Genomic DNA, 72,089 nt, shown 5'->3' with positions numbered 1-72,089 from the left:
TAATGTTTTCAATCAAAACTACCTAATATTAATGTGCAAACCTAATCATGTTTAGACCAGCTTTTGTGTGGTAAATACTCCTGTTCAGAAAGTGTCATATTAATATTAATGCAGGTATGCTGACCTAGGTCGTGGTTACTCAACTGTTGTTTTTTCTGTGATGGTGTACATTTATATTACCGAAGAAAAACAAGAATTTTTTCTTTGTTTGTTTCTTTGGTTGGTTGCCTGGTTAGTTTTAGGTTAGTGTTATATTTTATTTTTCTTTATTTTTGTCACACACCTCCATTGTAAATCTTGAGCAGTTCATTGGAGTTATTAGAGCTCAGGTAGAAGAAGGGAATCCAAACCCCAAGAATTTCATGTCCTGCTTTACCTCTACTATGCTTAGAGAAATTCCAGCACAGTAACATTTTCTTTGAATTTTTTACCCACACTTTGAATTTACCCACACCGCAGATCATAGTTCACTGGAGAGAGCAGTACCTGAAGAATCTCTTCTACTTGGGAGATGGGATTGTAATGAACATTTTTGTCCTTCCTCAGCAGCAGCACCGAGGGCTGATGATGGGAAAGGTAAAACACACATTTAATGAAGGGAGGTGATGGGGAACACTGGAATTGCTGCTGCTTAGCTGGACAATATTTTCCTCTTGTGCTGTTTCCATCCTGAAGGCCTGAGTTACCTGGTGAACAGGAACTCTTATAGACCCCCTAAAGTGCAATTAAAGCAAAGGATAAATATCAATTCTAGCTCTGAAAAGCCAGAGGCTTCAACTTCTGTGAAGGTTGGACATCCCTGCATGAACACTAAATTCAACATAAAGAAGAAACTAAGGTGATGAGTAGTTTAAGCAAACTGATAAATTTCAATCCTGGCTTTAATTAAGTGACTATTATGTTTCTAAGCACTTTAAAAACTTCACTTCCATGCATTAAATTATTATTAAAGATAATTTTTGAAAACTGCTAATAGAGCTTTTTAGGATAGATTGAGTATAATTTGAAGCTGTATATTAATATTTTTGGTATTTGATTAGAACGCATCAATAAAACTAGCTTTGAATTATCATTTTTGAGCATTCTTTCTTATGTGGATGCTCTCCTTTGCAATCCTGTATAATGAATACATTTAGAAGCATCTGTGAGTTTTTGCTTCATGTACTTGACATGATTCTGGCCTTTTAACTTCTAAAACATTTCTCCAATTAAGCTGTTCAAGCCCTTAAGGCTGTCCACAGCTGCTGCAAATTGATTGCTCCCATGATGGTATTTAGAATCCCTTGCTGAAACATGAGAGGGCAAACCCCAGCATTTTGTAATATTTTTTTAATAGTTTCAGATTTCCTGCACGTTTTTAAAGGTAATCTGAAAGTTCCAGCTTCCCTTCCTTTCTTCTTCATCATCTCCCTCCTATACTGTTCATCTTGGAAATGTTTATTTCTAAAGGCCAGCCTATCCTGGGTTAATTGTTAAAGATATTCTGTGGAGTACCTTTGGTTAGAGGAAATCTACAGCATACACAAGAAAGCCTTTAAAATTATTGAGAAATAGAATTTCAGCTGCAGGGATTCAGCCATGTAAAATTCTGAGGTAGTTTATGTTGAAATGTTTGCCCATTTTTGCAGTTGAGGCGTTCACCGTGTGGAGTCACTCATTACTGGGGTAGTTAGCCATGGCCTGAGAGCTGAGCATTAATTCCTGGAGTTCCCATTGGGATTTCACTGATGGAGGGGTCTGGTGCTGCTCTTCTACATGGGAGTCAGTTCTTTACTTCATCCACAAAATACTGCTCGTGCTGTGGCCTTACTTCTAATGCTTCCCTCCAGAGTTTCTCTGCATTTGGTCCAAACACTTGTGAAAACTTCTGGCGGTCACTATTTGGATAAACATCAAGGATCAACATCAAACTATTTGTTCACATCAAGGGCTGTCAAATCTCCAAAAATTATGGATTTCCTCAAGTTAACAAAAAGCCAAAAGTGTCAAGAATTTGTGTGAGACTTTGCAAATATTCCTTATATTTTCCATAGGAATCTGCTAGTAACTGTGGATTTAGGAATGTAGTTTTCCCCAGAAAGCCATTATGTAGCTGATCTGCTCTTAAATACCACACTGAGCTTCTTTTTGGAGTGCTGGGATTTCAGATCTGTGGCTGAGCATTGACAAATGAGGTTTTCCTATTTATCTGGAAGTTCAGCTATGGCCAATGAACCTGTTATAACAGGGTATAAGAAAGTGGTGACTGGATTGGCAAGCACCAGAAATGAAGAGTTTATGACATTATTTAGTTTGACATTTAGTCTTGATCCTCTCATTAACCACTGAAATCTCCTACTCCAGTAAATTCCAGGAAGCCCTCTCCCCTCTAAGCACTTTATTTGAGAAAGGCTAAAAGGTAATTCCTTAAGCACAGCTTCCAGTCTCATTAGTTTGACATTAAATCAGTTTGCTTTTATGATTTTTATTTGCACACTGTTATTGATGGACATTTAATACTAAATTTCAACCTGCAGTGAAAGAAATTCCAGCCAGGCACCAGATTAGGTAACACAAGGATGAAGTCTCTGTTATCAGGAGCACCATTGCTCTTTTAAAGAGTTGGAATTGTTTCATTTCATCTCATCTAATTGTTATCAGCAAGTTGCCATTGGTTCATTAAAACATTGCCCGTTGAAATAGCAGCACTCTAATGACTTTATATAAAGGTCTGCTTCCAAGGGACTTTGTTGTTCATGGCAGACACAGATTCAAATGAATTATTCTGAAAATTATTTTTTCAGTTACTTCATTTCATCATAATTCTAAAAGCTAGAAGTCAGAATCTAATTTTCTTCCTAAATTATTTTTAACATTTAAATGAGGAAGAAAGGAAACAAATCTATCTAGTAATAGCCTGAGACTTGTTTATGCTTTTTTTTTTTTAATTGCTTCTTTTCCAAATGAACATTATACCAGCTAAACTCATTGTCATATTTATCCATATATTCAGTGTTATAGGCTAATTTTCTGACAGTTTCTCAGAGCACTAACTTTGAGAGGGTTCAGCATTATTTTTAAATTTTCTGAGCTTTTTTGAATGAAAGGTGAAGAAAATCAATTTTCAAGTGGATCTTTAAATCATCATTATCACCATCATCATCATCATCTATACCTTGACTTAAATAACAAAATAATTGAGCAATTTTTTTCTCTGAAAAAAGTTAATATCATTATTAACTTCCAGACACTCAGTGTTAAAAGTTCCTTTAGCTAGAGCATCTTCGCAACTTCGCTGCCTACAGAGGAAATTTTATGCAACTAAAGGAGAAATTATTGCAATTTTTGTATCATTTAAAACATGGCCTGAAAATCATCAAACAGCAAAGCATAAGAGGGGTGTCTGTCCAAACTCCTGCTTTAAAATGCAACCTGTAGCAAGAGCAAAATAACAGAATGTATTAAAAATATTTACATAAATTCTCTTGGCGCAAACAGCAGCAATGTGTAATTATCTCCTTGTTATGCTTTGCTCTCTGATTAGCATTGAAGGGGAGGGACCAGGACAGAAGAGGCAGAGCAGGAAGGCAGCCAGCACATTTGCTGCCACTTGTGTATACATAATCTTAATAAATCAAATTGGCAAGGTATCAGCTGGCACTCAGTTACTGCGTGTGTGTTCTGCAGCCGTCTTCTGCAAAATGTAATTTTTTGGACATAATCAATGATTATTATTGCAGGCATCACAATTAAACAGTTAGAAGCAAGTTATTAAACTCTACTGATGGTGTTTTCTGAGAGAGGTAATGAACTGTGTGTGCTAGAATTAATGTTACTGGTTTTGTCTGAATTTGACTCCAAAGGCATTTGGAGCAAGACATCAGCTGACAGCAGCATTGGAGCCTTTGTCATTGGGACAGACTCTCACTGTCACCCTCTGTCCTCAAGGCACAATGCTTTTTCTCTCCAGCTTTTGTGGAAATTTCAATGAATTCTCAAACATGCCACAGTGCTTATTTATGTTAGTAAGCAATTAGTTTTCCACTCCCTAAAAAAACTTACTGCAGCAATCAGCAGAGAACATATCCATTATAACAAAGTTTTCACATCTTGGAACTTCTTCCTGGTCTAATGAGAAAGCCTATCTAGTCCCAGTTCAGATTTTCATCTTTCCAGCAGTGAAATCTCTCTTTTGAAGCTTGACATTGATAACCAGAAGTCATTGGTATTGCTCCTTTGTTAGAGCCTTGTTTACTCTGTCTGTCTCAATGCTGCACGAGTTACACTTGCAAATTCAACAAATCCTCACAGTAACAAAGGCCATTACTGGTTTTGATAATCCTGAATTAGAGCAGATTGCTTGGGAGTGGGCAACAGAGGCTGAGGTTAACAGCTCAAGGTCATTCTCTGGGCCAGCAGAAATTCATGCTGTGAACCTACATTTATTTTGCAGCATGAGGTGGAACACATGCTCTAGTCAAACAAGAATTCTGAATATGCTTAATTATGTATATATGTCTATCTTAGAGAATAATTGAGAAGATGTCTCTGGAGGTTAACTGATTTAATACCCTGCTTGAAGCAAGGCTGACTGCTGGGTTAGTTCAGGTCAATGACTTTGATTTTAAGTTTTTATTCCTGTAGAAGTTTGGTTTAGAAGGTGTGAATGAAGTGCATTGAACAAAAGGAACAATCAGCAGAGAGGTGTAAAATTATGGGGGGGGGGGGTGGGGGGGGAAGGGAGCTGGAGGGAGGTTGTCTATCCAAAAATTGGAAGGAAAAATGAAAAGAAAGAAAGTGGGAAATCAGCAAAGTGGGAATAGTGGCTGTTGTGGGCAGAGCAGAAACGGATGCAGTTAATTGTCCATTTAAGATGGAAGGTGAGAAAGAAAACAAACTCCACATCCCCTTTCCCTTGGACACAGCTGTGCCCTGAGCGGGGCTGGCTGGAAAGGGTCGTGTCCAGCACAAGGCAGGAGAAACAGGGATTGTGTTCCCTCTTCAGAGTGGGGGGATGAGTCTGGAGATTTGTTCCTGCTCTCTCTGGTGCCTCTTGAATGAAGAAAAAAATTGATCAGAGTGAAAGGTGTTGCAGCTTCACCAAAACTTGGGCCTTCAGAAGGACAGAGGGAGTGGTTCAGTTCTGCTAATGGGATTTTTGCTTTTCTTTTGCTCCCTTCCAGGAAAAGAAAAAACCCATATATATATATTAGAAAGTGTATCTTCCTCACATCCTTCCATCCCAAATAAATCCACTCCTTCTGAAGAGACACCATAGCCCAATGGCCATTTATTCATTTGGAAGCCACAAGAAACCTGTGAGTTGGATATCCTGCTTCTAAATGTGGTTAGATAATATTAATAGAGGGGAAAAAAACAAAACTTTCCAATATTAGGAAAGAATATTCATCATGAGCAGAACAAATATATGCACTAATCTGCTGCAAAGTGTTGCTGAAAATAGTGCTCCTGAATGGAAGGGGAAGTTGGTGCTTCTCCCTGGAATACTCAGTCTGAACACCCAATTAGGGCTTATGGAGGCAATTAAGGCACTCACAGAGAAACAGCAGAGTTGTTTGAGCATGGCATTCCACTTGAATTAATATATCCCAGTTCTTTGGAAGGTTAATTACAGCCAGTTGTGATGGGGAAAACGGAAAAGGACACGGCAGGTTGAAATTGCTGACTAATTCCATGGTTTAAGCTGTGCAGATGTATGATGGCAGCCATGGGTTTGTGGATACTCTGGAGTTTTGCAAAAGATAAGCCCTTAGCCCAAAGTTTGGTAGATTTTCATTTTTTTTTAAATTTATTCTCTTCATATTTTCCATTTAGCATTAATTTCAAATAAAAAGTCAGATTGTTTTTCTTTACACCTATAGGCATCACTGTAGTATCTTAAAAATTGAAGGTTTTATTTATACCCTACTCCACCTATAAAAACTTAACAGCTTGCTACATAAAATAATTAAAACCTGAGCTTTCCTCTTTGTGTTTTAAAGAGCTCCTGTCATTTCTAAACCTCTCCTAAGACGCCTGTCCTGCCGTTGCTCCCTGCCAGAGCATTTAGATAATTTGTGATGTATTTTCCTTACTATTGGGAAAGCAGGCAAAACCAAATGAACACCTATTGGGTTGTGTGCTGCTTCTGAGTGCCAATTATCTGAGACTAACTCGGTAATTATGTGACAAATGCCCTTGTACCAGTGAGGGAGAGATCTGTTATTCCCCAGTGAAACAGTTGAATGCACCTCAAGGTAATTCTGCTTCCTTCAGAAAAGATTTGCTTCTTAACAAAAATGAATGTGTTGCTACATGATAACTTATTATTAAATATGTAATTTATGGTAATTTTAGGTAGCACAGACTGACTGCCTTTTGGTCTTTGTTTCTTGAAAGAATGCCAAGCACACAGATTTCCCATTCCGGGGCTTTTGCAAACTTCACCTCATGGTTTGCAGCATCTCAGTAAAATAGGGAAAGTAGCCTAGGAGCTGTAAAGGACTGGCTGAGGCTCAGATCCTGGGGAAAGCCTTAGCTGTTCTGGGACTGTATTGTAGGTAAGGGGGAAAAGAATAAAACCAGGAAAAAAATTGTTTAGATGTACTCAGACCTCTAATAGGAAATTGCTTAATCAAAAATATTAAAACTGTATCTCCCACATACCATTCATTAGACTTGTTGTTTTTTTTTAATTAGTTGGGCAGTGTAAGTTGAAGGACAGCAGACCCATTAATTGGGACAGCAGACCATTAACTGACCTGCAGCTGTTTTTGTAGTATGCAGGATATTGTTACCCAGTTGCTTTTTCCTACAGTACAGAAAACAGTTTGATTGGATTAATTCTCAGACTCAACAGCCTTGAGAATATTTATTTAAACACCCAGAAATTCAACATTCTGAAGCAACTCTGAGAACTGACCCTAACAGACACATCTCCCCACCTACAGATTTTGGCATGCACACATACGTGTCAGAGTTTAAATGTGCCATTCCTCAGTTGGTGCACATTGGTGCTCCTACACAAGGCATGTGAGTCATGTCTGACAGAAATGCTGGCTTAAAAATAAAAGAGAAATTTGCATTTATTATTTCATTCATTAGACTTCATGTCAATGGACTGTTCTTCTATCTGAAAAGCAGGTAATGTGCATATTCAGCAGTGCAAAACTGGCATCGAGTTGGGGAGGGTGAGGGATGCTTACTCTGTTGTTTGAGGGTATTTTTCCTTTTATTTTTAATGCAAAGTACAGTCATCTGTCTCCTTGTGGACTTTATACTCTGATTCACCTCAGGAACAGTTGTTCTTCAATAGATTTTACCATGCCCAAACAGATATTGTGGTGAGGAATGCTTTAATTTCTAGTGGACTGTATTTGGCCAGCTGTTACACTACCAAAATCATGCAGGACAGATGTTTGTTAAAATGACTGGGATTAGAATAGATATACTGCAACCTTCTTATTCTGCCAATAGAATTAGGCTGCAGAAAAAGAACTTACACTGATTAAATGTTTTCCAAGCAGACACTTGCACATCAGAAGCAATAGCAATGCCCAGCAGCATTGTTTGATAATCTGCAGTGCCTTAGCAAGGATTAATGCTGCTCCAGTCAAAGTGAAAAGAAGTCACAATAACAGGGCCATGTGCTTACATGACCCAAGTGCAGATTTTCTGGAAGTTGTACTCTGTTTCTTTGGATTCTCTCTGCTCTGCGTGGAAACTGTGTTTATTCCCCAAATATGTCTGTATTTTAAAAACTGGTTGTCAGTACCATAACTGTAATGAGAGCCCACTCAATTGCTGCTTGGAAAATGTCCTCATCAATATTTTGTTCCCTTAAAAGTGTGGATTTCCCAAATGTGCCACAGTCATTTTTCTCCCATTCCAGCTCTTGCACCAGCACAAATCAGGCCAGGTATAAGCTTGGTTCCACCCATAGCAGTTTTATGTAGGAACAAATTGTTTTCCATAATAGCAGCAGCTCAGCTCCTTGTGTCACTGTGCAGGCAGCACTTGCCCCAGCTGACCCTGATCAGCATCACTGCAGCCACAAATAAATAAATAAACAAACAAAGTCATGCTGCCAAGTGCATTCCTTACATTTTGCTTATTTTTCTCTCATGGGATCAGAATTTGTGTTGGAAAGGAATAGCCTGCCTTCAAGTGATATGCAAGAGAAAATCTTTCAAGAATCAACACCACACTGAAACTCAATTTTTACAATCCTGCCTTTTATGTAAAAACCATTTAACTTGTCTCTAACAGTCTTCTCTAGAGTTTCAATAGGAGTCTATAAAACTTTAAAAACCCAGGCAATCTAATAGAAAATTCCATATCTGCCGTAAAAATTTTTAGCTGCTTTCAAAGTAGAAATTACAGGCTGAAAATTGAATTTAATAGATATCTTCCATAAGAATGGAATTCATATCAAAATGAAATTAAGGGCACTACTCTTGGATTTTACCAGTGTTGCGGGGCTATTGTTGTTCTTTTAAAAAAAATAAAATAATGCAACAGTAGAGAGAGTCTTGGTCTAGAATTTAACATGGCTAAAAGTGATTTTGCCAAGAAAATTCTGACATAAATTTAGGCAGGAATATTCAGACGTCTGAATTTCAAGGCTCAAATTGTGCCAAAAAATTTAACCTACAACAAGCTCTTTCAGGAGACCAGTGTGCAGTTCTCTCCAACAAGAGAGCTGCTGAGGAAGTTCCCTGAAGTATCATTTTGCTAAATGTTTTTAGCCTTTACAGTTCATCAGGAAAACACTGATCAGTTAATTCCTGCCTCAGAATTACAGCGGGAAGTTTTCAAATTAAATGTATGAAGTAAAACACGGAGTTGGAAAGCCATTCTAAATAATTTCCCTTCTTGAACTGTGATCCCGGACTGTCAGATGAAATGGAATGTGCTGGTTGGGTCATTTTCTTCCTCTTAATAAAATTGCAGCAATAATTGGAAGTGTAGGACTCTGCTCTGACTTTGGAATTTGATTCTTGAGTGTGTGAAGTGTTTTCTGGGTGTAGTGGAGTGTAATTTGCTGGCTTTTACAAATGACTTTGATACCGTGGCTACTTCAGCTCTTGAAATCGTGTCCTCAGAGCTGGATTTTGACACCAATATTACAATTTCAAATCATTGCTCAGGCTCTGTAGAGATCACATGGGCTGCTGTATATTGCCACTACTGTTTGCAATAAGAGGAAACATTTATTTGGCCAAATTGCACTTTTTTTGTTTATTTGTTTGGTTTTGGTGTTTTTTTGGTTTTGTTTTGCTTTGTGTTTAACTGCATTGGCCAGTGCAGTGACTCTGCATTGGATGGGGAGGGCAGGCAGTACCTCAAGCAGGTCAGGTAAGGCATCCTTGCAGAAAATTGCAGTAGGGATGTCACCAGAAAAAGTGTCCCAGTGTCCAACTGACTTGTGGTTTTTACAGGTGTCTTAGTAATACTAATGTGAATACTAATGTGTCACTTTTTCCCCTTTAATAGAGCACTGTAATTTTAAAAATTAAATTTAAAAAAAAATGGAAGAAAAGGAAAATCAGCGATGTTTTCAGTGTCTGGGGGAATTCACAACTCTTCCTGCATGGAGATACAAACTCCTCCACCCTCAGCCTTGGCCCATATACCTTTGTTATGGTGCTGCTATTTATTGTCTGGGATCAAATCTGGTTGTTTTGAATTAGAGAAGGTTTTCCTTGGAAAACAAGCCATTTAATAACGGTTTTTGAAGACTGGAGATGTTGCAAGGGCAGTTTTGCCTTTTCATTGAGACAGCATTTTTCAATAAAACAATTTGTCAGAAGAGTGCTGAGCAGCCCTTGTTTCAAGCTCTGTTCTGTTTGACTGAGAGCAAGCATTTGGAAACATCCCAAGGTTTTTAATCTCTGATTTATTCTCTATTACTTGTTCTTGGCTTATTTCAAGATAAGTTTCAATATGCTTAAAGGCCATCTCTAGTAGAAGGAAATATGTTAAATGGAGAACACTGAAAGATTGAAAATTCTCTTCAGCCCAGCCCTTACTGGATGGGATTTTGGGGAATTTACTTTCTTGTATTTTTATATTGCACAAAACTTACTGATAGAATAATACAAAAAGAGAAAAGAGAATATATTTTACAATTTTATTTATTTATTTATTTATTTATTTATTTATTTTGGGTGGAGTAGGACATTTGAACCTTTGGGACATTTTTCTGCTGTTGCTAACCCTCATTTGTCATGGTTGTTGAGAGATTTCACACCCATGACTGTATAATCATCTTCCTTCAGCAGAGGAAATCATTGTTTTGTCAGAAGTCCTGCCTAGAAATATTTAAAACTGTAAGGTTTTTCATTTTAACATGTTGGTAATGGTTAGTGTTGACTGCTGAGTTTATTTTCTGCTCTTCACTTAACAAGGATTTATTAGTAAAGTGAAACAAAACATAATTTAAAGCTTACAAAGCTGCTTAAAAGTTAGCCTGCCAAAAATTTATCAACATTCAGAAAGAGAAAAAAATCAGTGACTATAATTTTATTCCATTCTGTTTTTTCTAAGATATGATTTTCTAAAGACTGCCATTTTTTATTTGTGGTACAATAGACTCAGTTTGATTTCACAGAATTTCAGCAATGTCTGCTATTATTTACCATAGAAAAAATAAGGAAAAACAGAAATGTGATATCTCCCAATAATATGTCAGTGGCAAATGAGGAATGCCTTTAAATTGTCTTAATTGTGGTCCTCAGAAATCCCCAGACTGGGGTGCCGCTGCTTTTTCCATTTCTGATGGTGAATGGTACTAGAATAACATCAATTGAGAGAACAAATAAAAGATTTATTTCCTTGTTGGTGTTCTCAAATTTTTGGAGTTCCTTTGAATGTCAGAATGAACAGTTGCTATGAAGGTTTCAATTAAATGGGAAGAAATTAATGGGAAGGAATGAACGGGTCTTACTTGATCACAAAGAATCAGAAGAATAACATTTTCCCCTTGATGTTGGAATAATCACTTGTTTCCACAATTCTGTTTTTTTCTGTTGTGCTGAATTCACCATATGTTTAGACTAAGCCTGTAACTATTTATTACTGACAGCAGTGCACCAAATGTTTGATTCCAAAGCAGAGCTAGACAAAACCAGCTTTGCTTTGTTTTTCATAAAGACAATGATAATTTATACAGAAATGTAATATTTATTACATTTAAAAATTTAGAATTTATTACATAAAACTAACAGCAATTGTAAGGATTTTTTTTTATTTCAAAAAGCTTTAAAATGCTTTCAGTATATAAATTTGCTCTAAATAATTTCTCATTTCTATTTTGGAATCATTAACTGGAATTTTTTTCTCATAAATTTCTAAGGAAGCATTTGGGAAAATTATCTCAAAAACTTAGAAGAGCAATGCAAATTCCAAATAGGAATGTGTTTAAAAGTCAACAAAATCAATGTGTATGACATGTTTCATATCTCAGCTCTGTGTCTGGAACACTGGAAGTATTTTTTTATTTTTGTTTAGTGTTTTGTTTGTTTGCTTGTTTGTTTGTTTTGCTTGGAGTATCTGTAGTCAAGTGAGGAATGGCAAAGCTATGCTTAGCCACCAAAGAGAGAAGGCACAAAACTGGTACCTGTGCCTGTGTCTGTACCTGTACCTGTTCCTGTGCCTGTACCTGTACCTGACCCTGTACCTGTGCCTGTACCTGTACCTGACCCTGTACCTGTGCCTGTGCCTGTGTCTGTACCTGTACCTGTTCCTGTGCCTGTACCTGTACCTGACCCTGTACCTGTGCCTGTACCTGTACCTGTACCTGTGCCTGTGCCTGTGTCTGTACCTGACCCTGTACCTGTTCCTGTACCTGTGCCTGTACCTGTACCTGACCCTGTGCCTGTGCCTGTGCCTGTATCTGTACCTGTACCTGTACCTGACCCTGTACCTGTACCTGTGCCTGTGTCTGTACCTGTACCTGTACCTGTTCCTGTGCCTGTACCTGTACCTGACCCTGTACCTGTGCCTGTACCTGTACCTGTGCCTGTGTCTGTGTCTGTGCCTGTACCTGTACCTGTGCCTGTGCCTGTACCTGTGCCTGTACCTGTACCTGTGCCTGTTCCTGTCCCTGTGCCTGTACCTGACCCTGTACCTGTGCCTTTACCTGTGCCTGTGCCTGTGTCTGTGTCTGTACCTGTACCTGTGTCTGTGCCTGTGCCTGTACCTGTACATGTGCCTGTACCTGTGCCTGTGCCTGTGCCTGTACCTGTACCTGACCCTGTACCTGTACCTGTGACTCTACCTGTACCTGTACCTGTGCCTGTGCCTGTACCTGTGACTCTACCTGTACCTGTACCTGTGCCTGTGCCTGTACCTGTACCTGTACCTCTGCCTGTGCCTGTACTTGTACCTGTGCCTGTGCCTGTACCTGTACCTGTGCCTGTACCTGTGCCTGTACCTGACCCTGTACCTGTGCCTGTGCCTATGTCTGTGCCTGTACCTGTACCTGTACATGTGCCTGTACCTGTACCTGACCCTGTACCTGTGCCTGTACCTGTGCCTGTGCCTGTACCTGTACCTGTACCTGTGCCTGTACCTGTACTTGTACCTGTGCCTGTGCCTGTGCCTGTGTCTGTACCTGTACCTGTTCCTGTGCCTGTACCTGTACCTGACCCTGTACCTGTGCCTGTACCTGTACCTGACCCTGTACCTGTGCCTGTGCCTGTGTCTGTACCTGTACCTGTTCCTGTGCCTGTACCTGTACCTGACCCTGTACCTGTGCCTGTACCTGTACCTGTACCTGTGCCTGTGCCTGTGTCTGTACCTGACCCTGTACCTGTTCCTGTACCTGTGCCTGTACCTGTACCTGACCCTGTGCCTGTGCCTGTGCCTGTATCTGTACCTGTACCTGTACCTGACCCTGTACCTGTACCTGTGCCTGTGTCTGTACCTGTACCTGTACCTGTTCCTGTGCCTGTACCTGTACCTGACCCTGTACCTGTGCCTGTACCTGTACCTGTGCCTGTGTCTGTGTCTGTGCCTGTACCTGTACCTGTGCCTGTGCCTGTACCTGTGCCTGTACCTGTACCTGTGCCTGTTCCTGTCCCTGTGCCTGTACCTGACCCTGTACCTGTGCCTTTACCTGTGCCTGTGCCTGTGTCTGTGTCTGTACCTGTACCTGTGTCTGTGCCTGTGCCTGTACCTGTACATGTGCCTGTACCTGTGCCTGTGCCTGTGCCTGTACCTGTACCTGACCCTGTACCTGTACCTGTGACTCTACCTGTACCTGTACCTGTGCCTGTGCCTGTACCTGTGACTCTACCTGTACCTGTACCTGTGCCTGTGCCTGTACCTGTACCTGTACCTCTGCCTGTGCCTGTACTTGTACCTGTGCCTGTGCCTGTACCTGTACCTGTGCCTGTACCTGTGCCTGTACCTGACCCTGTACCTGTGCCTGTGCCTATGTCTGTGCCTGTACCTGTACCTGTACATGTGCCTGTACCTGTACCTGACCCTGTACCTGTGCCTGTACCTGTGCCTGTGCCTGTACCTGTACCTGTACCTGTGCCTGTACCTGTACTTGTACCTGTGCCTGTGCCTGTACCTGTGCCTGTACCTGTACCTGTACCTGTACATGTGCCTGTACCTGTACCTGACCCTGTACCTGTACCTGTTCCTGTACCTGTGCCTGTACCTGTACCTGTGCCTGTGCCTGTACCTGTACCTGTGCCTGTACCTGTACCTGTACCTGTACATGTGCCTGTCCCTGTACCTGACCCTGTACCTGTACCTGTGCCTGTGCCTGTACCTGTGCCTGTGCCTGTACCTGTACCTGTTCCTGTACCTGTGCCTGTACCTGTACCTGACCCTGTGCCTGTACCTGTACCTGTGCCTGTGCCTATGTCTGTGCCTGTACCTGTGCCTGTGCCTGTACCTGTACCTGTACCTGTACCTGTGCCTGTACCTGTACCTGTGCCTGTACATGTGCATGTACCTGTGCCTGTACCTGTACCTGACCCTGTACCTGTGCCTGTGCCTGTGCCTGTACCTGTACCTGTACCTGTGCCTGTACCTGTACCTGTGCCTGTGCCTGTACCTGTGCCTGTACTTGTACCTGTACCTGTACCTGTGCCTGTACTTGTACCTGTGCCTGTGCCTGTACCTGTACCTGTACCTGTACCTGTACCTGTGCCTGTACTTGTACCTGTGCCTGTGCCTGTACCTGTACCTGTACATGTGCCTGTACCTGTGCCTGTGCCTGTGCCTGTGCCTGTACCTGTACCTGTGCCTGTGCCTGTTCCTGTGCCTGTACCTGTGCCTGTGCATGTACCTGTACCTGTGCCTGTACCTGTACCTGTACATGTGCCTGTACCTGTGCCTGTGCCTGTGCCTGTACCTGTGCCTGTGCCTGTACCTGTACCTGTGCCTGTGCCTGTTCCTGTGCCTGTACCTGTGCCTGTGCCTGTGCCTGTACCTGTACCTGTACATGTGCCTGTACCTGTACCTGTGCCTGTGCCTGTTCCTGTGCCTGTGCCTGTGCCTGTACCTGTACCTGTACCTGTGCCTGTGCCTGTACCTGTACCTGTACATGTGCCTGTACCTGTACCTGTGCCTGTGCCTGTACATGTGCCTGTGCCTGTACCTGTACCTGTACATGTGCCTGTACCTGTGCCTGTGCCTGTGCCTGTACCTGTACCTGTACATGTGCCTGTACCTGTACCTGTGCCTGTGCCTGTACCTGTACCTGTGCCTGTGCCTGTACCTGTGCCTGTGCCTGTTCCTGTGCCTGTACCTGTGCCTGTACCTGTACCTGTGCCTGTACCTGTACATGTGCCTGTACCTGTACCTGTGCCTGTGCCTGTGCCTGTACCTGTACCTGTACCTGTGCCTGTACCTGTGCCTGTGCCTGTTCCTGTGCCTGTACCTGTGCCTGTACCTGCAAACAGGGCACTAAGCAATGCAGAGACCTGTCAGCATTTCTGTGTGACAGCAAATGCTCTGTGGCTGAAGGCTGGGGGAATATTGAAAAGGCAAAGCTGAGTTTTGGAGTTACTGTGGTGCATGAGTTCTTCCAACACCACAGATTTCTCATTCACCTGTGAAAGCCCCAAGCAGGCATGACATCCTTAAATCGCAGGCTTCATTCACAATTCGTTGTTGAAAAAGGAGATTTCTGGTATTTTCCTGTGGTTTTGTTTTTTTTTTTTTGACACTGTCCCTGCACAAAACTTTCTCAAGGTGTACTGGTATTTTAACGTGTGAATCTAAATTGTGTCCTGAAGTGCCTTGAAACTGCAGCATGAGATTTTTCTGTTACAGTTTTAGTCTGGTAGGAAAATATGTGACCCTCATTCTGTCCTGATGATTATTTTATGGTAATATTTTTAATCAAATCTGAGCTATGAGCTAAAGAATCATAAAATGGTTGGAAGGGACCTTAAAGCTTGCCCAGTGTTGTGGGCAGGGACATTTCCCACTGTGCCAGGGTGTTCCTAGCCCCTGTGTCCAACCTGGCCTTGGGCACTTCCAGGGATCCAGGGACAGCCCCAGCTGCTCTGGGCACCCTGTGCCAGGGCCTGCCCACCCTCACAAGAAATAATTCTAAAATAAATTTAAAAAAATCAAATTCTACTCTCGGTTTAAAGCCATTCCTCCTTGTCCTGTCATTCTGTGTCCTTGGAAATTGTCTCTCCCCCTTCCTTGTACCTCGTAGGCTCCCTTCAGGTGCTGGAAAGCCACAATTCCAGTGTCCGGTGTTTTAAGTTAAATAACTATTAATATGCATCATCTCTAAAACAAATATTTATATTTTCAACCACTCAAGCAGCAAATAAATTCTGAGAAAATTAATATATATTTCCTAGGTGGCAGTCAAAGAAGAAAATGAACTTTTATTGAAATTTCAAAAATCTGCTTCTGAATTGCAATTACTGTAATTGTGTCACTTTTTTTGGCATATATACTATTAGATTTATTTAATTTTATATATGTGTCTGCAATTGAAGTGACTTGGAAAGGTCATCTTTATCCTTGACTTTCTCTATGTAAAGAGACTAAATATAGACTAGTAATGAGGCAAGCATTTATTGGCAAAGTTTGTTGTCTTAAGCTAATACTGTACTTAGCTTGTGTTAGGCCTCTTCTTGTTAGAAGGAGCTGAGACAGCTTGATTTTAAATATTAAAAATAAGATGAAAAATTAAATAGCTTTGCATGTTTTCCTTCCTCAGGGAAACAAGTTTTGGTCCACAGAAGTTCCAGGTAACAGTCGGTTCCCTGTGGGCTTTCAGCATCTCTGCTTCTGTTTCCTTTCTGCCTTTTTCAAGGCATTTGCTCCTCTGAAATGACATTTATCCTGTTAAAGCTAGAGTCCTTAAAACCCCCATTGATACTCCAGAATCTCCATTTCCACCATAATTAATGCTGTTTACCTATGAAAAAACATGGTTTAAGCATAAAAGATACTATTGACCTGACAAAAACTCTCAGTGGGAAAATAGAAATCATTTAGCTATTCAGTGATGTCCAGATTTATGGACAAAAAGAAGCAGGTTAGAGGAGGAAAGTCAAGCAAAGTTTGATAAATGCTTGGGTTTTTTCTCTGATACATTTTGTACTCAACCCTTTCTCCTGTTACTTTCAAGAATTCAGGTTTATTTTTTCCCTTCAAACTTATGAGATTTGCTGGTTTAATTTATTAGCTTTAATTGCCTATGAGTGTAATCCACTTTGCAAAGAATAGGAGGAGAGAAATAGAAAGGGAGACTCAGGATGGCCTTAACCCTGTATTTGTTGCCCTTAAAGGAAGCCTTTTATCCCTCGTGTTTCTTGTTTCAAGTACCATAATAATCCATGCAATTGCTTTATTTATTTCTCCCTTTGGAGAAAAAACAAAAAAGTTACAATGCATAATTAAAAAGTAAAAAAAAAAAAAAAGATAATAAAAAGAAGGTTTATTTTGTAATGTGTGTGTGCATAGTATGGTACTGTTTACTCAAGATTTTTGAAAAGCTGTCTTAGTAAAAAATTACTAAATTAGTATATTTAGACTTTCACAGAAGGCTCATGAAATATCCAGTATGAAAGTGAAAAAACCTCTTCACCTGCTGCTGCATGTACCTGTATTTTAGTCACTTCAGGATTAAAGTGTTAAACTGGTGTTATGTGGAATTTGATGTGCTAACTCGTGATAGGTTTAATTTTAATACAAATAAAATCAAAATTATAAATTAAAAGTTTTGCATAATTAATGCCAACAATTATTCTTTGCAGCCTAAGTGGAACTTTTTCTTTGCTAATCAGCGGAGGTGAAATAATGGGATAATAAAGGCATAGTACTGGGGTGTAAATGATTGATTATCAAAGAAAAAAAATAAGAAAATACAGAGTTAAAAGGTGTTTTTGAAATTGAATTCTGAGTTTGAGTGGAATGGTATTTGACAGAAGGATGTGGATAAAGTTTTGCATTGATTTTAGGAAGGGAGGAGTCATAAACCTAAATGCTTATACATAATGAATCTTATTTCTGCTTTAATGGCATTGTCACGTGATTTAGCAAATTCAATTACCCTGGTGCAAAAAGGGACTCAGGCAGCAGTGAGTGACACACATTGATCCCACAGCTGTACTGGGACAGAACTGGGGGAAAGGAGATTTAAAGCAAGGCTTTGCAGGGGGCTGCTTCAATCTTTGGTGCTGTGGCAGCCTTGCAGCTCGTGGTTGTGAGCTGGAGCTTGTCCAAAACTGGGTTTTCTTTTGTCCCAAACCTTCATGTGCAGTTCATTCTGATTCTTTTAGCTCCTCTTACTCCTCACTACACATTAAGAGCCCTCAGCTCAGATCTGCCTCTCTTTTATAGGAAATTTTGAGATCCAACATTCTGGTCAGGGCTTGCATCCCCATGAGTATGGAACTGTTATTGAATAATTATTGATTTCCACATTTGAAGTGACAAGCCATTGAGATTTCCAATGCTCCAGCACGTTTGCAGATTTATTTTTTAAAGATTCTTTTGTGCTCCTAGCATTTAAACCTCCAGAATCTGCCCCTTGGCATCCCTGCCAAGGCTGATTCCAGAGCACACGTAACCAGAGCTGAAGGAGGAAGAATTGCTTTGTCCAGCAGCCCAAGTGACCATCAGGACGAGCTGCCCAAACTGAGGACAGTCTTTCAATCCATTCTGTGCAGCACTGAAACTTTTCCCTGTGCAGTATTGATTGTATTCCCATCCTGATGAACAAAACTGTGATTGTGCAGTTGAATGACCTTGAAATAATAGAATCTGCACTGTTCCTGCCCCGAAACTTCTATCATGGTCCTCAAGCAATACCAGCAGCAAATAGATTGTCTTTTTTTTCCTTTTTTTCCTGTGCTCTGCAAATATAGAGTTTTCTGTTTAAACTTAAATCCTTCTACAATGAGTTTCAAAATATTTTTTTTAAAAAAAAAATCAGTTTTCACTTCACAGTATGATGTGAAATCATTTTTATCAGGTTTTTGGTATAAATGAAATATAAACTGATCTAAATCAAGTTTTCAGGGTCCGCTTCTCCCATCTGCTGCCAGCCCCTGTGTTCCTGCCTTGTGCTACACTGACATTTATGCCGCTGTGTGTTAGAGGGCTCAGGAAAAGAAAAATATTTAAAACCCAACCCTTTGGAAAAAGACACCATTTTGGGGATAATTCAGCTGTCTAAAATGGTTTATCAGGGCTTGTACAAATAAGAATAAGGCACAAGCAAGGACTCTGCAATGCCTGAGAAAGGGCAAGGGAAATGTCAGGATTAAGCCTGGCTTAGTGTCTGTGGCACAGCCCTCAGAAGACTTCTAGACCTCAATTCTGCAGAATATCTGTCAAATGTCCACAAAATAATAATTGAGTTCCTTTAGTCAGAGGCTTTGGGCTCCATCCTCTAGGATGGTCACAGGACAGGGGAGGTTTTGTGCTGTGACCTGGGGCATCAGAGCCAGCTCAGGTCAGGCACTCGCCCTGCTTCCTGCAAGGATTGTCCTCCCTGGGCTCAGGTGGAATTCTGCTCCTCAGTTCTGAGCACTGAGAACTCACCAGCTGGCTGGTGACTCAAGAAAAACGGGCTGGGAATGTGCAGAGATACACCGCTCACAGGTTATGTGGCAGAACTGGCTAAAAAAGCAAAGTAAAGTGTGGCTGCCTCATCCCTGGAAGGGTTCCAGGTCAGGCTGGAACGACCTGGGACAATGGAAGGGGCAGGAATGGGATGGTCTTTAGGGTACCTTCCAACCCAAGCATTCTGTGATTCTATACATTGAATACAACTTGATTAAAACTCCTTTCCAGGGATATTAATATTGAAATTATATATTGAATTGCACCATTTAATGTACTGCTGTACTTATAAAGGGAAGATATTTGACCAGAAAACCACAACCTGCTGGTGATGAATGCCTTCAATATTCAAATTCCTGCTCTTTTCTAAAAGCTTCATTTTATAACATTTATGCATTTTATTCCAGGTTAAAAAACTTAGGGAATAAAGTTTAAAAACCCTGAAGAAAACTTTTTAATAAGTTGTACCTGAAATGCAACCTATTTGTAGCTGTCTTTGAAAGTCTTTCTTGTAAAATATGAAAGCCAAATGTTATCTGTTCTAAAGGAACACTGAACAAGACAAACTATTTGATGTGACACGTTCATGCTTTGCTTGTCAGCCAAAACAGTTTTCACCATTATTCACTGCCCTCTGTATATTGAAGAACATATCTGAAGAAAGCTGAACGCTCTTGTGTTTGGTGATAGTGTGTTACTGGGAAAATAAAACAGCCACAATTATCTGCTCAACAAATGGAACTTGTCAGCTGGCAGGCACACCGAGCTGATGCAGATGGCCAGCTCAGGAAAGCTGTCAAGCAGAAGGACTGAAATAAAATAGATTTTCTTTATATTCTGTGGATATTCTAAAATGATTTTTTTTTTTAATGGAGTTCAGAGGATTTTAGTGCTGTTTCTTAGCTCAGGTGTTTTCTCAGCTTCTGGAGAAAGAAAAAATCTTTTGGGGGAAGAGGTATTTCTGACATGGTGGATGGGAGGCTGATGCTGTGGAGAGGGTCTTTACATGCAAGTGTTCCTCTCCTTGGAATAAAAAGGCAGGATTTACATCTACTATATGGAGAGATTTTTGGAAACATAAAGTTAGAGATGTTGTATAATCCAGGACATGTAGCTGTTCTCCTTTTTTGAATGAATGTCCTATTTTCCTCTGCTTTGAGTTGTGTGTTGGGAGCACCTTGGAGAAACACTTTTATTGGAGAGCATTTTTATTGTTTGCTGTTCTGTTTGTTGCTTTATTTCTTACAGGTAATGAAAAATACTCTTTTGGATCTTCTCATTCTCACAAGGCGTTATCTCTCTGTGGAGTAGAAAGACGTAATAGATACTGCAGAAAGTTAGACTCAAATAAAATGTACAGGAAAGCTACCTTAGCATAGGGATTGTTGTACATGCTGGAGAAATTTTACTTATTTATTTATTAACACATGGTTTTGCTTACCCTGGAGGGTGATGGTACAAAGAGAAGTTTTGTCTAAAAAAGTTCAGTTCATGTGGAGTGTTTAAGACTTCCATAGACAATTTTTAATTTTTTTTTTTTTTGTGGCATCAGATTTCCAATTACTCTGATTTTTGCTTGTTTGGTTTTTTTTTTGTTTGTTTGATTTGTTTTGGTTTTTGGTTTTGTTTGTTTTTTTCCTTTTTTTGTGTGTATAGTGTTTGTTTGTTTGAAATTGATAATACTCAGAGTAAGGTTTTGTTCACTTTTGTTCTGTGTTTTGGTTTTTTGATTTTTTTTCAATGGCTGTTGTGCTGAAGCAGGAATATTGTCTTGTCATTTGAACACAAAGATTTGCCACGAGTACAAAAGGAAATAAGTGGAAAACAAATAGAAGGAGACTGTCAGTGTGTACTGAGACTGTGGAACGTGTGGCCAGGAGCACCGAGCCTGTCAGAAATGGACTTTTCCAAGGGCTGCTGTGTGAGACACAAGTGGTTGCCTGTGAGATCCTTGGATGTCAGGCTCCTCAGGAGCATCCCACACCCCTGGCCAAGCCAGGGAGGTGAACCCTTTGATCTGGAATGATAAGAAGCCACCTCTGTGCCAGTTTAAACTCCTTTGATTGCACCAGCTCTCATTGCTTCCCTTTGCTCTGTGGCATATCCTTAGTACAAAGCTAAGATAGGAGATTAATATTCACTTTTGTGTCTGTACCCTCTGTTGTTCCCTCTTAAGGAGAAAAGTGTTGAGGAGCCCTTATTTATTTTTAATAGAAATCCTGATGTGCGCCGTGGTTTGCTGTAGTTCAAACCACTCTACATCCCAGGCTGGTGTGAGGCAGGTTGTACATTGCTTTTTGCTTAACTTCTTACAATAAAAGTAGCTCGAGGCTGTGTCAAAGATTAATCTGCTCATGGGACTCTGGAGATGCAGAGCTGGAAAGGGTGAAAAGCAGCTGGGTTTTGGTGTGGGTGTTTTGTTTAATGTCTCCATTATCTTTTTTTATTAAAAGCTTCTAGCACCTGCTGTCTTTAAGAGATCTTTTGATCTTAAATTCTAGGGACCTGGGGGCTTTGAGAACACAGGCTGCCAAAATGACACTTAGAGGAACTCGAGGGAATTTTACAAACAAAAAAAACCAACAAAAAATTGGCAGAGGAGTCGAGTGATCTGTGATGGCTTTTGTCTCTCCCAAATTTTTACCTGCTACAAAATATTTGCATAAGAAGCTATGAACATCCCTAAATTTTTTATTATTTTTGTTCAGATGTCACATCCTGTATATGCAGGAACTCTTTATATGCTTTTACTGCATTTGCAATTCATTGGCTCTTTTTCCTTTAAGGAAGTGAACACTGAATGCTAAACTTCAGGAAGAATTATAAACTAATAAAAAGGTCCTTTCTGGATATAGATTTATCTATCTCTACATGTTTCTCCAAAGATCATTGAGTCATAGAATGATTTGGGTTAAAAGGATTTTAAAATCATCTAGTTCCAATCCATAGCAAGGATACAAATAGAACTTTGTTTTAAGGGGATATGTGTGTGTATATATATATATATATATATATATATATATATATATATATATGTATCTATATGCACAGACTATATGTGCACACTCAAACCTATATCCCAAACATACATTTTCTTTCTGTAGCTTTGTGAGTCTGTATATATTGATATTGTTTATATTTATATTTATATTTATATTTATATTTATATTTATATTTATATTTATATTTATGTTTATATTTATATTTATATTTATATTTATATTTATATTTATATTTATGTTTATGTTTATGTTTATGTTTATGTTTACACATACATGTGCACATTCTCCTTTTGAAGCACTTGTCGCATCTCCACTTTAGCTGGCAGTAATATTTTATGTCACACTGAAAAGCCGAATTGAATTTCTTTTTAAGAGTTAAGCCTGAATGGTGTCTCTCAAGCTATGGAGTTGAAGTTGGACCAAAAGCACTGGCTTCTATAAAGACTTGTGTTTTCTCTGGTTTCTAAGTTGTCAGGGGCTTCACACCACCCCCACACTCTCCTGTCCTTTTTTTTTTTTTCCCCTCTGCTTAGTTCCACGAGGTTTTTGAGTGTCTGAAGAAACATGTTGGTGAACTGTTGACATTTTTCCTCCCTGATTTCTTTACCTCCATTATTTGACCATATTTTTTTTTCTATTATTTTGACCATTTCAGTCATTCAGTGCTGACAATATAGCATTTCCCTGCTCACATTTAATTTGTGTTGAAATATGGGTGTTGGAGATGTTTGACTTATGTCCCTCCAGATATATGAGCAGAATTTTCACTGTGCCATATGGGAGCACAGAAACACGAGACATAAAGCTTTATTAACCTTTCAACAGAAAATTTAAGTTGTTATTGAACACTGTGCCATTGAAGCCGCCCTAAGTACAACATTTTTTTACAAGAAAGTTCAGTATAAAAGAAATAATGCCAGGCAGCTGTTTACACTTTATTTGTGTGACATAATGACCATGACTCTGTTAGCTCTGGTGGAACATTCTGGGTTTAGCATTGGTTTTGGTGCATTTATCCCAGCAGAAAAAGGAAAACACAAAGCCAAGCAGAAGAAGCCTATGAGCAGAGATTGTTGTGGGTTACACCAAAAATCAGACACATGGACACACACAACACTAACTTGTCACCCTGTAAGGAAAACAAGAAAAAACAAATTGATTTCTTATAGAGAATGCATGAATTCTTTAATTACCCCACAACAGTGGTTACTGCACAGTCACCAGTGCTTCCCAGAGCCAGCATTCCAACTGCACATATTGAATTTACTCACATGGGTCATGCATGAATGTATCAACAGAGCCTGACACCTTTTAATTGATTTCCCACTATCATGATATTGTTGGGCTTTGTTTTACTGCTATAAACATTTTTTTAACAATTGGAGAATTCGAAAATCTATCATGGATTTTCTCCAGAAAGAGAGACTTATAATTTCATTTTAGTCAACTGTTCAAGTCATGTCAGTTATGCCCAGTGCCTGTCTTTGAAAATGAAGTCCAAGTGCTTACGTTACCAGGCAGGAGGTTTCGATGAGATTGTTGAAAGCAGAAATTAATATCAAGACTTTGTTCCCCAGGGGTAAAATGTGCTATTCCTGGATTTTGATGCCACATATTCCCGTCATCATTTTATTATTTGATCCAGTTACTTCAGCTGAACAAAAGACATGAAAAATCCACTGAGGACTCCATAAATGGCCCCTGTACCACAGCCAGTATATCTTTGGAAAAATCTATTTTATTTTGCTTTTGACTGTTTCATTAGTAAGTACAGGAACTGCCAAAATAACAGACCTTAAAAAAGTCTAAAGCCAGGTTTGCAGGTGGCCAATAGGAAATGAATATTTAACATCAAAACAAAGGCAGAAGTGGAGAAATCAATAACCTTTGACAACTAACTTACAGCCTAGAGAGAGTCAATATATATGGCTACTGTAGCATCACAAATAAACAAGAATTTCCCCATTAAGTATCAAAATTATTTTGGATAATAAATCATGAGAGATAATTTCCTGGAAAGTTGTTTGTAAAGGCAGTAGGCAACCAGAATATTCTGTGTACAGCTGACAGATGCAGTGTCTGCTTTTTGATTTTATCTATTTATTCTGTCCCTCCCCTCACTGGAACTCAGGAGAATATACAGTATATCCAGCAGCACAACTCCCAGTGGAACATGTTGATCCTGACTGCATTCCAGTGCAGGCAAAGCATGCTGTAAATAATGGTTTTCTTCTTTCCCCCACCTCTTTATTAGCTTCTCTCCAGTGCTGACTCTATCAGAACACTTTTATGTCAGTATCTATAAATTATTTGCACACCCTATTGATCTGATAGTGAAGACAGCAGTACTGTATTTAAATCTCAGCTTTGGTTTAGAAGTGTGTGCTGCATTTTATTGCCAGAATTCCCTCACTGAGAGGCTAAATTCATTAAGAACCAGCGAGACTTAAAACCCTAGGGTGGAGCCTTTCTCCCTCCATGCCCACAGCTATTCCAGCAAAGATTCCCATAAAATGTGCTCTACCTTTAGCAGAAATTCCCTGGCTTCAGGGGGAGCTCTCCAAGTGCTCTGCAGGAGCTGGGCTGCTGAGAGAGATGGGGCAAGGCAGGAGTGCCCCTACTGCCAGATGATCCTTACCACTCTTCACTTTCTCAGCCTAAAGACACTTCCTGAGCAAAGTTCAGGTATTTCTGCTTTGTTTGGAATTATTTATATATTTATATGCAGTGGCAGTGCTGTCCTTTGGCTTTGCTGTTTAATACTTTGCTAATTATCTGGCTTGGAGAGGACTTTAAGGGTCCTGAGGTCAGTGTCTATAAATGCTCTTGGTTTCTGGCTGTAGCTCATTATATGAAGATATTAGAAAGGTTGTCAGACCTTTCCTGTGACTTTGACACCCGAGGAGAAAACATGCATATAATGTCAAAAGAGTTACTTTTGACTTTGTGCAGACATGCACACAATCTCTCATTGTTATGCTCGAGAAGGAAACTCAAAACACTTCAGTAGTTCAGACATATTATTTTGTCAAGTCCTTACTCTGTCTTGTTGACAGAATACATTTTCTCAAAAGCTGAAATCATTCTGTCAAGGAAACTTATTTTGTGCAATAATCCTGCTTGTTGACAAATGTTCAAAAGGGGAAAAAAATGTTCAATTATTCTGGGAATGTTCTGCCTGGTATCTCCAGGTTTATCTATTTTGCCATGGGAAAGAATAGTTATTAGTTTATAGGTGAACTATCCAGGCCTTGATGTAATGAAAGAAAAATGTATCTTCCTTATAAGTACGTGAGTGTGCTTTGGGGGAAGCTTTTTCCAAAGAATGTTCAATTTTAGGTCACATTGCAGATGAGTGCTCAGCAGTGGAGGACAGGCAGGGTGTGCGTCGAGGGAGTGGAGGAAGGATGAGCAGAACCCAGACATATCTGTCATGTGTGTCAAGAAAAACAATGAAACAGAGACACATTTTCAAGTGGAGTCACGTTAATAGTTGCATATATATATATATAAGAAAAGTATGAGAATGATTTAAAAATGTTTGCATTTCTACTTGTTTTTCCTCCATGGCCTCCAAATCACATTGGTTCCAGTTTAGGAAGGTGAATTCCTGAATTTTGTTTTGGTTTATATTTTTTATAACTGGAGAAATGCTGAAAACAAGCCTGATCTACTCTGTTGAGTGGCAGCAGCACTGTGAACACCTTAATATTAAATTTGAATTGTACTGAACCCCGTGGAAGGATCCTGTGCAAGGATAAATATGTAAGGCACCATGTAGAGCATGTGTCACCTTTGCCTTTTGTTCCTGGGTAGCATTGGTGGCAAACTTGCACTAATTTTGGGTGGGTCAGGAATAATCTTTTGACTCTCCAGGGACTCCTAATGGAATTTAAACTTTGGAGCTTTTTAAGGAACTTTGGAAAAAATACTGTTGGAAATTGAAGGACATCAGGGGAGAATTTTAAATTTCTTTTGATGGTATTTCATGAGCTCTAGTTGAAGCCTTTTGCTTAATTTTTTGTTTAATGAGCATTAGTTTAATAATTAGCCCTTAAAAACTCTCAGTGCTTGTAACTTTGGCTTCTCCACTGTTAAGTGACAGTGATGTCTGTGAGTTGTGCCCTGTGTTCACCAATAAACCTTCACTGACCTGGGCCTGCAAGAACTTACTCTGGTGATCTCTGGGTTTGGTCAGGCTTCCTTTGTTCTCTAGACTCCTGTGAGTAAAATAAAATCTGTGATTTGGTTTTGGGTAATGATCCTTGCCCATTAATTGATACCCCAAAAAAGTTTTCATCATTTAATAGTGAAGCCACTTTTTTTATTGTGTTTCAGCTTATCCTATTGTTCCCTGCTATATTTTCTGCCACGTTAGTTTAAACAGAATAGTGGATATTTTTTGCCTTTTCATATCTTTCATTTACTCTGTTGGTTTAACAGTCCTTTGTAGTCTTACTGTCAATTGTCTTGATCTCTTTAATTCCTAATATACAGCATTTTTGTCATACATTAAAAAAAGGTGTCAGTCTATCTGATTTTTCATTCAAAGGAAATTCAGATTTTTGAAATAATAAGCCTTGTGTTAGAGCTTATGCTTCTTCAACACCTTTAGATCAAAGAGAAAAGCAACAAGGTTTTTAATAGATACTTTTAGATGTAAATGATATTGAAAGACTAAGCAAAAGTAGAACAGTCCTGACTTCCTTTCAGAGAGGCAGCCTCTCTATTTATTGGTTTCATCTCAAAATCCAGAACTGGTTTCACAGCTGAATATGTCCAGCAGAGTATCCAAACCACATCCTGGAGTTTCTCCATCTCATGTTCTCACTTCCACACAGGAAGTTGGAATATTGCATTTGTGTAGAACTCATTGGGTATGAGACATTTTTTAATTGTTTGTGCTGGGGTGAGACTTAACCAAAACCAGGGGGATGAGTGCTACTGACTCGCAGTTATGGGTTTGAAGGCTCAGATCACTTCCCTGCACTCAGCCAGCAGATGCAGTGTGTTTCTGGGGTCCATGTGCTGCATGCCTGGGTGAGAGAAACTTCATCTGGAGTTTTCCAGTATCAGCAGAGTTTTGGTGCATCTGTACTTTGACATCTCTTTTCCAAATATGCTCCTCTCAAAGCTGGTAATACCTGGTCTGAACTTTCAGTTGCCATGCTGCTTTTAATTCAACACTCTTCAGCTTTTTACCCATTTCTCTGATGAGATGAGTTGCTGATTCTTTGTCCTCTCAAGGTGCTCATGGTGGAGGAAAAGGCTTTATTGCCAGTGGCATTAATTCATGTAGTGTATCATTTAGAGGCATCTTGTCAGTTGAGGCCTTCTATTTCTAGTTTGTTCTCCAAAGTAATGAAAGTTTAAACTCAAATTAATAATTTAAGAGCATTGCTGCTAAGTTCATTTAGCCAATTGAGTGTCTATAGAGACACCAAGACAACCTCTCAGCATTTCAACTCGAACACACCTAAGCAGTTCTAGGTTATCATAATAAATAATTCTAAAATATCATTCTAAGTTGTCATTGTGGTTTATCATAAATGTTACCAGTTTATTTTAAACACCTTTAGAGATCACCATCCTCTTTCACAAGGTGGTTAAAGTCCACAGTTTGGTCCTATAGCGGTGCTGGGGAATGTGCAAATGGACATTTCTCAGTTAAAGGCTATGATGGTGCTGCAGCCCTAAGGCATGATGCTCTATTCATTCTATTCCTTTCTGGCACTGCATTCTCCAGGAGCTTGCCATTAGTTTTTTATTCTTTTCTTCTTCTCAGTGTTATAAATTTGATGTTATATAGTGTCTTAGGGGAAATAATTTTCTCCAGAGAGTTATTAAATCATAAGATCATCCGATTGAAAGAAATCTCCAGTCCCTCATCCTACTCAGTGTAGGGTCAGTAAAAAATAACTGTTCAGAAATGTTAAAGATCAGAAATTATTTAGGGGTTGCAGTGGTGGTGGTGCTTTGTCGTTAAATTAACTGAATTATGTGGAACACAACACATTCACTAAAACCACTAATTTTTTTTTTACTTATTTTCTAGGTGCTTTATGAGATTTAGTTACAGTACTGTTTTCACTCTATACTTGTGAGAATTTCTTGAAGACAGACTCATAAGCCAACAAAGCAGAATTGGTTTGTACTATTATAAAATCTATTCATCACCTGTAATCCACTAGAGCATCATCAAAAAAGATGAAAAGCAATTGTCTACCCAAATCTTTGTTTAATTTAAAAGCATTTTCTATTCTTTATTAGTTTATATTCTATATGAGACATTAGAATGACATGAGGCATTAGATAACCCTTATCAAATAAGGTGTTTGCTCAGACAATTTATTAAGCCGCATTTTTCTCTTCAGAGGTAAGAGGTTTTTCTCTTCCTTTTCTCAAATTATAAAAATACATAAAAATTGTGTAATAGGTAGACTAGTAGAGCAAGAAAATGATCTACTAGGGATTGCATCTTTCTACTAAGCCACAGCAGGTCAGAGTTGCATATTAAGTTCCCACTTTTTCTTGACCTTGCAGAAGGGTCCTGACTCTCCTCATCATTAGCTGGGAATTGCCACCCTTTATTATTATTATTATTATTATTATTATTTTATTTTTGTATATAAAGTCTTTATTATTGCTGGAATTAGGCATGAACGTGTTTGAGCTGTTCCTGTTGATGTTTTGCTGATGAGTTGGTTGTTGATGTGTGCTATGTAGGGTTTGAAGAGATGTTTAATAAAGACCTGAACAAACCAAGTACCCCAAACCCCTTGATGATGTTGATTAGTGAGAGGAAGTCTTACACTTTTTAACCAAACTGAAACTTGAACGTGGGAAGAGCAGCAACTCTCACATCCTGTCTGGAGGGAATGTGGAGTGTACTAAGGGTGTGTCTGTCCTCAGCTCCTCACCCTGATCTTGGATTTCCATACCTGTAGCTGTGGCTTCTCTGTATTTTGTGCCACAGCTGTGGGTTGATGTATACATCAGAGTTCTGGAACTGGCAAATCTCCATCGTCCCTTCCACCTCAATAATATCCTTAAAGTGTAGGTGACTCAGAAGGGGAAGTTTGAAGATGGATGCCATTGCCAAAAAAGCCAGGAAGGTCACAGAGGGCTCAGTATTTGACTTGTCACACCATGATGATGTGTTCACTCCTGTGCATTCCTTTAGGCTCAATATCTTTTGGTTCATCAAGAAATTATGAAGAAAATCTAAAGGTTGATGCTGCTTTTTATCAGTTCTTCAATCTTTGTATTGAATTTGGAAAAGTACAGTTCACAACAGCAAGGAATTGCTGCCTGGCCCTGGGTGAGCCATCACACTGCAGAGCCTGCAGCTTTTCCCTGTTCCTTCCCTGCTCCCTACCCTTTACCTCTGCTCCTGACTGTGTCTGAGCTGTGCCATCAGCTGTTAAAGAGTGAACACAGCTCAAGCTGGAGTTTTATTGATGACCAAGGGATTTGGTCTTTTCTTTCTCTTAGCCAGACTGGCTTCAGTCATGCAAAGCACGTGACTGCTTCTCCTGATTTCCTCCATAAATAATTAATGTTCATTGCAATAGCTCTGAGGGAAATCGCGTGTTTAAAATTATACGCGGTAATAATAAATTTGAGTTTCAGACAAAACATTTTGGGATTCAGGCTGAGTTATGTGCACAATACCCCTAGAAAACTGGTACAGATAGACTGTAACATCCTGTCATTAAGATACCTCATGAGCACCTCCTCTTCCACTAGGAAAAGCTGTAAACCTCAGCTGAACCATTTCTAGGTTAACTTAAGGATATATTTCATTTTATGCTTCATTTTCTCATGCCTAGATTATAAATGTTCGCCTCACCTATCTTATAACATTTCTTCCATGATAAGGAAAATGTCCTTTGCCATCACTTCAGTTCTGAATTTGTGAAAAAAAAATGATAAGAATAAAATGATACAAACTCATTCAAGAAGGGAGCTCTGCCTTGAGAATCTGTTTTCCAAATTGCCTAATATTTTGGCCACCACCTTGAAGCATAATAATTCTAAAGCGTCTGAGTCAGCAGGTGGAGTTTGGAATAGCCCTTTATTAAATAGTAAGCAATTTCCAACCCTAGCTATAGTGAACTGCTATTCAGCTGTAATATATGGAAAATAAGTAAAATAATTCACTTGTGTAATACCTGCATTGCATTTTAAAGTCTAACATCTCAGCAGTTTTATCAGGAGGGAAATATTATATGACAAATCATATACCTTATGATAATTAGAAGATGTGCTTAACTCTGCCACTAGATCAACTTTCTTCTTACTCCAAACTTGTGTATTGGGTGAAACAAAGTCAGGTCTGTTCACATGTCCCTGAGATAAAGACCTTGTGAATCTTGCTGGGAAGATCTTCACAAAAGCAGGTGGCATTTATCAGATACAATCTTGGTGGAAATAGTCCCTTATGCATTAAAGTGAAAAATAAGCCAATAGTGCAGCTACTGTGAGAGGGAAGTTCTGAAACTTTCAGAGCTCCATCGCTCACAAGTAAAAATGTGACTAGGTAAGAAAAAGACCCTGTTTTCCCATATATATGTATATATATATTCCTATTATTATTTTTACTGTTTCACCTACTGTTCTTTTCTCCTTATTTACAATTCTTAATCACAGAATCCCAGAACAGTTTGGGTTGGAAGGGACCTTAAAGCTCATCCCATTCCACCCCTGCCATGGCAGGGACACCTCCCACTGTCCCAGGCTGCTCCAGCCCCAGTGTCCAGCCTGGCCTGGGGCACTGCCAGGGATCCAGGGACAGCCCCAGCTGCTCTGGGCAACCTCTTCCTGTGCCTTCACCATAGTGAAGAAAAACTCAAGTCATAAAGTTGCAAAACTTCACTGAAAACGTTCTCATCAGTAGATTCTCATAATTCCACTGTCAGATTTAATGGAGAATTAGATTTCTGTTGCAGGAGTTTATATGATGAAAGCAAGGTGGTATTTCACCAGGACAGTTCTGAAGGTGCTGTTCCATATGTGTTGCAGATGACCACAAGTGATACTGAACTTATGTGTTGCACCAGATTCTCCAGCCCTGTGGCTCTCCTGTGGAGTGTATTCTTCAAAACTTTCAGAGATTAAAACTCAAGCTATGTAAAATCCAGTCTATGAAGGTACTATTCAAAAAGCTTCCTCAGCATTTTTTCCCCTCAATCTACCCCTAAATTTTGTAAAAAAAAAAATAAATAAATTAGGCATATTTATTTTGCTCACTTTGAAGATTTCCAGAGAAATTTGTACAAAGGAAGGCATGCTCAAATTAATTTAATGGTGTCTGGATTTCCCTGATGCTGAGCTGCTACAGATGTCATTCCAATGTGTGTGCAAAACAGGTTTCTTGACAGGTGTGCTTTTTTCTCTTACATTGCAAGAAAATGCACATTAGCAAATTAGGCAGTCTTTGTATGAGACATCAGGCACAATTTGGGGGTTTCTGAGGATGATAAATTTCTTTTTGGTCGAACATCTGGATCTCGTTACTTCTGTAGCTTTTCCTCAGTGATGGAAACTTGTCTAATGTGCACCTTCTGTCTTGTTGATTGGTTTAAATGTTTATTTGGGAGAAGAAAGGATAACCTTTTAGTACTTTATTTATACAGCTTGAATTTGTTATGGTATTGCCTGGGTAGAAGAAAAAGTGTTTTTAAAACTCCGGGGAGCAGATGGTTCTAAAAACTTTTAGCGAATACAGTTCCCCACCAATTTTAGGCCAAGTGCAAGGATTTATTCCTGGTGGTGTGAACAGAACTCGATTAAAAGAAGAAAGATGCAAATGCCGACAAAATATTTCCCAAATAATGGCATGAAGCTGTGTCAGGAGAGGTTGGGTATGAGGCCCTTCCCTTGGCTGGGCACTGACCAGGCTCCCCAGGGAATGGCACTGCACCAAACGTGCAGAGCTCAGGAAGCTTTTGGACAGCACTCCTGGGCTCTTGCTGGAATTGTTGGTGTTGTCCTGAGCCGGGCCAGGAGCTGGATTTTGCTGATTTTTGTGGGTCCCTTCCAGCTTATGTTATTCTGTGATTCAGTGGAATGCACTTTATACCATGTGACTGCTTCAGTGTCAGCTTTGCCAAAAAGCGATTCCTTTGACTTTTTGGCAAGTTGCAGACTCAAGTCTTTGAATCCAGAGGTCTAGTCTCAGGATTACCATGGACTCCCTTTGAATTTTCCATCTTTTTCTAAGAAATTTATATCATTGGTGAAAGGTATGATGTTCAGTATGGTCAGCCAGTACTTGTGCTGAAAGCAGTGCCATGAGAACATTGACCCAGTTTTTGATTGGCAGTATTGGAGCTAATATAAATTGTGCTTGGAATGATCAGAGAAGCTGGCTGAGTGACCGGATGGATGTTTTAGAAAGGCCAGCAGGTCTAAATGCCAAGTAACAGTGTGTTCATGAGTCATTAAAAAATTTTAAAGCAAGTTTTGACGGGATGGTAATTTCAGATACAGACCTTCTGAAGGAAATAAACCTGAAATTAGATTATGGCCCAGTTGGTTTCATTGATTGATTTAACACTTTTGGAAGCTTCCAAGCTTAAAAGAATCACAAGCTCCATCTCTGGCAACAATTTAACTTCTGTCACCATTGCAGTGTTGGCACTGTAGGACCAGCTCACAAAGGCACAACTTCAACATCAGGAGAATGAAACAACAGAAAATGCTTTCATCAGTTAGAGCAGAAGGGGTGTTTATGCCGAGGGTGGTGAGATCATTAGTATTTATTTGTTTTGTATGAATTGGAAAGACACCAAACAGTAAATCAGGCTGACAGCAGAATTTCCCTCTCCTCCCAAACAAGCAGTGCAGCCTCTGCAAAAGTGGAGGAACGTCCTTGCTTGTTGTTTAGTCAGAAAAAAATGAAATTAATTTATATAAATATTTTTAATGCTACTTTTATAATAATAGCACTTTAAATAAATGATCACTAAGACATTACAATGCAGAGGTGAAAATGAGCCCATGATCCTCCTCACTTTGGGTGTATTTTGGGTATATTTTATGCTTACAGAGAAGCTAATCCCGTGCCTAATCACAGCCTTGTTTAAAGGTACCACTGTTTTGATAAAATCTACAAATATGCTTTTCACAACTGGCCAAAACCTCGCGATATGTGAGAGGACAAGAGGTTTAATTTCAGATTTCAACCCATTTTTCAAGCACATTTAATGTTTCACTCGTGGAAGTGATAGGACTACTTAGAGCTCACCCTTTAAATGTTATTGTGAGGTGCTGGAGTGAGCTGCTCCAGAGAACACCTCAACCCAAGTGTGAGCAGGAGTTACATCTAGCAAAGGTGTGCACGTTTACTATTTACACTGAAGGGCTCTCCAACCTGGGATATAATTTAGTCTGTAGCAGCTCCAGGAATGGTTATTTCCTCATCATCTAATCTTTAAACATCTTCCAGTAAAAGACATTTGATAGTTAAATATTAATAGTGGCACAGAAGAACGGAGATGATAAGGCAGTATAATGTGTGGGAGTGACATGGAAGAATAGCATGGGATTAATTCTGAGAGTGTTATGATCAGGTTAATGCTGCCTGCAATATTCTTACTCTACCCCTTTTATTTAATTTTTAATAATTTATTTTTCATTTAGATAAAATAAATTAGAATCACAATAAAGAACTGTATTTGCCAATGAGGGTTTGAATTGCTGATATTTTATAAATTGTGTCAAAAGTGATAGTGATATTTTGATGAAAACTGTAAGCCTGAAAAGATGACTTTAGCAGTAAAAAATAAATTTAGAAAATATTACATTTGTAATAGCAATTTGCATTTGATTTTGTAAGTTGAAACAAAAGAAATACAAGAAAAAAATCAGCTAAGTTATAATACAGACCTTTTTTTTTCCTTTTTTTTTAAGGAAAGAGTTAGTCTAAGTTAGTTTTTTTCCAAAACAAACTCCCAGTTTAAAAAATGAAATGAAATATTTGTTTATGTAAGATGCAAAGACTGATGGCTGTGAGCAGCCAGGTAATAGATTATGCATCCAGAAGGGAGTATTGTTGTCAGCCAGTCTGACTTCATGAATTAATTTTTGCTTGTATTGGTGCAGATCTTAGAGGGAAAAAAAAGAAAAGAAACCAACGCATCTTTAAGATGATTAGTGTTGAAAAATCTTCTGTTTGCCCCTATGCTGGCACTATTAAAAATTGAACCTTCTCTTTGACTGTTTTTAATTTATCTTCCAGCCATTTAATCTCATCTTTCTGTCTGGTAGACTGAGCCATTTGCCAAATTTTTCATCTCCAGAGGAAGAGTTGATCTCAAAGGCCTGACCTTAAGCTTTTTGATAAATAAAGCGTGGTGAGCTATGTCCTCCTATGCATATTGTCCTGACATTTGGCCATTTTCATGGAATGCATCTGTACCCTCTTGTGTTTGAGTTTTGTTTCAATGGCTGCTCAGAAGATATCCTGATCAGCTTTAACAGCTTTGCTTACTTTCCTGTTTTTATTTATTTATTTCGTTTTATTTTAATTTGCCTGTTATTTGTGAGTATCAGAGCTCATGAAGTTGTTGAAATGTCCCATCCAGGCTGATCATCCCCTGGAATGTTATTCCCTGGAGTTGCAATGGAGCCATTCTTTGCCAGGGCAGTCTCTGTCGTGGTCTAATCATCATTGTGGGCATCTCCTGGAGCTGTGGCTGTATTTGGCTGTCTCAAGGGAACTATTACATAATGTGAGCACGTTCCTGAGCTCTCCAGGATGATTTGGTGGCAGGGCCTGTCCAGTCAATGCCAAAATCTCAGTTATCCCAGTGGATCTGTTACGTTTACCAGAGAGCAGATTAGGTGATGTTATCCAATTAAGCAAATTATGACAATTCTACAGCTGGCTGAATACTCTTTATTAGTTACCTTTATTCAACTCATTCCACGCCTTCTTTGCTTTGCATTATGCTTTCTACTTGCTTTAAGTATGCAGGAACAATTGTATTTCCCTAAAATTAATAATCTGCTGGGTTGCATATCAGCTATTCCATAATTTAGTTTGGGGTTAAGTTTCACTAGATGTGGATCTTTCGTGCAGCATAACTCCCCAAAAATCCATTTTGTACCAACAGATCTCCTGTAATCCAGCAGAACGTGAGTGAATGTTAGCAGTTACCATGGACAGGAGTTTATGTACCTGCAGCTATTTTTAGCATTTTAACAAGCTCAGTTTAGGATCCTTCCCTGTTGCAGTTAATTGGAAATGGCAGGTAATCATCACAGGTGAGACAGTCAGAGAGGAGCACCCTTTTTCAGGGAAGAACTCATTTATATTTTTCTGTGCCATGATGTTTAATGCAATTCCGGGTGGACTGAATGATAAATATATCTGTTTCACTCATTCAGGTTGATTAGGCTTTGTTGTTTTTGTTGGATTTGATAGAATTTGATACCATTTATGAACTTCTTAGAATTGTACCTTGTTCTCTTACTTCTTCTACCAGATCTTTACCGGCGTAGAACTTAGACTAAAATTAGAACACCTCAATACAATTCAATTCTTAGTGTTTTTTAATGGCTTTTCAGATAATTTGTGTATTTTTGACATTTTTTTTCCTTTTGTTAAGACTCATTTCGAATATAATATTTTTTTTTTCTCTTCTGACTAAACAAGTACTAGACTATTGCAGTTCCCCTTTTGCAAAAAACACTTCCTTTATTCTGAATCACTCAGCAATTTGGGGTTTAATAATCTGAATTCATATTTACTGTACTTATGTAGGGTGCCTGAGCCTAATGGGAGTTGATAGCATTTTCTAGTGAGCTCTTAGTCCTTGGGTTAAGGCACAACACAACCCTCCTTCTTCCTCTGACTTCTCTCTCTACTGAACCTTGTTCCCAGCTGAATTTCTGGGCTCCTGCTGGTTTTGGTGCTGCTGTTGTTGAGGTGATACCCGTGGGTCAGAGCATTGCCACAGTTCATCACCAAAGGCCAAGGAGCCCCTTTGCAACAGGAGGATAAAGCAAATAAATTACAGCTCTTAGACAGCACTCGAACTGCTTGTTGAGAGAGGTTAATGCTAAACTGAATTGTAATGAAGTGCTTTGTTTTGGGAGTGGTTAAATTTTGGATTAAAAAGTCAAAATTTTTACAGAAGTTGTGAGTGGCCCTTTTTTATCTGTTCAGAGCAGTGCATTTTGGCATTTGCTTTTAAATAACAAGACTGGAAATACCTTGACACAGCTTCTTGATCAACCTGTTTCACTTGAAAACAACTTCTGATTTCAAAAATAATTAAATTGAGAGACTCTTTACTGACTAGGTTATTATTCAATTAGCTTATATGTACTGTCCGATATTTGGAATATTAGTGAAATACAGAAGGCAGTTCTAGCTCTGAAGTAAAGTAATTTTAATTATATCTGACACAGGGCCCCTTTGAAGCTTTCCCATTGATTTATTTTTGAAGTTTGATATCAATCCAGATTGTGTACTGCAAATATATTCCAGAAGGAAGTCATGCTGCTTGTGTTTGCACTGGAGCTCACAGAGGACACTGAAACTGTGAGGTCTTCTGTGAAATGGTGTTGATACAACCTTGAAAATGACCAAACCCCCTCCACCCACCAAAAAAACCCCAAAAGTTCTGTTTAGTTACCTTCATTTCACTACTACGATCATGTAACTAATCACAAAAAATATTTCAGGATGAATAAAGGACGGTAGAAAGAACTTTAAACATGGTGAAAAGTAGTGATAACTGGTCACTGTTTTGTAGCTTTTTACTCTAATTATTGTGTATTAACAGTAGAATTTTGCACTGAGTATTGAAAGTTCCTCTTTAGTTATACAGCATTATCTTAACAAAGTTCTGCAGGGATATTTTCACATTTCTGATGCAGACCCAATGTAAATCCTCTTAGCAGAGAGTCCAGAGCCACCTTCTGTGCCCAGGTGGGGCATACTGGAATAAAGAGCTGCAGACAGGGCTGTGTCCTGCCCACCCAGGGCTCTGGGTTAATGCACTCCAGAAGCTGCAGAGCTGCTGGGACTCTGCTTCTGCTCATGTGCCCTGATGAAAAACAAACAAATCCTTCCCAGGGCCAGGCCCTGGCTGCTATCAGATATTGATATGCAGGTTAAGTCTACTTTAGTATCACTGAATTTTGTTATTATAGTGCCTTTCCTACCTATATGCTGTGATTTTTTGTTTGTTTGTTTTTTAAAGTTTCACAACATATAGAGGTGCATTCAAAATGCTGTAGGCTGATATATAAACTGTCAGTAAACAAACTGAAACACTATTCAAATAAAATCTTTCTGGTCCTGACCCCTTGCTTCCTTTTCAGTTCTCATATTAGACTTCAGCTTTACTAGGAAAAACATCAGGATACTTTCCATGGAGTTTATTTGATTTCTTGAACTGACCTGAGTGGCAAAGTAAAATGTTAATATTTAATAGTTGGAAGAGGTGCACAACTGGGGAAAAAATAAAATATGTATTTGAAGCTGCTCCGAAGCTTCTTGCAAAGTATATTTATGGTTGGTTGCTATAATAGAATTTTAAATCGAGGAGGAATAAAACCACTGTTGTGGATAGCAGAGAGTTTCCAGTGGGAAACAAAAAACTTTGCATCTCTTTCTCACTCACTGCAGCTGGTTTGCAGTTAAAAGGTTTTGCTTTTCATTGAAATGGAAATCTATTGCTTCCTTCAGCTTGCATTTAAGAAACATGCAAAGTGTGGAGTTGATGATCAGGCTGAGGGTGAAATGCTGCAGCAGTCCAGAATCACAGTTGGTATTTCTGTTGAGTGAGTAATCAGGGAAGCACTTATTGAATTACCATTTATTTTGCTTATTAAATTACCAGCTTGGCCTCTCCTGACACGTCCTGCTCCCCAGGCAAGCTGCAGCCTTGGGGACATGAAACTCCCAGCCAAGGAGGGACAGCAGTATCACCACATCCTGGGGCATGAGGAGCCCCCAGCTTTCTCCTTTTACACAGAAATATCTGACTGGAATTAAGGTTGAGCTGGTAATTATGCTGCTAATAGATGAGGAAGCATATAATTTCTCTCTGAAAGCTCCTTGATGATGCCAAGTGGTTGCAAAATGCACTCATGTTCTCACATAAGCTCAATTTCATTTTCCTCTGAAAAACACCTGACCACCAGAGCAATTCAGCTCCTTATAAACACCTTGTAGTAATTATATATTATTTACCCTAGTGGAATGGAGATATAACAAAGATCTGTATGAGGAAGAAGTAGTGACACTTGGATGGACACTTGGATTCTCATTTAGGTTTTAAAACACTGAAATTATGTTTCCAAGCCAGATCTATACTTTTGTTGCTATACAATCAAGCAAATTTTTGGTTCCTTACTGTATAAACTTTCCCCTACGGAATGTGAAGAAGATCGACAGAGAGCAATAATGATTTTAGACTGCACAACTGTTTGAACAAATCCAAGCAGTTCTGGTGACACTAGCATTTAACATCAGTCCTTTCCAACTGCATTTCACTTGTAAATATTTCCTCTTTGGAAGCACCATATGATTCTCTAGGAAAAATACCAGTCTCCTGAGGTTTTGCTCATTTAAATTCAGAATCAGATGGCATCAGGCAGAAAAGAAGTCATCCCTTTATCCTAGTCTTATTGTGACATTTCAGAAACAGAACTTTCTTCTAGGGTGTAGCCCTATATGAACTTAAATAAGAAGCACAGCCTAAGGTAACATCGACTTTTCATTTTGCATAAAGCAGAAATTTGCTTGTGGAGGACGATATTGCTGTTGAAGGCTCATATTTAAAATGCTACTCTTTAAAAGGTTTCATAACCTTAAAAGTAAGCTGTAAACAAGCTTTCCAGTGTGAATCCCTACAAAACTCTAGGTCAGGATTTAGCCAAGTTGGGATTTCAATTGGAAATTGATGACATTGAAACATCAGAACATTAACATGTCATAATTATTCAGATGAGTTATTTCTGAAATTTTGTACCAATAATCAGTTAACTGACTAGAAAAGGCAAAAGAGCTCCCCAGAGAGATGCTTAGATATGTTGGAATGCCCTGTGGAGATCTTTGTCACCTGGTGAAGGCAGGTAGGATGGGGAGAAAGTGAGACAAAAGCCCTCAGTACTCCCACCACTTCCCAAATTATTGTCCCTATTGTTCTGTTCCAGATGTGCAGGCAGATATTTCCTGATGTCTCGGTGAAACAGGGAGGGCAGATGTTGAAGGGTCTTTGCATTAAGTGGAAAAACACATCCATGAACAACCTGTTTGCAGCTGCAGGGTCTTCTGTAGGACTTGGGTTGCTGAGACGCTGATCCACCTGAGTTCTCGCTTTGTGAAATGATGATAATTCTATTAAAATCCTACTCTGGCAGTATTCCTAGTGAATAACTGTTGGTGTCGATCATTTACATGATAATCATGGGGGATATCAGGGATATCTTCTTTCTTTCATCTAGAAAAATATAATTGTGAAGAATAGCTCCAGATGAAGCTGCTTGATCCTTGTACCATTGCCATATGGAGGGCTGGAGATCTTGGATATTTTGAGAGCTTTGAAGGATATGTGTGAGATATTGCTTATTTCAGTATAGGTATTAGAAGAGTTATCATACAGAATTTTGTAGTAATTTGCTTTCCTTGGTTCTGACGATTCCAAATTAGTGTGTTATTACAATGTAACATTTTGACTTTATCAGTTTTAACAACATTCTTATTTGACATTCCACTTCAAACAGAGAATATATGCTGTATTTTGATTATCAAGTTAATTTTGGGAATGGAAATGGCAAAAATCATCAGGCTTCTAGATTCCCTAAAGTCTACCTTTCGCTTCTGTATTTGAAACACACCTGTATGAGAACAAGAACACACATGTGAGAAATGACACAGCTTCGTTTCCATACTGTAATTCTTGTCTTTAATGATATCTGACTAGTAATGGTCTCCAAATTACTTTCCTGTGCAGGACAGCACACAGGGGCACATAAGGCATTATTTCCTTAAAGTATTGTGAATTCCATTTCTAGTCTGAGGTCATACATTTTTTTCCTTGTCTACTGAGAGCTGCTGAGTGCTGGTACAAACCAGACGTATGATGTCACTTTAAATAAACAGATGCAAATCACGCACTAAAATCATATTAATGCAAGAGCAACATGCATTGGATGTTATTTCTCAGGATGCTGCTCTGTGTACATGCATTATGCAGAGAACTTTGACACCAGACTTTGATCTGCCTTAAGTGGAACACATACGTGGGATCCTGGATGGCTGCAAGTGCTGCTCTGAGACATTCTTGTACAAAATATCTCCCGTGTTTGGCTGTAAGACAAAATGCATTGCTTGCTTTGACTCTTGTCTGCTTTATTCAGAGAGCCTGGTTTGCCTTCTATGCTCTGCTGTTTGCTCACTGAGAGCAGCAGTGATAGATAAAAGTTATTTAAGAAAAAAATGCACTCTGCAAGGGGTGGCCATCTCTGGGTTGTCCCAGTTTAAACTCAGATTTTTGGTAGGATATATGGCCCAATTTTTGTGTTATGCAGTTTGAAGGACATATTCAAAGTCTATAATATCACCCAGACAGAACACACAGAGTTACAGGCCAAATGTAGGAATTAATGATCCTAGCTGCTGCATACAATCTACGGTTACCTTCATTTTAGCTGTTCTGTACTTGTTTGTAGGATTGGCACAATGAAAGGCCCTGCCTCGTGGGGTTCTGCAGTCTAGAGGCTCTTTGTGCTTTTGCTTGATCTGATGCCCATTCCCGAGGCAAATGAAGCAGAACAAACTTCAGATAAAAGCTGCCTCTCATTCTCATCATGAAACAGCTGAGAGATGAAAACCATGGGGGAGGCTGCACTGGTTCTGTTCTCACCTCAGGCTGAGAGGGAGAGGAGCATCCTCTCTGTTCTCCTTCAGCCACAGGGCTGCAGGGACATGGGCTGTGCTGTTCTCCCATCCCTGCTGCACGGATTTACCTGTGGGAAACTGCTCCACGAGTCCTGGGACCCGGGAACACTGCTGGAAGTGGTCCTGCTGTGGTTTGAGGAGAGCAGGGAGAGGCTGTGCTCAGCTCCCTCCCAGCTCACGGAGGGGTTTCAGTGTCCCTCAGTGCCTTTATCTCTGTCTGGCAAATGGACAGACATGGTTGCTCAATTTTCCTTCCAGAAGAGCTTTCTATGAATTGTCATCAGAACTTTCCCAGTGCTGGAATTGCAGCTTGTCATGCTGGTGAAAGGAGGATGTCTCTCAGGGAGGCTGCTGATAATCAGCCACATCCTACTGCCCATTCAGAACTGTTACTCAGTGACAATATATTTTCATTCCACTGCATCACCTTCTGTCTTTCATATCTGCAAATTCTTTAAGTAACTTTAAGTTTTCCCCCTCGAACTTCTAAGATATTTTTTTTCACATTACTAAGGCAGAAGCCCAGCCTTTAGTTCAGGAATCTTAATTGCCAAGCAAAGCCCACTTTTTCAATATTTTGCTACAAGAGAGAGACAGCTTTGATAGTTTAATATCACACTGTCTTTCACAGTGTCTTTCCTCACATGAGGCTAGAAGACAAAAATTAATCTACTAAAAATAGTAAGCTATTCTGAAATCTAACAAACTCAAAAATGAAGTGGTCAAAAGTTAACAGTATTTCTCATCTGTTGTTTATCTCTTGAAATTAAGGATAGCTGAAATAAGCAGGCTCTAAGAACAAGTTATTTAAGCACAGTAATTCAGTAGACATCCAACTATCCTAGTGAGGCCACCAACATCCAGGGTACCAGATAATATTATATTTCTTCTTTCGTTTGTTTTTTAAATGTTAATAATGACACGTTTGCTAAGGCAATCTGCCCATATTTTGTGGAAGGCATTTGCAGGAGCCATGTTCAATACCTGAAAAGGTGGCTGCACTATCCAAGGAGCTAAACCTATTTCCCTATAAATCTGGGAATACCTGCCTTTCCATCAGCTCCTGATGGGAAAACTTGTTATTGTCAATTGTCCAAGAGTGACCTTTGCTGCACAAACACTGACCCTGATGGATTAGAAAATGGATGTGTGGTCAGATGTGATCTTTTACCTTCCTGTGTCTGAGAGAATGCATTTATTAACTCCATTCTTCTGTTCAGCAGTTCATTAAAATATGCAATTTGTGCTTTAAGTAAGACTTGTAATTAGCCCCTCTACCTAGTTACTGTCAAAAACAAAGGATGCATCCAACCTTCTCTCATTAGTATTCCCACAAAGTGAATTGTTCCCTTCGGTTCTCGTTCGTTATTATTTAACTGTTAATCCCAGAAGTTTATGGGCTGGTGTTACGGTGATGATTATTTCTCTGGTTGCTGTCCAAGGGGTCATTTCGAAAGAGGCTGGCTGCAGAAGGGCTGCAGAGGATGTAGATTTGCAGGAGCATTTAATGTGTTTTGCTTCCAGTCTTTCTGTGGCCGGGCAGCCAGCCAGGCAGTGTCTGAGGTTTGCTTTGTAAGTCCTGAATCACTAATGCAAAGGCAGGGGAAGTACAGAGCCATCATCCCCATCTGTCCAATATTACCGCACATGGAACTGGCCCTATTGAACATATTGAATTAATTCCTCTGCAGCGTTGCCCATCAAATTACTTGACTCTTTACATCACCCTTTTTTTGCTCCCTAATGCAAAACATCCATTTTATTTGACAAGGCCTTCTTTGGCTTTGGCCTAAACAGAGGATAGGGATGATCTTGGCTCACTTTGCTCTAAATAATCGTTCTTTAATTACACTAGAGGTGGTATCATCTGCAGTAATTACTGAAAAGATGTCAGCTCTCAGATAATGGAGTAAAACATTAATGGAACCGAGCTGGCCCAGACCCTGACTCACAGAAACCAGCCCCTCGTTGTGCTGTGACTTGGAATCACTCTCAGCCTAGTTAAGGTTTCAGCTCAGCACCTGACTTCGGGCCTTTCTGGAGTGCCATGTATCATAATGCTGATGGGTTTTGGGTTTTTTTTTCTGTTTTTTGGGGTTTTTTTGTTTAAACATGAATCCTGTTTTTTTCTTCAGAAAACAAATTGTGGGTTAAGTCAGATTTTTGTAGCCACCTACCTGAGTAACATCTTTGAAACTTTCTCATAAGCCCCCACATGTTTTAAAGATATCTGATATCTTGAGATGGACAGACCTTACCGACACAGAACTTTTTTAGGTTGGTTAGCAGCAGCAGTGAAATCTTGAGTATAATTTGATCTGAAGAGTTCTCTTTTTGCAGCAACTCCTGCATTGTTCACTTGTAAATGAAACCTGTTGCTTTATCCCAGAATCATTTAGGTTGGGAAAGGCCTCTGCGATCATCGAGTCCAACCTTTGACTGATCACCACCTTGTTAATAATGGGAATGAACTTGTTCTGCATGTGTGAGTGAAGCACAGCCAGAAGCTGATGTGGGGGTATTGCTTCCAGTTTGTGACACGATGACAAAGGGACACTGACTGGCAGGTCTAGAGGCTGAGAGATTCATTATCAATAAACTTTGAGTCAATTCAGAGCACTCACAAAAAATATCCAAAAGCTACTGTGCTTGGATTGGCTTTCTAAATGTGTATGCTTGATTATATATCTCATGGCCTTGCTGAAGTCCTCAAGCCCTTTGAATCTAAAGGCCCAGAAAAATTATAATTATATAAATAATTAATAACGGTATTCCATGGCTTCCATGAGTTTTGTGCTGTGTAGTCTTCAGTCTCCTTTCTTTGCAATTATTTTAGCTGCTCATGAGTCCAACTTTCATTTCAAGAAAATAGAATCCAAATCTATCAATCTATAGCTGACAGGAATACTTAGTGAAGCAACAACTGTCATTTGCTATTAAGTTAGACGGAGAATCTAATATAATTCCAATTAAAAATAAGCCAGATGAGATCTTCAGAAAGGACTTCTTCTGCATCTCCTCACATATGTTACTTCTCAAATGAAAAAAGTAGCATATGTGGAGAGCACTTTGATCCATATGGTGTGCTCCCCTTGATATTTTTGCTATTAAAAATCTCTATACTGATAAGTCAGTCTTTTGATTTATATAGTTGCTTTTTCTTCACTATAGAATATTGAAGGCTGTTTTTGCTTCCCTTTTCTGCCTCTTCTTCCCATAATGAGCTCTATTTTCAGTGTCTGGAGGAAGTTTCAAACTTGAAGTTTCGGGTAAGGTGTGATGGGTGTTGTTTGCTCTTTCTTCCCCAGGACTTACAGGGATACCCCAGGCTGCAGAAGTCCCAGATGAGGCCTGAAATTACTTTTTCCTCCCTATTGAGCACAGCAAGGTGCTGCAATGCACAAAATTCAGCACACATTTAAATGGTACACAGTGGCTGCCAAGCCTCTTGTTTTCACATTCTCTTTTCTGTTTGCTTTTCTTCTGGAAATCAGCATTTCCCCTGGACTTAACAAAATGCAAAATCTCAAAGGTTACTTGCTATTAAAACCTGACTTAATTCCAGTTAAAACTTGGGTTTGACTCTATCTCTGTGTGTGTGTGTGTGTGTGTGTGTGTGAGTGTGTGTGTGTGAGTGTGTGTGTGTGAGTGTGTGTGTGTGTTTTAAAAAGCATTTTATCAAGTTTGTAGAATTTTGTATTTATTGATTGATTGGATTAGCAGCTGAGACATAATGTAAATGCTGGCTGGCAGGAAAATTTATTTCTTATATTGTGTTAGAACAAATTATTTGATTTAACAGGAATTACTTAATTCCCTATTTCTTTCTGTGTGACTCTGTAGTGCAACCAAGAGGATTTCACCTGCATTTTTTCAGCTGGCATCCACTCAGCAGGGTTTTACCCTTGAGGTTTTTGTAGCCCCATGTCTTTGGTGTGTTTTTGACTGACCTCCCTGTCCTTTTTCACCTGTTTGTGTAAGATCCAGCACCACCTAAAGCTGTGCATCTTCTCTGCCGACTCTGGTGCTTCCACTGCCCTGCTGTTTGGAGTTTGGAACTGGAAGCAAAAAGGAGAGGGACCTTGTGGTGTGGCTGTGAGTTTCCCCAGCCCTTTGGCTACAAGAGCTGCTCATCCATGTGCAGCTTTGTGTGAAATTGATAAGAGGTAGAGTTAATCAAAGCTCTCAAGAAATCTATTTACTGGAGGTATCCGAAATGTGTGAGGAAAAGGTTTAAAGAACTCTTTGGTGTCCTTTAATGTGCTGGGCACATTTCCTACTACTGAAGTCTGGATAAGATTGTCCAATGTTTTTAGGAAATTCAGAAGCTTTTTTTTTCTGAATTTTTGATGATACTGAACCATACATTTATAAGAAAAATTCCTCTTCGCTTTCACTGGAGACTTCTGCTTGTAAATCAGTGCCGGGGCGTAGCCTGTGGGTTTTCTAAGGAAAGTTCAGGAGACAACCCCTGGAAAATAGAAAGGCAGACACATTAATGAGAGAGCTTCAATAACTGATAAAGCCCTTTCCCCCCCTCCTCTCTCTCCCTGACGATGGCCACTGGCACACCACTTGTAATTATTCATTATTTTTGTATCTGGTCTGTAGACATAGCACGAGTCTGCTTCTCTTGTTGGGAATATTCCCACAATGAATGCAGTGATCCTGTCACAGATTGTAGGGGATTTTATGGGTATGAATTTTTGCTACACCACATTGATTAACATCATGGATATTGTCTGCTCAGTTCTGTGTGGGGTGCAGCAGCTCAGCTGAGAGTACTGAGCCCTCTGAATGACAAGAGGAGCACTTTAATGGGAATTGTCTCAGTGTAAAACTATTTATTTTATTGTAAAATATTCTGTGTCTCTGAGAATCCTATTTTCATATGTTCATTTGGAGTGAGGGACATGATGAATAATTAACTTGAGTAGAAACATATTTGAGCATGGCAGAACTGAAAATTCATAGTATCAGAGAAGTGTTTAAGTGACTTTCTTTCAATTTATCAGTTTAAGTTAGCTTTTATTAAGACATGGCACAGGCAGTACGTTAATGATCTGTGCTTTATTTTTTAAAGAATTGTTTCGTACAGAGAGCACTGTTGCTGGTAATCTTTTGGTGAGTGCTATAATTGCTTCTAAGTTTTCTGTACATTATATTGTAATTTTAGAATACTCATTTAAATCTTTAATGAACACTATCATAAACAAGTTAATAAAAAACTGCTATTGAATTCTGTTTTGATGGAGAGAAAGTGATGTGCTATAAAAGACTGTATAGGAATAGTAATTCTAGTAAATATAATTTAATAGATTGGAATGAAAGGTGCACATTACCAGCAGAAAACTTAGACTGGAGACTCACTTATATTCAAAGGGAACAGTGTTTTAAAAAATGTGGATTTTTAAAACATTCAGTAATTCCCTGCAAACACAGAGCTTTCTGAGGACATGAAAACAGCAACATTCCACTGGTATTTTGGAAGCTGAACCTTCCTACCAGTTCTTGATTGATACAACATCTTAGTTTAGTATGACAAAAGTAATGGTGGTTTTTGGCTTTTGGTATATATATTGGATAGGATATCGAGGTCAAAGCTCATAAACTGTCAAAAAGCACAAGATCTGTGTATCATATTTTGGATTAATGAAGAAAATAAGAGCTGAAAACATTTCTGTATTTTCAGCTGGAACCATCCCCTGCTGTTCCCTGTGGTATAACCTTTACCAGGGTGTCAGTGTCACCTCAATGCAGTGTCAGGGATCTGGCAGATGCCAAAAAATCCCAGTTTTTCCTACAGTCGTTTGCAAGGTTTGCACATTATCCCTTGAATGGAAGGACAATCTTTTGAGATGAAGCACTGCAACGTGACATTGCATTAATTCATGAAAAGATATTAAAAAGGGTATGAAAAAGACCTTGAGTGAAGAACTATTGGAAGGACTGTGATTCTGACATTGACATCTGTGCAGTCTGGATTTTATTTTATTTTTTTTAAAGTATTTATACTTAGAAAACAAACTTCCTAAGTATGTCCTTCTGCCTGAAAAACCTGCTCTGAGAGAAGGATGGCAAAGAAAAAAATGATGGAAGGCGAAAGACAAAAGTCTCTGTGGAGGTGTAGTTTGCTTCTAGGAGTATTTGGAATTACTTGTCCAACTCTTGTGAATGTACTGGAGGAAAAGCCAATTATAGGATGCAGATTAAGCTCTCTTAATATTTTTTGGTTTAGGTTAGGATAAGGTATAATTTGTGGCTCTGGAATGCATAGTGTGTCCATTTTGCTGTGCAGTAAGGCAGTAATTAAGCCGCAGTGATGAGGTGAGTGGGATCAAACACAGCCCATCAAATCTCCTGCAAAGCAACCTCTGATTTGAGAACACTGGGATATGACAGGGCTTTCCCTTCTCTTAATTATGCCAGGAGCTTCTGCTTCGTTGTTTGCTTTGTTTGTTTGGATAGAATGTTTTTATTATTATTTTGTTCTCTTTTCTTTTAGCAGAGGCTACAAAATGGGTGGGTGGTGTTCCAGCTCTTTATTTCTGAAGAGTTATTGTCAAATTCTTGTTCCAAAGAGACACACAACAGCAAATGAATTGAGTCCCATTAGAGTTTAGTTTAATTTCCAGAACTGCAGCATTGCTCGGTGCTCAGTTTGAGCAGCAGTTTGCTGGGAAGGCGTGAGGGGTCAGGAGCTGTGCGAGACCTCTCAGTGCCTGGCTCCACTTTTGCCTTGCTCTGCCCACTTTTATTACAGCCTAAATTCACAAGTTTTAAACAAGAAATACTTTTCTCTGTCCTTCTCTGTTAGATTATACTGGGCAGTCATCTAGTCCATTTTCAGGGGACAAGAATTTAGTGCTCTTCTTTGTGTTTGCTGTAGTTCATAAATAATACATCAGACCTTTTGCTTCCCATGGTTTAACTGCTCTCCCTAAGGACTGTGTTGGCTGCACAGATCTGAAGTGTTTGCTGGAGCCTAAGACTGTTACTGAAGACTTTTTTTGGAGAACAAAGCTTTGCTCAGATCCAGCAGCTCGGTAGCTCCAGCTGACAGTAGATCAGTTCGCATTCTGCATTATGAAGAACCCTTCACATTGTTCCAGCCAGAATCTCAAACTGATATTACAACCTCAAAAAACTTTAATGAAGTGAATGGAAATAAAATAATGCGTTGTATTAGCAGGAGTAAAAAAAAAAAAAAATTAGTCTATTTGGGTACAGCTTAAACAATGCAGTGTGTAAAGATTTGTACTGTTTCTTGATTCTGAGGAGAACAAGAAGATTAAATATATCTTGCTATGTTTGTGTGAAAGGTGAACTGCAGCCTGCTGAAGAGCACAAAACTCGATACAGTAGGGATTTGTCTATAAAGAAAATACAGATAATCCCATAGAAAGGAAATATTTGATGTCCTCATGCATTTGGTAATGCAGACTTAGCAATATGTTGATAATGGAACATTGTCCCTTTTTGTGATCTTGAAAGAAAAAAAATAAATACCCTCTCTAATGCTCTTTGCCATGCTGCTTCTGGCTAACTCTGTGAACTCAAAGTGTTTGAATAGGTTGAAATACATCAAAAAATCTGTAAGACATCTTCCTCTTGTTGAGCTTAGAGAGCTTTTTCTTTTATAATCCACAAGCAATATCAACAGCATCTGGAGGCCGTGGCAGTCTCAAGCACTATTGTAGAGTATAATATTTATCTGCAAATTTTATTTTTCTTAATAGCCCCAAATCAAGATGGAGATATTCTAAATGTTAGAAGCTAAGTTATACATGAAAGACAATAATCTCCTGAGGAATGTGACATTCACTTCTAGTTGTCTGTATTGAGTGTGATTCCACGACAAGACAATTCCAGCAGGATTCTGGCTGGAAAGAAGCACATGATCCATGCTCTGGCTGAAGGCAGAGAAGTTTGCATGTCAGGTACTCATTGCAGGAAATTCTGGATTTATAATTACATGGAAACTGCATTGCCATGTCAAGCCTTTGTTCCCCTCTCAGCTTTGGTCCCCCTTGGATGGAAACTGTGGGCATCACTAATCCTTGCTCAAGGTGGCATTGAGTGCTCTTGTTAAACGTTTGTCTGTGAAGGGATGGCTGAGAGGCGTTCCAGGATTCACAGTGCTCTGGAGAAGTTCAGCCCCACAGTCAGGGCCATCACTGGAGGCTGACTTGCCAGGATATTTGGGAACTTAAATTAGAATGTGCTTTGCACTGGGCACACTCACACAGGTTTGATATTGGTCCCAAATAAAGAGGACAAATTGTGCAATTTCTTTCCAGGAAAAAGCCAGTAACAAAAGCAGTGCTTCTAACTGTGATTTAATGGGAAATTTTAATTTCACTGTACTATCCTAGGGATAATGTTTTGGGCTCCTGGCATCTCTGTCTCTCTCACTGCAGGACTTTTACCTGAGGCTGCTTTTCCAACAGCTGTCCTTGCTCTTGGTGCCTTCTTATCCTCACACTCTGCTGAAACCTGGTGTACTTTGTACCTCAGGGCAGGAGTCTCAGGAGCCCCAGGACACTCGGGCAGACCCAGCTTATTCCTCTGTAAGCCTTCAAAGGGTTCAACTCAGAATAAACTGAGAATTCATCGCTGCCATGTTATTCACAACAGCAGGAAATATGCTCATGGATCACTCAGAGTTACTCTGCCATGACATGACAGCCTGGCCCAGCTGAGCAAAAACCAGGAGATTTCATTCCAGCTGCCCTTCTTTCAGCCAGTCACTTAGGATGTTAGAAGCAAAAGTCACTGTGACATAGCTTCAGTGATATTATGTAGCTCACAGTCCCCCTCAAAGGAAATTATATATCTTGAGTTTTCTGTGTCTTCTCTGTTTTAAACCAAACTTCTCAAACTAATAGCAGGGTTTTACATTATTAGGTTTGATGGCATAATTTGTCCATATCTGGAGGCACAACACACGAATCATTAGAGGAATAAAAGTCCAGATTTTAAACACCCTGTGTTAGATTCTTGTTGTACTGCTCCCATTATTTAATTTACAATTTTAGGCTAAGTACTGTCAGTATTAGATGTGGGTTTCATCTGTTGTTAATACTTTCCATTTAGAAGTATATTTACTCATATATTTACCAAACCTCAACATATAGAAGGAAATTGTGTAATGTACTTTGAGCAAACAGCAACAACAGGAACTTTGGTTGAATTATTTAGGGAGGAAGGAAGAAATTCTGGAGAAATCAAGGTATTTTTTATAAATAAATCACACTTCATGGTATTAACTCTTTTCAAGCCCAAACAATTTTGCGTTGTTCCTCTTGACTCCTCTTCAAATCTTCCTTATTGGCTGAACCACTTACCAAGTGCTTGCTCTTCTGTGCTGTTGCCCTTTCACAGTGCAAGGTGTAAGACAGAGATGAGGAACAGAATGAAACCTCTGCCTTATTGCCTCTAAAAGTTTCTGCTCTTTTGAGCAACTGAATAATTTCTTCTCAAGATTCATGCAGTGGGTTTTTTTGTAACGTTGCTTTATGTCTGCATCTTAGTGAACAGCATTAAACACACAACAAAACTGATGGAAAACCAGGCTATGAAGGACTTTAGAAATTGCATTTGTATTAATATGTGAAATAATGCAGGTTCTGCTGTCTGGCCCTGAGATGAAATGGTACTTCATGGCTTAGCTCCAGCTGGTCAAACTCAGCCTGGAAACAGGATTGCTTGACTGGTGTTACCAGCTGGGAATGGCTCTGAGTCCTTGCAATCCCCTAAACCATGCCCAGGCATGTTGTGGCAGCATCAGAGTTGGCCTTGGCCAAACTGCTTTGGGGTTTGCTGACAATTAAAAGCCTGGATGTTTGCCTGTCAGTTCTCAAGCCCGAGATGGAGATCCCAGGGATTCCAGAGCCCATCTGTTCCCGTGCTTAGCTGTCCTTACCACCAAAACAGAGCCTCTAATTAGAATCTGGTCTTTTTCTTTTTCCCCTTCAGTTTAGAGAAGTGGTTGTGTCCAGTTTGAAACGATGCTGAGCTCTCCTTTCTTTGCCACTTGTAAGGGTCACCCTTCTATTCAACCTATTTTTTAGCAGACTGATACCAAAGGTGTTACACCTTAGAGATTCTTAATTGGCACCCACTGCTAGCTTTTTCATAGCTCTTTCTCTTATTATTGTTATTATTATTAATATTTTATGAATGATAAGTGTTATTACTGCTGATGTCAAAGGTTTTTAGCAAATCAGCCATCAGCTCTCTTTGCAGCAGTTTGCGGTGTCCTGGTGTTCTTTGCCTTTTTGTGTTCAAGGCTTGACTCTGCTCCAGCAGGCACATGACACAAACTGATAGCTACAGAAATCAAAAAGAGATCTCACAAATTGCCCTGCTTCCTAAACCCTCCGAGTCCTTCTACCAGATCACTGGAAATGTTTGGTTTTCTTCTGACTTGAGGCCATTCCTGAGCCATGATCAGTCCCCACACAGGCACATCCATGGTGGGGACAGCTGGGCCAGCAGCTCCCCAGGTGAGCATCCAGGCTGTTTATTCAGTGATGCCTTTGCTTTGGAGTTCTTGGGAGGATCATGGAATTATCCAATGGTTTGAGAGAAAAGGAACCCACTGGGTCTGCTGTCCTATAAATCAAGGCAGATTTTCTTTAATCTTCCCTTTCTGAGCAACATCCACGTAGGATCCCTGATTTCCCAGGGAATTATGAGGCAGGAGTGGGGTCCTGAAGAAATGAAGCAGAGGGGGAAGTGAAAAATGCTTGCACATTTCTGTCAGACTTCGTAAATTGTTTCTTTGTTGCAGTAATTTCAATTGAAAAAAACATTTTATAACAATGTTGGATCAAATTATGTGGGGGAATGCTCTGAAGAATGGAGTAATTCAGTAATTTCTTTACATTATGTAAAGTACAGCATCTTTCTAAGTTGAGGATGTTTAATGACCATTTTGGTAAGCTTAGCAAAAGAGTGGCTTGGTTTTTTTTCTAAAGTGAGACTTTGGAAGAAAACATAAAGATTTTATATATCCTATAAAACTGGCACACATCACATTATTGATTATATATGCACAATTAGCTTTTTTTTTTAATCTTGTTGTGTATTATGGCTGGATTAAATTTCTCTGAAACACTTTATTGTGTACCCTGGTGTTTAAAACATTATTGCATCCCTGAATATCCCTTGTAATAGTTCCTTGTAATAGTACAGAATTTTGCCATAACATTATTTTTTATATACTTTTCAAATCCACCCTCAGCTCAGAATAGGCACCTCTATTTAAAAAAAAAATGTTAAGATTTTTCATTTATTATTAGTGCATTCTGGGTGATAGACAGATGAAAAAAACAAATGCAGCAGAGAGAGGGAATGAGAAAAGTGCTGTGTTTTCCATGCCATTCTCTGGATGGCAATCATTGAAATTCCTTTGTGAGGTAAGTTAAATATGATTTAGCAGTAACAACATGTCTGCATCCAAAATATGATGTCAAGGTTGCAAAATTAAACCAATCTTTAAAAAATGCCTTTTAATCTACGTGGATAGTTCTCTAAGCTTTCAGGGGGTGAAAAATCAGGTTGCAGCTTCACAGCAGGTGTGGGAGTTGCTGCTTTACACCTCTGAAAGTCCTTCCTGCTTCTCTAGGCTTGGGGTCTTTTTGCTGGCAAGGCTGGTTTTGTAAACAGTAAGATCTGAGAATTAAGATCTCTCGTTCTGATATCTCTCTACAGTTGGATCACACCTTTAATGAGGGGGTAAATCATTAGTCAGGATTTCTTTGACAAATAGAAATTATCTGTTTTCATGGCCTCTTCATGTTTCTTGTCAGATGTTACTCAAAGCAAGGGATGGGATTTTTGATGGCATTCACCGAATCGGGATCAGATAAAATGTGAATTTCATCTGTTGTAATCCATGGGTCTGTTCTGCCGCCAGGACATGGGAGTAAAAGTAATCGTTTTAATTTGATATCTTGCAAAGTCATGACAGCAACAGCATCTTCAAAATTGTGTCAGAGAGTTATTTAAATTTGTTGCTGAGATGGTGGAATGCAAGGTATTTTATCTGGTCACTTAAGAGGTGAACTGGAACCAGAAAATCCAATGTACACAGGTGAAGGTGCTCTTTAAATTTATATTAATTAATAAGAAATGTAAATAGAAGAGGAGGAAAAAGACTTTTGAGCTGAAGAAATGTGGTTTTAATTATATCAGTGCTCAAGGGAAAAAAAAGAGATGGATGGCAGAGCTTTAAAGCAACAGTGTGGGCCCAGATTGTTTTTGAGTGATCAGAGAAAATGCCCAAACCTGTTTTTTCACATCATCTGCATAACAATGAAAACCGAAGCAAGGTTGTTGGAAAATAACACCCCTGGGATGCATGTAAATACACAAAATCTTAGAACTCAAACCAGAGCCTTAGGGAATTCAAAAATGCACAAGGAAGATAATAAAAATGGAATTATTTATGGTCGTTAATTGAGAGCATTGACAGGGGGACTAGAAAAATCCTAACACACTCCACGAACATTGCATTTTGTGGGATTTTTTGGAAGAGAGTCAGCCTGAAAAAATTATTTTGCTTGTGAGGACATAAAACATATGTAGCCAAGGCCACCACGCTGATCTAACCTGCAATCAGAGTGGGAATCCTTTGAAATCACTTCACCATTATTTTTCAGTAATAACAGGAGAAAACAGAAAACCAGGAGACAAATTTTGATTACATTTGTCTTTTAGCATGTTCTGTAAAAAAAGACAGATTTTGAGGGCATAACCAGATGAACAACAGCAACCAAATGTTCCTTTGCTGCTCTCCAAGAAGCCCTTTTTCTCTTCCAGCCTGTCTCTTCACATCCCTTGCAGGATTTCCTTCACCCTGTCTGAAAACCATCAGAGTCCCCTCAATATCTGGGAAGTTCTAAAAGCGATCTACTTGGTTTTGATTTCCTTTTCTTTGTGTATGTGATGGTTTCTGTCTTTGAGTTTTTATTCAGTTTGAATTAACTCATGAAGAAGAGTCAAGCAGGCTTGGGTAACAGGCTTGATCCTAAAAGGTGCTGATCCTTTTTACCTTGATTCCATGAATATGCAGACTGAGTTCCAAGACCAATTTGTCTGTGCTTAATCCCCCAGCCATGTGCAGGGTGATCACTTCTTCCCCATTCTGACGTGGCCTTGATACACCCAGCAAGTTTAATGCTCTTGGATCTGGCTTGGTTTTTCTTCTGAATACACCATAATTCCAACAGGAAGTCCTTGATAACAAGGGATTTCCAGCTGGAAGGCTCAGGAGACAATTTAATTTAGATTAATATAAGTACTAAGCTGCAACAATGCTGCTCCAGTATCCTGCCGTGTGAAATAATTGCAATTTGCTACAAAAAGCGTAGGGGTTTGGCAGCACTTTTTGGGTAAAGAACAGAACAGAGAACCTCCCTGGGCATGCCAGCCTAGAAAGCGAGGTCTCACAAATGGAAGGTCTCATCCAGTTCACGGAAAGATACCAACATGTCTTTTAACCAAGAGAATGGTGGAGCTGTATCAGAAAGCAGAATTTGCTCTCTTGGGACAAGGATTACTCTTGAAACCAGATCCACCTCACTCAAGTTACTTCAATTGTTACTTGCTTGACCCAGAGAGAAAAAGAATTTGTTATAACTCTCTGGAAATCCAAAAAAAATGCCCTTCCTTTGCCAGCCTTAATTGCCAGCTCTAATGACTGTGTTCCAGACGTGCTCTTGGCATAGCCAGGGAATCACATTAAAATGAAATTGGGGAATATCTGGAAGCTCAGGGCTGAAGCTGCTCTCAAACGCAGCTATCCTAAAGAGTCTGAGGGTTTGGAACACGTGGGCAGTTGTGACTCAGGGTACGTCAGGGAGAAAATGTGCCTGGTGTTGGTTTGAACCTTGGGCTGTGAGTGGGAGCAGAAACCTGGGCTTTGACAGGAGGGAGCTGAGCCTGTGCCCAAAGCGAGGGAGAGGAGAGCTCAAAACAACAGCACAGGGTGTGGAGGGATGGGACGTGCTGGCCTGGAGCCCTGGATGTTCCTGAATGCAACAAAAAAGCAGCGAGGTCAGCAGGAGCCCCCAGGATAAGAGCAACTTTCCCGTTCAGAACCACCTGCAGGGCCATAAAACCATTAAAAAATGGAGAGATCAATCTTAATCATGAGACCTGCTCTTTTGAAAGCCCCACTGGAGCAGTTCAGCAGCTCTTTCAAACTTTAAATCACAGGAGCAGTGAAACCAACATCTAATTTTTGTTTTTAAAAACTGCGAAAAGGAGAACTTTTTACACGATTGTTAGTTCCCAAATTCGATAATATAGGTGTTGGGGGAGCAATCCATACACTGAGTTTTACAAAAAAAAAATATTAATGAGTAGAAGAATCCCAAGAAATTGCTCCTGAAAATAAAATAGCGCAGTCTAGAGAAGAATTTGATGTTATTTCTTCCTGTCTTTTTCAGTTGCTAAGCAGTAGAATAGGACAGGAAATAAAGCAAAGCTCAGGTATGCAGTGGCGTATCAGGACTCCAAGTAAGAGCTGTGGGAAGAAGTATAAGCCCTCACAATGCAGTGAAAGCCTTTAATAAATTTCCAATCTTTAATTGAAATTATGAGCTCTAAGAGGAAAGGGGAAGATAAACATGTTAAAGAAAATGGGAATTTCATACAGGATTTGAAAAAGGACAGTATAACTTGGAGAAAAGTAGTATTGGCTTGATGGTTTTTTTTGGTTTCTTGATAATTTGCCACTCTTTTAATACTTTTAATATTTTGCAGTATCCAGTCTTGAGCTTATAAGATAAGGAAAAGTTGTGGAAATCAGCCTTATTCCATGTGCACATTTTATAATCTCATATCAGTCTGTCTCTTACGCTGCTGGAGAGATCAATAGATGTTCCCTGCTGAGGATGTTATCTTTGGTACCAACTTTTTAATTAACTCTTGTCCTGAGCTCAAAGAGCAATGTTTCACAGTAAAAACTCTTGATGTACAAAGCAGATCTGACATTTATCAATTACACTCCATGGTATCCAGTGCAGTGATCAAACAGTCAGAGCTGTAGTACTGCTTGTTCTCCAGTGATGGCAAAATATCTCAGATACCCACATCAAATGCATTTGCACGGCTCTGGACTGCTTTTGAAGGTGTTTACCAATCATTTTGTGAAGGATATTCTGTTGGCACTAAAGGGAAATTGTCAATACTGAGATCATGTTGTGTTATTAGACGTGATGGGAAGGGTAATAAATGGTTTAATTTGAGTTTTAATTTGAGTTGCTGTCACTGGAAAAAGCCACTTCCACTCCCTGACTGCTCTGACTGCACACTGAGAGTTTGCTTTGCTCTCCTTTGGGCAGCAGGGAGGCATTTTCCAGATGAAGCTTTCCTTGGGCATCTGTGTAACAGCCCACAGGTCTCTGCATTTGGCTTCCTCCTTTGCTTTTCAGGCAAAAATCTGATTTATCAGCAGTGAATCAGGTGCAGTCCATGAATCTATAAGACATTTTTTTCCTTGGGGAGAGCACTCGTCCAGGCTGGCAATCTTGTGAAAGTGTTTTCTGTTTACTGCCATCTCTGAGCTGTCCTTTGCTGCAAGACTTCAAAAAAGTTTGAAAATCAACTTAAATCAGTGGCAAAATACTTATTAATTTTGGGGTGATGACTGGGCCCCAAAAGTGGAAGCAGATGATGCCATGTAGCCTTGATGCTAAGCATAGTATTTTCCAACACCCTCAGTTAGCTCCTCACCACACACCCCAAAACCTTTCAGTATCTCTCTGAATGCCTCTAATCTGCTTGGTGATTCTTGATGTTTATAAATATATCTGAGGATGTTTTCCAGAGATGGCGCAGAATTGATATATTTTGTTAAAACATAGCAAGGCTTTCTAAAATTTCAAACTGCATGACTCCATGTTCTTTCTGTCTCTGTTATTTTATTCTTTGATTGCAGTAGCAGTCACTCTATATCTGAGGGTCATTTAACACTGTTGATGTATCATGACAACAGCCAAATTAATGATTTAAAAAAACCTCAACAAGGACAGCTGCTTCTTAATACTCAGCCTAAGTGTTTCTATTTGTGTAAGGGGCTTTTAAAGAACGTCTGGAAAGAATTTCTCTGCCTCTCTTTTGAGATCTCACATATTGAAAAACTGTTGTGATTTCAAGAGCCACTATGTTTTAGGAAGACCTCCTAAAGACATCCTAATTCCCAAATCCCCTTGAGATCCCGTGCACTTTCCAGCAGCAAAGCTCCTGCCTGTGTTATTACTGTGTATTTTTGTTGAAGGAGACACTAACACCAAGAAACAAATGGTGATCTCTCCCCACAGTCTGATTCTATTAAGGACAGCTGCTGCTGGGTCTGCAGCTGTGGACAAAGCTGAGGATATCATTTTTTGCTCGTGATCCTCTGATTGCTTTGTTCATCTCTGCTGGTGACAGATTAGCTCTGCAGCACATCCGTAGGTCACCAGCCAGCCTTTTTATATTGGTACTGGTCAGTGCTCTGAAGAGGGATTTTAAATTGAAAACAACACTTTCTTTTGTTGTCCTGTGTTTTGGAGAGCCAGAACTCCATAGCAGAGGTGCCACAGGTCATCCTAAAGATGCACCAGCAGTGCAGAATGCAGCAGCTTCTGTATAGCACCCATCCCTCATTATTGCTGCTGTCAGCTGGTCCAAGCTGTCCATGACATTTATAAAGAAAGTCCTTTTCATAAAAAATTTAAGGTTAAAAAGTGTTAAGGAAAAGTACCCTGCCGAGGTTTACTAATGAAAGAGGGAAAGGTTATTTTATTATCAAATGTTCAAAGGAAAGCACTTTTCTTCATCTTAACTGGACGTTTTCTTTATAAAATGCAAAAAACCCTTATCTTCTAGATTTCATTTTCATCAGGATTTCCTGAAATAGTTATAATTAAATATTCTTCTAAAACTTCCCCTTGAAGCATCAAAGTTACAGTTTAAAACAAGATAAGAGATTTCAATTCTTTGCCAACTCTGTGTCTTTGCAAAGACACCACAAAAACAACCTGCATTTTCAAGAAATGAGATGGGATATGTTGACAAAAAAAAAAAAACCCTCAAAAATGAAATAGTGGTGCTGAATGTAGCTGCAACAAATGGACAGATTCAAGCAATCTCTCTTTAAAAGGACAGAAGTGGTGAAGGACAGCAAGCTCCTTTGTTGGAACTCATGGAATGTGTGCTGCTCCAAGACTTAGACCAACCAAAGCATCACCAGGGAGGCATCTCTGGCCTGAACAGGAATTTCTCTCTTATTTCCTCCTCTCACTTCCAAATGGAATTATATATCTTCTGCTAGTTATCAGGTGAGGAATACCCATCACCCTTTCATTGCTGGGACCAAATTTTGAAAGGTAAGCTTCTAAAAATAAAGGAGGTTGTGAATTTTAAGTATTTTTTTTTTTTTTTTTTGTGGAACGTGAAGCAATTTCATCAGTGAATCAATTTTTTATTCAGACAAGAAGACTCATTCCAAGAAAAAATAGCCTTGAAAATGAATGCATCAGAGGGCAGGGAGCACAAAGTTAAAATTGAGGAGGTGAAGTCTCCTTCTTTTCCCAAATTTGTTAATTTGGTTCTTTCCTCTGTCTGGGTTTCCCCCCTCTGGCCTATCCACCAGCACTGGAGAGGCCCCATCCCTTCCCATGTGTATGAAACGGATTGTTAGCTTTTGGCTTAGACTAAAAATACAGCAGCACATATGCTCCAACAAAAGGGCTTCAAATTAGTTAAAAAACACCAATTAAAACTAAAACATTTAGATTTTACCAGCCAGTTTCAGCTGAAAGGATTTACTTTCTCCACAAGATCATTTTTAAAGCTGGTCACCCCCAACACTCTCACCTTTGGCTTTGGAATGATCTTTTCATCTATAAAACAGTGGGAAGGTTAAACCTCTATTATTTATTTCGTTTTGTTTTAATATCCAGCTCATGAGTTGTAGCACAGAAACCTCCTGGATAAACTTCATTTTTCTTCTGGAATCCTGACTGAACAAGGAAGCAGCTCTTGTCTCTTGTCTTCATCCTGCCTCTTTTAATAGCAGTAAGAACCTGGAAAAGAAAGCATGTGATAAATATGCCTTCATAATGAAGTGCTTAAAATTGAGAAAAAAATGCTATGTCTCAGCTAATTTATTCCTCATCTCAAATATGTTCTAGCCCTCATTACTTCTGAAGTAAACTGAGAACTTTTGCCAAGTATGTTTTGATAGTAATGAATAAAGACTTCTCTGGGAGATGGATGCTGCTTATCTCCAGGTATGTTGTGACTCAGTGAGCATTTTCTCTTGTATCCTTGCCAAAATACCTTTCCAGTACAACTTGCCAAAAGAAGTCCCAGAGAACAGCACTTCATCTTTTTGAGAACCAAAAAATGAGGCTGTGTTGTGGGCTAGACTGACTTATCAGCAGTGAAATTCAGACTTCCTTGGCCTGTGCTTCATTCCAGATAGAACCTATTTAGTGGAGGCGCCTGCCAAAGATTATTAACAGCTTTTTTGGGGTGTTGATAGCTGCTCATGCACCTCATCAGTTCTGCCCTGCTGTCTGACAGCAGAACCATCTTCTAGGAATAGGAAGATTGCTTTGCTGAGACTGACGTGGAATAGGATTTTGAATGTTTTACTTCCATAAAACAACAAAGAGGAGAGAGTATGGATTATCAATACACCCAAGACATCACACACTGAAAGTTGAATTAGCAGTAAAGTGAAAATGGTTTTTGTAAAACCTGCAGGCTTTGATATAAATGGGAGAGGCAGTTCATGGAGCTGGCACTGCCCGACCCTGCTTTGCAAGTCATTCTGGTTTCCTGGTAGTTTTTCCAGTTCTGGGAGGCACGCAGTGAAATGCTGCTTTTAAAGTGAGGAATGTAGCCAGGATATTTATAAGGGGAAAAAAGGGGCCTTCCTCTTTCTTTGAAAATTTCAGAGCTTGTTAAAAACTTTTATCTTCAGTGTGAGTCTAGTTTGTCATGCTTACATTTTTCCAGTTCGTTTTTTTGTTTTTTTTTTTTGTTAACCAGAAATAAATCCATCACTGGAATACATCTTCCAAATGCATTGTAAGTTCCTGTAGGATCTTTATTTTGGATTTAAAATTAAAACATAACATTATATTCTGTCTATTAATTTCCTACCATGATTGAATTGAGAAATGCACTGAAGGGGAAGTTAAAAAAACAAAAAAAAACCAACAAAACCAAACAACAAACAATTTCTGTTAATATTTTCATATTATACTGTAGCTTCTTTATAGCTGGGTTCCTTCTAAGCTGTAAGTGGTTTGGATCTGGAAGATCCTTTGTGTCCTGGTGCTCTGATGTCAGATGATTCACAACTGTACATCAAAGAGTTAGATAGATGGAAATTGGATTATGGCTCTCCTCCAATTCTTTCAACATTTCTTTAGCCATCTCTATGAGTATCTCCAATTTTAATGTCTTCCAAAAATTAGTTCCTTCCAAAGCAATGCCACAGCTAAAAGCACTCTGTGATGTTTTGATCACGCTCCATGAGCTTTATAGCATGAGAAATCCCTGTGGGATAGCACTGAGGATGAGCTGTGCAAATCTGCTTTTCTTCCCTGGATTTTCCAGTGGCCTTCTGGACACCTGGGTAGGAAACAATTGAAATTCAACAGCAATTGCAACTTATCTGCAAACTGATTTAATATTCACTTCCAAGCAGGCACCAGTGAGCTCTAGAGAAGATTTTAGTAATGCAGTGGCTGTGCATGTGAAATGGCAGGAGCTCTGGAGTGTGCTTGAATGAGGATGACGTGGACACTTCTGTGGCAAAACTTCCAGCATTTTCTGAAAAGGAATCCAAAGCTGACTGCACTGCTGTGGATTTTAGGGATGTTATTAAGAACTGTTATTTTTTTATTATGCTAGTCAAGGTGTTTGTTTTTAAGACTTAGCCAGTTGGTATTAATGTTCCAGACTGACTCACTGCTTTTGTTTCCCACCCATTGTTCCCAATCCCATTTTTATTTTTCAGCAATCTTCTGATTCTGTTGAGTAATTATTTCTGTGGTTTCATCAGGAACTTCAGTGCTACTCAGCAATTTCTTCTACAGAGTTTTGAAAGTGTTCTGTTCAGAAAGAGCTGTGAGATGCAAAAGATTCTTTGGGCCATGGAAAACACATTTTTGATAATGTGTTCACACTTTGTACCTGAATAAGAAAAAGTCTTGTCAGCAAGATTTTTTTTTTCCTTCAGGTTTTCTTTTCTGACCTGCAGACCAAACACTCTGGCTGTGATACAGCATGTGGTATTCTAGTGCGTCTTCATACATTTTTAAATCATTCTGTGTCTTTAAAGATTTTTATTTTAGGGAAATAATCATCCACACTTCAGGACAAAAATGTGGTCTATCTGGTTTGTGCTTATAAAGGCTCTCCACCTGCCAGAAAACAGAAAATAGAAAAAGTGAACATCCTGAAAAACTCAGAAATTTCCTCACAAGTAGTCCTCAGATCCTGGGAATACTTTTGAAACTGTTTACTGAAGTGACATTTCTTTTTCTGGGTCCACGTGGGAATGCTCTGCATGCTGAATTAACCTGGCAGTCTCAAGAAATTTGTCACCATTTTTTCTGGAAATTCTGCCTCAGGCAGTCCAATGGGGTAAAGCCCAGAAAGGCATTTTAAAAATCTCTTTTAAATGACCCCAATTCTGTTTAGATACAAACCTGTTTCAACTTACTTGTCTTGTTTCAGTATCAACTTAAATCAGAGGCAAAATATTTAATAATTTTGGGGCGATGACTGGGCCCTAAAAGTGGGAGTAGATTCTACTGTGTGGCCATTGATGCTAAACATTGTATTTTCCATCCTCAGTAATGTGGGTTAGAAGTGATAAGTCATCAAAGTGAGTACAAAAGCAAGTGCAATCACGGCATAACCCATGATTTTTTCACAACCGGAAAAAAAATAGTGATATTAGCAGTGAATTATTTCTTCAGTTTTCCACTCTGGTGTAATTATTTTGGTGCTGCTGAAATGCACCTATGCAGCACAGTAGTTTCAGGCAGGAAGTGAAGAAGAAAACTTTTTTCCAATTGAAACTGCAGGACCAATTTTGATAGTAATTATCTGAGGTTGGGTCAGCTTGCTGGATGTTATTATCTCCTGCCAAACTAAAAAATGAAATTTATGAAAAATGAAACCTGTAATGATCCACAGTGGTCAGACCCCAGTAATGGAAGTCATCCAGAAATACAGATCTCCCTGCTGCAGAAGATATCATTTGGTAGCATTTCTTCTGATCTGCTCTGAAGGGAAAAATTCCAGTTAAAGGTTCATTAATAGCATGTGAATGTCATTTTCTAGCACTGCTGACTCTCATCCTATTAGGAATGCTGAGTTTCTCCTCTACACACTTGGCTGCTGGTGTCAGATGGGATGGGGAAAGAAGTGTGGTAGATCTTTAAAAATTCCTTTAAAAGCTCCTGCTTGTCATGGCAGCAGTCCTGTAAATGAGAGCATTGCTTGCATTAAAGATCCTTTTAAATTTACAGGCTTAATGGATTAGACATATAAATGCTTTTCCCTAACATACCTGTTGGAAGTAATGTTCACATTCTTCATTCTTGCATTAATCTCTTGAGGAATCTCGTAATTTTTTTGACTTGTGGTGTTCTACCCGAGACTTATCAATGAGCAGAAAAAGGGGACGTTTGCTCCACATTATTTATAGACATGTTGTTGTTTATGCCCAAGCCTGACTTGTTACCTATTTGAAGCAGTTGCACATAATAGAAAATGCATTTTGTGCCTGCAGGTGATAATTTTTCATCTGTGTCTTCTGCATACATGTAAAAACTCAGATTTTGTTTTCTTTGGGCTCAGATAAATTCTAGACATTTAGATTCAGAGTTTCTTTCAAACTTTCCTTGTCGAGATAAACAGTCTGAAGTTTTAAATCTTTCATCCAGGCTGGTTTCCCAGTTTTTCAGTCATTTTTATGGCTCTGCTAATCCTTCTGGTCCCAGTGGTCCTGAGGTGAAAGCCACTGTGATTTCTCAGTTCAGAAACTTGTGACCAGTGAAAAGAGATTGTATTTCAACATCCCTGTAACCGTGATCTCACAGAGCAGCCCTGAGCCAGGAGTGGCTGTAAATAGAGAATCCTCTGGACCACTTTTGTTTGTGATGGAAATCAACTCATTTTGAGTCAGTGTAGATCTTTCTTTCAAGACACTCTTGCTTTTTGTGACAAGCACAATTCAGCTAACCCGTATCATATCCTTCAATTATTCTAAATAAAGTATTCCTAAATCTGATTAGGGCTCCAGGTTTCTGCTGTGTGCAATGTAGCTATTGAGCTATGTAGGATGTGTTTCAACATAAAGCAGAAATGTCTCACACACACTGACACCTACAAATCAGAGGAAATCTCTGTTCATGGAATCCTCAGAGGTCTTGGCACACCTTGACTTGTGTCTTGGATGGAGCTGCCTTTCATGTCTGTGCTTAGATCAGAGTTGGGAGAAGCACACCCAGCTTTCATCACGGGCTTGTCAGTGCGAGGAGAAGTGACATGACAGTAACATGTCCCAGCATGTTTGTTAGGGAGGCTTCACCCATGAAATTTATAATCCTTCCAAACCCAGAAACTGTATGGTTTCAAAGGAGCTTGGAGGGGCTCATGAAAATTAAATGCAGAAAATATGGAGTGAGTGAAAGATGAAATAGCTTCCATATCACCTAGAGATTTCCTTTAATTTTGAAGAATGTTCTAGCTGCAGAATTAATTTTTTTTTTTTTCTGTTCTTATTAAATAAAAAAATGCATGACTTTGTTTTCAGCCATTTTGAGCAACTGCGTGAACAGTTCTGGTGTAAACTTTGTTATCTCAGTGTCTCCCTGTATTACTTCTAGAGGATTTCCAATGGCATTAACTTTAATAATAGCTGTACAATAGCTGTACTTCTGCTTGAATTGGCGATTTCCATTACGAATGGTTTTTGAAACCAGATTTCTGTTTTCCCTGCTGCAGTTCACCAACAGAAACAATGGAATCATTTAATATCACTGTGGATTTCTGCAATCAGCAACATGAAAGATCATGTGATGTGTTAGTGGATATTTCTGTATACCTGAAATAATGTCAGTATGAGTTTAATGTACAGAATACTTGGTAAGCATTTTAAACCTTCATATTACTCATAAAAGCAGTAAATTTGGCATGTCGAAAGATAACTATTTAATTTCAATATACATTTCATTTGGCACAGAGAAGTCTGGCGAGGAAAAATGGTGAGCAGAGTTTTTAGATGAATTCTCCCCATCACAGTCACAGTCTCAGGGGTTTTTGGAGTTCATTTCTCAATGCAGCCCTGACAAGCTGCTCCAGCAGATCCCTCCTGACCCTCTGCTGCAATAATGAATGCAGTGACTCTTACAAGTGGCCACTTGAAGGGACAGAGTTAAGGTTCATTTGGTTTGTTTTTTTCCCTGACAATACATCCGCCAGCTTTCCAGAGCTGAAAAACCTGAAAAACATCAGATCTGAAGTACTCCAAGTCTTCCCTCCTTGTTTTTCAGCTGCTTGAGTGACAGTGAACTTTGCTTTCCAGAAGCTCAGAAAACTGTAAATAACCTTAACTAAGTGTGGGAGAGGTTTTATCACTGAGTGATAAGAAAACCTCTCCCTGCCCTGGTTCTCAGATCACTGTTTCACTGGTACAATGAACTTATTTTCCATGCTTGCCTTTAAGGTGCTGCTTTTGACTTTCCTGGGCATTGCCACAGGAGCATGGCCAACAAATAGGAATGGCAGTGGGTTAAGGGAGAACTTTCCAAGAACAGTGAATTATTCATCTGCCACCAGCCACCTTTTCCTACAGTGTTTTGTAGTATTCAGATGAGCTCTTAGCCCAGTTAGGAAATATTCTCAGGACAGATTTATTTATTTAAAGTGTATGTGTGCAAGTTTCTTAAATAATGTGTTGGGCTGGAGGTGCAGCAATGCAATTTTATCAGCATTCAGTATCACTGGATTTAGAGAGGGGAAAAAAAAAAAGAATGCATGGAAATGAGATGAGATAAAAATTCAATCAGAAGAATAAAATATTATTTTTGTGATTGTTTTATTCATTTTCTTTCTCACACAATTCCCTCTCCTAAAGCACCCTGTCTTAAGCAGCAATGTTTTGGCATATGTTCCAAAGTATATAAAACCTGGCACACATGAGTGGAGGATTTTTAAATTGCTAGTGAGGACCTGATATACTTTCACTTTAATCTGAATTGGAAATAGCTTCAGTAAAGAATAACAATGTTGTCTGCTGAGATACTGATGTAAATAGATATTTCAGAGCGTAGTCTTTTATTTTTACTTTTTATTCATAACTGGCAAGAACCTGTAAATAACTTCACAGCAGAGGTGAATGACTAGAATTAAAAAGGGAAAAAAAAACCTATTGGAGTTAGAGAAAATTAGAAAAGTTCTGACAAAGTTCCTCATTTACCCATTTCTTTCTCCTTTTCGTCTTTTGAAGAAAAGAATTTGAGTTAAAATTTTGGTTTATATATTTTTGCCTTCCCAAGCTGGCACATTTTTTTCCTTGCTTTCTTAAGACTCATTTTATCACTCCTCTCTACATGGAAGTGTACCCAGCCCCTTTGCAAGGCCATTTTCCATAAATCCTTTTTTCCCTCCCTCTATCTTTATCCCAAAGACTTGAAAATAATCCCAAGGCTTGAAGCTTTCTCAGATCTTGCACTTCTCTCAAAATTCATGTTGGTATTTGTACAGTGTTTATATTCTCCATGTCAGCTGTAGAAATGACAAACATAACACCGACGACCTACAAACATCCAAAATTTGTCCAAAAGGATCAAATCATGTCCCGACACAAATTATTTGCAAAATTAATCTTTTTGGATCAGAGTTAAACTGTCTGCAAACTCCTCACCAGTGTGGGCTTTTTTATTAATTTTGCAGTGATGCTTCACTTGGTTATATTGGTGTAAAAAGAAGAAAATAAAACTTTAAACTTCTAGATCGCACTGTGGAGAGGGATGCCAAAGGGAGACAAACTCACATTCTGCATGGAGAGAGCAATCATGTTCTTTTCCAGAAAGATCTGCATTTTGTATCCTCAGCTCTTTTCAGCTGTAATATGCATAACTGTTCTCTCCAGTTCAGTTGAGCTCAGTACAGAATATAAAAGAATCAAGAGGGAAAAATAGCTTTATGCCAGCTTTTCAGATCCCCAGTTGGAATTCATTTCAATGACTGTCAAAAGATGGAGCAAAAAAAAATAATCTACATACTGCATAGGCTGTTCTGCTATTAGCTATAGTTTAAAAATATTCAGAACATACTTTTTTTTTTTCTCCCCTGTATATGTGCTCTGTGACTTTCCGCATGTATAAATTTAGCAAAGACAAAGAATGTTGATGGCTTGCTGAATTTAAAGAGCAGCAGCATTTCTAGAAGGGCATGAGGAGCTCCCTAAATATTGGAGACGTGCTCTTAAGTCCTTTCATGTTTATTATATTGATTTTATGAGTACTGGAGGAAAAAAGAACGATCCAAAAAGCTGTAATAAGTCCTGTATTTGCTATCACAACTATAATAGTATTAATGGTAAAATATGTAAAGTCCATACCTCATTTTGCATTAATACACTGGCTTCCATCTAACAAGAAAATATCAAATGAGTTGGGCAGAGTTACCCCCTGCCAATAAAGAGCCTTGCTTCAAGCACCCAATGTCATCTTTGTGTGTTAGAACTATAAAACTGCCAGAAGGTTCTGCCTTAAAGTCTTTCCTCAAAGTTGCACCCTTGTTTCTGGAGCTGGGTTTTCAGGATTCCAGTGTGTGACATCCCTGAGAGTATCACTGCTGGGCACTGGCACCAGAGACGTTTGATGAATATGTTACATGTCCAAAATACTGGTATTTCACACGTGCAATGCAAAGTTACTCTAGCTGGAAGTTCCTCATTAACTGAGGATTCAGGAGAATTTTAAACTAAAGCATAAATTAGCCTTAAAAATATGGAAAATGTGGGCTAGTAAGCAATGGCCATTTTTTCTCCTTGCACTAATTTAAACCAAAGTTTTAATTATAACCTGACCCAAGTATAACATAATTCTCCAGAAATCTTGCAATTTAAGAGGCAAAGACATGGGAGAACATAATTGGTGATTTGTCTTTATTATTATTTATTGTGCTAAAAGGGCTGAGCTGGTGGCAGGGCTGCAGCTGGACTGGAGTGGCTCAGCGTTGAACCATCAATCATTCCCTGCCTGAGGGGAAAAAATAGAAAAATAAAAACAGATAAAAACAGATTTTGGGCTTCACTTTTCCCGTGGCTGCAACTTTGTCTGAAAAGATGCCTTGTCTAACAAAATGATGGAATCATGGAGTATCCTGAGCTGGAAGCACAGGGAACAGGACCAGTCCAGCTGCTGGCCCTGCACAGATGGTTCAGAACAACTCAGAAATCAGTGAAAGGGGAGAGGTGGCCCTAGCCAGTGAACACATCTGCTGGGTGCTTACATGTATAGAAATGAAAATTAAGCAGGTTTCTTGACACTTTGTAATAGAGTATTCTAATTTAGGGAACCGGATTTGTGATGCTTTTTTGTAATGTAATCTGTGATACTTTCGTCTGGAGCTAATTAATTTCTAAACTTTTATTCAAAGTAAATCTAGCTAATAAAAACTCTTGTCAAAATAGTCTTTCAGTAATCTGTTTTTCAACATTCAACCAGACAGACAAACACAAAAGGGGCACTGTTAAATTGAATGTATTCAAACTTTAGTCTATGCACTGTTAAATTAAATTTATTCAACCTCCTGTGTATGTAGCATAGTATTACAGTCATAGATAGAGGATCTATTTAATACAGTGTTTTTTTCCAAGAAGCTCAAAAGAAGATAGGAATGTAATTCGTGTCAATCAAAATTATTTGAAGTTGCACACATTTTTTTATGATTTCAAAATAGTCAATGCTCCTTGCAGTGCTATCAGAAGGGAAGAATTTTCTGGATCACCAATTCACTGTGTGTTTCCACTGATTAGTCAGAATAGCTTTATTTTCCTCACTGCCTTCATGAAGTTTTCTACTACTACATTTTTAGAAAGTTATTAATTTAATTATTTAAGTAGCCAGCACTGCAGCAATGTGAATAGGAGTGCAAAGGTTTGGGATCTCCCTCTTTATTAAAGTACCTTTAAAAACAATACTACATTTACACCATACCACACTAGAAAATTAGGCAACTACCTCTAGTCTGCTGTGTTATTTTTAATTTCTTTCTAGTATTTCTTGCTCTAGCTGTCATAGAGGATAGCTTTGGGGGATGTGGAGTTTCTATATATCTTTTGAAGAAAAGAGCACAAATTTCAGATGCAACCTGTTACTACCTGTTCAACATGATTTCTGAGAGGCAAAAAGTGACTGTTCTTTACAACTTTGATTTGTGAATCAATTATTTCTATCTAGCTTGGAGTGGTTTCATCAGCTTCAACCTCACATAATCTGGTGCTGTGTAAAACTAAACCCCTTGGCTATTGGCACCTAGGAAGTGGTGACCAAGCTCTGCAGTGGTCTTATTTGAATTATTCCAGTTTTTATATTTTTAACATGTTATAAAAAGGCAAGAAAACACACAATGAAAATTTTATGGATCATTAGTCCATCTTTGGCATTATTCAGGAGACCTAAAGTGCAATTAATCAGTCTATGGGGTAGGAAAGGGTTTAGTTCAGGAAATACAAAGCAGTGCATTCATTTTAATTTGTCTGGAGCAGCAATGCAGTTGCTGTATTCCCAGCTCTCTGTGCATTTAACAACAGAGCCTCCACAAACCATCTCCCCTCATTCCCCTTCCACAGAGGTGCTACAGCTTCATTTTGAACGAAATACAATTGAATGCATTTGGACAAGATTTGTAATGTAAGATTAGTTGCATTTTAAATGAAAATTCTTTGGGGGTATAAGCGTAAAATGTGCAAGGAAATTCTTCATGTGTGAGGGATTCACTGCTTGAGAGCAGCCACAGGTGAGCAGCTCTGTGCTGCTCCTCCTTGCCCTGAAATTATTGAAAATTTGGGTATAAGTATACATCCTCTGTCTGAAAATGACAACTGGGTGTGTTCAAGACTGAAAAAATCTGAAAATGTGGTTTGGTGTCCGACCTCTAAGTTCTTGGCCCTAAGGTGAAAGCCCAGTATCTGGTATATAATATGTGTTATAACTGTGGAGTTCATGGGGAAGGTCAGCTCATGTCTAAGCAAATTTGAGTTCAACACCTTTGATTTCAGTCCCTGGACACTTTATCTCTGAAAGGAGAGGTTAAAATTAAATATATATATATATATATATATATATAGATATAGATATATATTCTGTTCCTCTGGGTAGGAATTGGAGTTTGAATCAAACAGGTACACAAAGCTTTTCAAACTTCCAAGGAATTATTTGAAAAAGTGGAGTATGTAACCTCCTGTGCAGAAGGGAGCTCCACTGACTCCTCTGTGCAGAGCATAGTGTTTGTTCAGGACTGGATTCACTGGGTTGGAGGTGGCACCAAATGTCAGGTGGAATTCATTGTTAAATTTGTTGTTAAATTCCTCATGCCAGTGTGTCCCTGCTGCAGAAATAAAAGCTTGGATGAGCACAGTCCACAGCCATTAAATGCGTAAAAGATTGACTGCCACAGGAAAAGCCTTGGACAAATATTTAATTGTTTTTTATTTAAGGATCTAGAATTCTGAGACATTCGTGCTTGCATGTGAAATTGTGTCTGTCACAGGTTGGGAATCCAAGATTTCCTCTGTGCTGGAAGTGCACTGTGCTTCCACTGATTAGTTAATTATTCACTTGGGCCTTCTCCAGCTGAGTACCCCAATAGGAAGGAATATAAACAAAATTGTTTCTGCCAGGTGTCAGCCCCATAGAATAAAGAAAAAGAAAATAAATTAAGATGTTGTTACTGATGTAGTTAAAAAAAAAAAAAAACAAAACAGAGAGCAATATCTCTAGCAATTACATTGTTAAAATGGTATTTAAATAGCCTGGATGTGTGGAGGACTTTGCAATTTAGAATGATTATATAAAAATAATGAAACCGGCCTTTTTTTCAGTCTTCTGTGAAATGGAATAATAAGCACTCTCCTGAACAAACCATATTATTTTCCCATGTCTTTTCATTACTGCATTTGAAGTTATGATTCATATATTATGGTGATTCATGGCTTAGCCCTATGGAGCAGAGACTTATTTTTAGAGTGCTACCTTAAATTAGTATGACTAATAAGTGATTTTGAGGTACAGTGATCTCAGTGGCTCTGCAGCTCCTTGCTAGACTTTAATGTGTTTATATCTGACTTTCCCTGACACTTCGCAGCGGTCTTTCCAGGGAGCTGGGTGTTAACTGTGATGTATTAGAATCTTTAAACTCATTAATTATTAGCCTAAACTGAAGCGTGCTTTACTGCTCAGCTGTGGAACATCTGAGGAACATCTGCTCTGCAAAGTTTCTCGGGTCCCTCCCCTGAGTGCTGCCCCTTGGACGCTCTGGGCAGGGGCTTGAGCTCCTCCCTTGGCTGCTGGGACATCAGATGGTACCAGGACAGTTTGTCAGTAATTTCCAGAAGGGAGGAAGCTCTGTGGAGCTGTCTGCAGTGGAAATGCAAATAGGATTAACTCTTAAGACAGGAATTCATGATGCGTGATACGAAAATGTATTTATTCCCTCCTTCTTCCTGAGAAGTTTTTTTTTTTTTAATTTCTCGCTTGGTATCTGTGGTCAAAAGAAAGTTTGAATGGTTGTGGATAGTCTCCTTTAGACCTCTGGGGTAAACATGACAGAGCAAGGCTGTGCATGTGTTCTCTAGGTTTTTGCAAAGAAGAGTTTATTTACAGGCCAGACTGAGGGTCTGTTCATTCCTCAAAAAACAAACAAACAAAAAACAAACAAACAAAAAAACCCCAAAACCAACCAACCAAACAAAAAAAAACAAACAAAAAACACAAAACAAAAACAAACAAACAAAACACCACAAAAAACCCCCCAAAACCCCCAAATTTAAAAAAAAAAACAAACCAAAACAACAACAAAAAAAACCCCACCAAAAAACAAAACCCAAAAATCAGGTAGGAACTTGGGGCATCTCTGAAATTTGCATTCATGCTGGAGATCTTGTGTGTCAAGGATTAAAAGCAATTTGTTAGCATCATCACGATGAAATATATATATATATATATATAAATTTAAACAATTCTGATGTAGCTCGTTATGTATTGTGAAATATTGAATAGTTAATGAAACTGATATTTAGCTTATAAGTCTCTTAAAAATTTCAGACTACAAAAATAATCTAAATCTACTCCTAAATTAATTTCAGGCACTGTTCCTGGTAGAGCTTTTATATTTCTCTTTGTGAACAGGTAATTGCTGCTATTGCCCCTCTCCACTTGGTAAAGTGGATATTATGAGCTACAGTGCAATCAATATCTAGAAATAGAGTAAAACTGCAAGGTTAGGGGATTTTTCTTCTTCTTCATCGACTAATTCTTCTCCTTAAACTGCTAAAGGATATGAATGGCTGACATTTTGCTCTAGACTGAGTACCTGTATCTTAAAAATTGTAACAGACACAGAAATCTCCTGGAACACGAGGTCATGGGGTGTCATTTCCCTTTAAAGGGCAGCAGTGTGTTTGTTTTACGAGGATGGTTTTTATCAGGGGATTTGGAGCTCTCCTGCTCCTCCAAGGTGACACTCTCCCTGCAGGCTGTGTGAGAGGGGCTGCAGGTGATGGGTGGCACCAAGGGAAGCAGTTTTAGGTTGAGTTTTGACAGCCCTTTGCTGCATTGCTTTCAGCAGGACTCTGTCACGTTGCTTTTCCCAAAGCATCCGTGTTTCTTTGCTCCATTTGGGTCAATATTGAAGGATCTGTGACCAGTGGGGGTCGAGGGCAGTGTTAGGAGAGAAGAGAGATTTGTTTTGCACCTGCAGAAGGGCTCAGCACAATTCCTTCTGCACAGTAGGAGACACTTTGCAAACATGAACTTTAGAAAGTAACACAACGATTTCACGGCTGTGTTTAAGCCCGCTCA

Source organism: Cinclus cinclus, chromosome 15, assembly GCF_963662255.1.
Source record: "Cinclus cinclus chromosome 15, bCinCin1.1, whole genome shotgun sequence".
In the NCBI taxonomy this organism is placed as follows: domain Eukaryota; kingdom Metazoa; phylum Chordata; class Aves; order Passeriformes; family Cinclidae; genus Cinclus; species Cinclus cinclus.
This window is presented reverse-complemented; position numbering follows the sequence as displayed.